The sequence below is a fragment of the Pyxicephalus adspersus genome, chromosome 5, assembly GCF_032062135.1.
Source record: "Pyxicephalus adspersus chromosome 5, UCB_Pads_2.0, whole genome shotgun sequence".
NCBI classification, from domain to species: domain Eukaryota; kingdom Metazoa; phylum Chordata; class Amphibia; order Anura; family Pyxicephalidae; genus Pyxicephalus; species Pyxicephalus adspersus.
Genome location: NC_092862.1, coordinates 90,200,959 through 90,273,047, shown reverse-complemented (window position 1 = coordinate 90,273,047; position 72,089 = coordinate 90,200,959). Strand labels below are relative to the sequence as shown.

General features: G+C 40.3%; 2 protein-coding genes and 1 long non-coding RNA gene across 10 annotated transcripts; 1 reads left to right on the top strand and 2 right to left on the bottom strand.

Annotated features, from left to right (window-relative positions):
- Window positions 1-9,670: 9,670 nt before the first annotated feature.
- Window positions 9,671-15,848, bottom strand: LOC140331248 (uncharacterized). The gene is made up of 2 exons (XR_011920907.1): window positions 15,740-15,848; window positions 9,671-12,863 (listed from the first exon to the last, which is right to left on the bottom strand). It is a non-coding gene; the product is annotated as an uncharacterized lncRNA (long non-coding RNA).
- Window positions 15,849-15,884: 36 nt separating this feature from the next.
- HUS1 (HUS1 checkpoint clamp component) lies at window positions 15,885-25,106 on the top strand. The gene is made up of 8 exons (XM_072412099.1): window positions 15,885-16,055; window positions 16,274-16,401; window positions 18,109-18,285; window positions 19,684-19,791; window positions 20,885-20,959; window positions 21,780-21,879; window positions 24,316-24,447; window positions 24,784-25,106. Exons 1-8 carry the CDS (start codon window positions 16,004-16,006, stop codon window positions 24,864-24,866), a joined length of 855 nt encoding a protein of 284 aa, XP_072268200.1. The 5' UTR covers window positions 15,885-16,003; the 3' UTR covers window positions 24,867-25,106.
- A 14,290-nt stretch (window positions 25,107-39,396) lies between these two features.
- UPP1 (uridine phosphorylase 1) lies at window positions 39,397-58,535 on the bottom strand. 8 transcript variants are annotated; one of them, XM_072412096.1, is made up of 9 exons: window positions 58,166-58,405; window positions 56,367-56,418; window positions 54,778-54,863; window positions 49,997-50,117; window positions 49,147-49,305; window positions 46,996-47,110; window positions 44,689-44,898; window positions 43,301-43,447; window positions 39,397-40,361 (listed from the first exon to the last, which is right to left on the bottom strand). In XM_072412096.1, exons 4-9 carry the CDS (start codon window positions 50,072-50,074, stop codon window positions 40,222-40,224), a joined length of 849 nt encoding a protein of 282 aa, XP_072268197.1. In that variant the 5' UTR covers window positions 50,075-50,117; window positions 54,778-54,863; window positions 56,367-56,418; window positions 58,166-58,405; the 3' UTR covers window positions 39,397-40,221. The 8 variants fall into 8 exon arrangements, with proteins under 8 accessions (XP_072268197.1, XP_072268198.1, XP_072268193.1 ...); XM_072412097.1 differs by having other exon boundaries at window positions 54,798-54,863; XM_072412092.1 differs by lacking the exons at window positions 54,778-54,863; window positions 58,166-58,405 and adding an exon at window positions 58,438-58,535.
- Window positions 58,536-72,089: the final 13,554 nt, after the last annotated feature.

Below are 72,089 nucleotides of genomic sequence, written 5' to 3'. Positions count from 1 at the left end.
TGCCTCTTTCCTTTGCTGTTCCCTCAGCCACAGAAGTATTGTATGCTGTGGGCTCAGCTCCACTATACAGCGAGAACGAGCTAGTAGAGGACAGTCAGCAGCTACTACCCAGCCATGATCTGGAGGAGACATCTGCCGCTTTCTCCACTAGGCGGGCAAGTAGTGATGAGGAGAGTGGCGTGGGAGGTGGTGTTGCGAGCAGTCAGGCTCCTGACCCAGAGACCGTTGAGGAGGACATCAGTGATGTGCATACACATATTCGATGATGATGAAGCCGATCGCACTTGGGAGCCGGGTGAAGAAGGGGCTTCATCATCATCAGGAGAAGAGGGTGGCAGCTTGCCCGTGAGGCAGCAGCTGAGCCATCAAGGTGGTAGCATGGCTGGTAGTCAGCAGGGTGGCAGCAATAGGAGGTCGGGAGCCAAACGTGCCCAGGGTAGACCACCTGCTTCGCAGCAGCCTACCTGCCTGGGAAGTAGTGATGCAGGGGTTTACGGAGGCAGCGGCGGTAGCAGTCAGTCAACACTCCGCTTGGGGGTAAAATCACCTACTTGGCATTGTGGCAGTTTTTTGTTGAGACGCCGGAGGAGGTAAACATGGCCATATGTAAAATTTGTGGGCAGAAGCTGAAGTGTGGCCAGGGTGCCAATGTTGGCACCACGGCCCTGCGTCAACATATGCAGCGTCACCAACAAGTGGCCTGGGAGAACTGTGGCTCCGATGTGGTGGTCCAGCCTGCCGCAGCAACCTCTACATCACCCAGTGGCACGCACCGGCTTTCAGGCAGTCAAGGCTCCACCACCTCAGCTGAAGGAAGCTGTATGTCATTTACACCTTCTGCTGGTCCAGATGCTCCTACTCCTTGTCAATCATTCCGTCAGCAATCGATCTCCGAAGCGATTGCCAAGAGACAACAGTATGCGTGCACTCATCCAACAGCGCAGAAGCTGAATGTGCTCCTGTCCAAGTTGCTGGTGCTGCAGTCCCTCCTTTTCCAAGTGGTGGACTCTGCACCTTTCAGAGAACTGATGGCTTGTGCCGAGCTGAGGTGGAGAGTCCCAAGCCATCATTTCTTTGCAAAAAAGGCAGTACCAACCCTGCATAAATATGTAGAACAGAAGGTGGGCCAGTCCTTGAGCCTGTTGGTGTCTGCCAAAGTGCACGGCAGTGCCGACGTGTGGAGCTTTAACTACGGTCAGGGACAATACATGTCCTTTACGGCCCACTGGGTGAATGTGATTCAGGCCAGAAGACACTGCTTCCGCCTCCCCATTCCCACGCCGCTGGTCCTGCGACAACGTCCGCCTCATCATCCTCATCCTCCACCGTGTCCTTAGCCTCCACTGCAGGGACAATTCACAGTGCCCCTCCAGCATACCACATGTGCAGGGCACGGCGGTGTCACGCTGTTCTGCACCTGGTTTGCCTGGGGGAATGGAGTCACACAGGGGAGGAACTGCTCTGTGTGATTAATCAAGAGATCGAATAATGGCTTTCTCCGCGACAACTGAAAATCGGAACCATGGTGACCGAAAACGGGAAGAACATTGTGTCTGTGCTGCGTCAAGGAAGTCTGAGCCATGCACCCTGCATGGCACACGTGTTCAATTTGGTTGTCAAGTGGTTCCTGAAGTCTTCCACCCATCTGCAAGACATCATAAAAATGGCCAGAAAACTGCATGCACTTCAGCCACTCGTACACCGGAAAGAACACCCTTCTTGAGCTGCAGCGGCAGAACGGCATCCCCCAACATAGGCTCATATGTGACGTTTCCACCCATTGGAATTCCACCCTCTATATGTTGGATCGACTATACGAACAGAGAAAGGCCATCAACGAATTCTTGATGATCCAAGCGGATAGGAGTACTCCCATATGTAACTTTGATGTCAGCCAGTGGCAGCTCATGCATGACACTTGCCGTTTGCTCAGGCCCTTTGAGGAGGCCACGTAGGCAAGGCAAGGCACACAAGGCAATGTATAGCCAAATGGGTGATTTTTCTACTCAGGTGACAGGAGACGAGGAGCAGGAGCAGCCAGAGGAGCAAGAGGAAGATGAGGAGGACAAGGCAGAGGACCCAGACACACCGTGGCAGTATGCAGTGTAGAGTAAAGCAGGGAGTCCATCTGAGTCGCTTGCAGAAATGGCCCGCTGCGTGCTCACTTGCTTGCGCAGTGACAGCCGAATTGTTACCATTTGGCAGAGGGATGACTTCAGGTTTTCCACCTTGTTGGACCCTCGCTACCGGTCCAAAATGGGGGCCTTTTTTTTTTACACCCGCTGAGAGGGAGGACAAACTGAAGTACTACAGAGACATCCTATGTAGTCAGTTGTCCGCTGCCTATCTACGCCATCGTCGATCCTCTCGCAGGTCTGACCGGGGGGGGGCCCTCTGCACTCACATTCCACTGCCATGGCTGCTGTGGAAAGGTGGGGTGGCAGAAGCAGTACCAGCTCCATCAGCAGCAGCCTCAATCTAGAGTCGCTGATGAGCAGCTTTCTAAACCCGCATAGTGAAGAAACTACTAACCAGCAGCTAGACATAGAGCAGAACCTGAACCAGCAGGTTGTGGCATACTTGGAGTGCACCCTGCCAGCCGTCATTGAAGATCCGCTGGACTACTGGGCAGCCAAACTGGATTTGTAGCCGCAACTGGCTGAGTTTGCCCTGGAAAAGCTGTCCTGCCCAACCAGTAGTGTGGCATCAGAGCAGGTGTTTAGTGTGGCGGGGGCCATAGTTGCCCCAAGAAGAACTCGCCTGTCCACCCAAAATGTGGAGAGACTGACCATTGTCAAGATGAATAAGACGTGAATCAGCCAGGATTTTCACACTATGTCACCTTGCAGCTCTGTGGTCTCCTGATGCTGCTGCTATCATCTCCACACTATGTCACCTTGTCGCTTTGTGGTCTCCTGATACTGCTGCTTCCAACTCCACACTATGTCACCTTGCCGCTCTGTGGTCCCCTGATGCTGTTGCTGCCATCCCCACACTATGTCACCTTGCCACTTTGTGCTATACTGATGCTGCTGCTGCCATCTCCACACTGTCACCTTGCTGCTCTGTGGTTAACTGGTGCTGTTGCTGCCATCCCCACACTATGTCACCTTGCAGCTCTGTGGTCTCCTGATGCTGCTGCTGCCGTCTCCACACTATGTCATCTTGCCACTCTGTGGTTTCCTGATGCTGCTGCTGCTGCCATCTCCACTCCATTTCATCTTGCCGCTCTGTGGTCTCCTGATGCTGCTGCTGCCATCTCCACACTATGTCACCTTGCCGCTCTGTGGTCTCCTGATGCTGCTGCTGCCATCTCCACACTATGTCACCTTGCCGCTCAGTGGTCTACTGATGCTGCTGCTGCCATCCCCACACTATGTCACCTTGCCGATCTGTGGTCTCCTGATGCTGCTGCTGCCAACCCCACACTATGTCACCTTGCCGATCTGTGGTCTCCTGATGCTGCTGCTGCCATCCCCACACTATGTTCTTGTGCCAGTCTGTGGCCTACTGATGCTGCCACCACCTCCAGACTCTGTCATTGTGCCACTCTGTGCTTTCCGCCTGATGCTGCTGCTGACGCCACCTCCACACTATGTCCTTGTGCCACTCTGTGGCCTACTGATGCTACCGCCACCTCCACACTATGTCCTTGTGCCACTCTGTGGCCTACTGATGCTGTCGCCACCTCCAGACTCTGTAATTGTGCCACTCTGTGGCCACCCGATGCTGTCGCCACCTCCAGACTCTGTAATTGTGCCACTCTGTGGCCTCCTGATGCTGTCGCCAACTCCAGACCCTGTCATTGTGCCACTCTGTGCTCTCCGCCTGATGCTGCTGCTGACGCCACCTCCACACCATGTCCTTGTCCCACTCTGTGGCCTACTGATGCTTCCACCACCTCCAGACTCTGGCATTGTGCCACTCTGTGGCGTCCTGATGCTGTCGCCAACTCTACACTCTGTCATTGTGCCACTCTGTGCTCTCCGCCTGATGCTGCTGCTGACGCCACATCCCCACTATGTCCTTGTGCCACTCTGTGGCCTCCTGATGCTGCCGCCACCTCCTGACTTTGTCATTGTGCCACTCTGTGGCCTCCTGATGCTGTCGCCAACTCCAGACTCTGTCATTGTGCCACTTTGTGCTCTCTGCCCGATGCCACCTCCACACTATGTCCTTATGCCACTCTGTGGCCAGTTATCCCTGTGGTAATTTTTCTGACACTTCCTGCTCCTAACGCAAAAATGGGAAGGAATAAGAGGCCCCACTTTCACGGTCTGTATTCAGACTGAAAATCAAGATCAAGCAAGCTTTTGCCTTTCTGCTCCATGGAAGGTTTCTGTCCTCCCTGGGCTTGCCTTAGGACACCTGCGTTACCGTTTAACAGGTGTACCGCCCCAGTCAAACTCCCCACCTGTCACTGTGCTCAGAGTCGGTCGCACCCGGCAAGAAGCGAGAGCCCCTCGGAGTCAAGTCCCTGTCTGATGCCACACATCAGATGCCAAGTGCTTCTTCTTTCACCCACCTTCATCAGCGGGTACTGGTGTTGCCACCAACCGCCCCACTCTGTCACTGGGTCAGTTTGTGGTCTCCTGATGCTGCTGCTATCTCTACACTATGTCACCTTGCCACTCTGTGGTATCCTCTTGATGCTGCCGCCACCTCCAGACTCTGTCATTGTGCCACTCTGTGGTCCGTAGCTCCTTGCCAAGAGACAACAGTATGCGTGCACTCCTCCAACCGCGCAGAAGCTGAATTTGCTGAATGAACCCAGCTCATGTTCCCTATTAGTGGGTGAGCAATCCAACGCTTGGTGAATTATGCTTCACAATGGTAGTAAGAGCCAACATCGAAGGATCAAAAAGCGATGTCGCTATAAACGCTTGGCTGCCACAAGCCAGTTATCTGTCATTGTGCCACTCTGTAGCCTCCTAATGCTGCTGCCACCTCCAGACTCTGTGGCCAGTTATCCCTGTGGTAATTTTTCTGACATCTCCTGCTCCTAACGCAAAAATTGGAAGGATTAAGAGGCCCCCACTTTCACAGCCTGTATTCAGACTGAAAATCAAGATCAAGCAAGCTTTTGCCTTTCTGCTCCACGGGAGGTTTCTGTCCCTCCCTGGGCTTGCCTTAGGACACCTGCGTTACCGTTTAACAGGTGTATCGCCCCAGTCAAACTCCCCACCTGTCACTGTGCTCAGAGTGGGTTGCACCTGGCAACGCTGGGCGCTTGGAGCCAGAACCGAAAACCCCTGAGAGTCAAGTGCCAGCCTGATGCCACACATCAGATGCCAAGTGCTTCTTTCACCCACCTTCATCAGCGGGTACTGGTGTTGCCACCCACCGCCCCACTCTGTCACTGGCTGCCATCTCCACTCTATGTCACCTTGCCACTCTGTGGTATCCTCCTGATGCTGCCCCCTGCCCAGTACAAAACTTTAGATGCCAGATACTAATGCCGTCCATACTTTGTTCCAGAGCCCACCACCCCTTCCTCCTGCTGTTACTGCTGCCGCCTGCCCAGTGCCTAGTACCCAGCTGTAGATGCCAGTTAACAAGGCTGTCCATGCTGCATTTTAGAAAGTGGCAGCTGGCAGATAGGAAAAGGCAGTGCCCTACAAAGCAACGTCTCCACTAGCTACAGCTTCTTCACTTTCCATTTAGGTGATGTCCTCAACTTCAAATTCCCTCCTTGCTCTGTCTCAGGGCCCAGTGCCTCCTCCTCCCAGTACCCAAGCTCTAGATGCCAGACTAGACTCCAGCTCAACAGGGTCTTCTTTCCCCGCTGATTCCTCCAAGCCCAATCCCTTTCATGTGGTTTCACTACATAGTACCTAGAGACGGATAGGAATCTCGCTCATCCATTCATGTCTCCATTAGCTACAGCTTCTACACTGTCCACATAGGTGATGGCCTTAAATTCTAATGCCCTCCTTGCTCCATCCCAGGGCCCACCGCCTCCTCCTCTCAGTACCCAGCTCTAGATGCCAGGCTAGACTCCAGCTCAACAGGGTCTTCTTTCCCCGCTGATTCCTCCAAGCCCAATGCCTTTCATGTGGTTTCGCCACATAGTAGGTAGGGACAGATTGGAATCTCGCTCATCCATTCATGTCTGCAATAGCTACAGCTTCTACACTGTCCATATAGGTGATGGCCTCAACCACTAATGCCGTCCTTGCTCCGTCTCCAGGCCCATTGCCTTCTCCTCCCAGTACCCAGCTCTAGATACCAGTTAACAATGCCATCCACACTTCTCAGGGCCCACTGCCTCCTCCTCCTGCTTTCACTGATGCTGCCGCCTGCCCAGTACCCAACTCTGGATGCCAGTTACTAATGCTCTCCAAACTTCGTCTCAGGGCCCACCGCCTCCTTCTTCTGCTCTTACTGATGCTGGCACCTGCCCAGTACCCTACTCTAGATGCCAGTTACCAATGCGGTCCCCGCTACGTCTCAGTGCCCACCGCCTCTTCCTCCTCCTGCTGTTGTCACCTGTCACTTGTAACTTTTAACACAGCTGTGTAGCTGGCTAATTTTTTGACTGAAAGACCCCCCTCAGAGACCTCTGCCTGTACTCTGAGGCCTGTGTATGGCTTGTAACGGAGCGGTGAAACCTGACGGCTAATTTTTAAGCAGAGGAACCCCCTCGTGCCCCTCTCTCTACTCGGAGACTGTATAAAATCCGGCATGTTCCCTTGACCGCCCCATAAAATGGCCTTGCCAGCAACAGAAAAAAGACTTCCTTATTTTTTTTTCTACTTGTACAGTGTTGTGCAGAGCTGGGGGAGTCTTGACATGTCTTTTTAAATGTATTTATAGGCTGTAGAAGTTCTACACAGTCTAGAAAAAAACCCCAAATTTTTCCCCCATTGACTTTAATAGAGTTCAAATTTGACGTTCAATCACCCAAATAATAATGCATTATTCGACCGAATAGTGAGTTATTCAACCAACACTAGTGCTGACACCCTCTCCACTCTGTCAGGGGGTCTCTACTTGTATAGGCGGTTAATAGAACAGGTTCTGTAGACATCTTTGTGGAATCAGCTAACATGGGTGTAAAAGGAGTGCGCTTCTTCTTAACGCTAACATGGACCTGTAAGGCTGAGTTCATACTTGAATTATTTAGTCAGTTTTGGCCCCGTGACTGCCCAAATAGGTGAAATGTGCAGTGATTTTAATAGCGACGCAATTCATCTGCATGTCATACTGACTCACAGTGTTATTTCACTACCACAGCAGACTCCCGATGCATGTTACTGCAAGGCACAGTGTTCTACACCACAATCAAGGCTCTCTGCAGGCCGGAAATAGACGTTTTTTCACACGATTAGCCGCGAATAAATTCGGATCGAAGCGAATCTTTTCAGAAATATTGGTGAACCAGCCGAATCGAATTTTTGAGAAATTCGCTCATTTCTAGTAATGATCTTGTTTGATTTGAGATTAAATAGTGCTTTCTTCATCTCTGATGTGAAGTTTGGTACAGAGTGAATTTTGGCCGTTTGCAGGTCAAGAATGTCCTTAGTCACCTGTTCCACAAACGTTTAGATATTATGGGTTGAGGAAAAAAGGACGATTTAGGTTTTCTGGAAATGGGTTGCTTCCTTCTTCTAGAAACATAGTTTTTAATATTGGGTCTTGAGGTGAGATTGTTTCATTATCATTAAAGAAGTTGGAGGAGTTTAAGGACCCTAAAATTATCCATCTTGAAATTTCTGTTCATATCCAGTGTGCTTGTAAAGGAGTTGAACATTGTTTTTAGGGGAAATGTTTTCTGGCATATAGGTTTATGTATTTTAATACTTCAAACTTATCTAAGTTGTTGGGTGGACAGAAGGACAGACCTAGTTTAAAAACTTTTTCTTCTATTTTGGATAGATGATGACTGGATAAATTGACAATTTCTATTCTCTATATTTTTGTTTAACTTCTGGTAGTATTGGCTCATTTAACTCTGTTTTTGTACAGGTGATGGTATTTGTGGATGTAGTTGCCCTAAAACAGGCTTCTGACCTTTGAGGGTAGCTCCTAGGATGAATGAAAATGATGGAGTGAGGGTTAGTAAGGAGCTGCACATTGAAGTGTTAATGGGTGGTAAAATTGCTAGGGGATCGGATACTTGCAGTGTTTGGGGGTTCTGTAGTCAAGGCTGTAATTTCCAGCATGAGAGAATCCCCCTGTGGAAAGTTACCTGATGGTAATGGATAAACTTCTTGCAAGTTGTCCTTCGTGGTTCCAGTGTCTTTTTGTGGAGGGTTCTTGAGGACATCGATGCTTGGTGCCCTTTTTGGTTCCAAAGTTAGGTCACTGTGATCACTTTTGTATCTTATTTAACACTTGAATTTTCTTTCACGGTTTTGCTATAGGACACATAAAAATATGCGCTCAATTATTCACCTAACAACACTACAATAAATAAGCCTTACCACAATTCCCCAATTCAACACATATAAATACACTTATTTCACTCATTTCAGTCATACTTTAATCTCCCACTAAATACACAGAAATTCACTTCACTCATTCATTCCCATTTTTAAATAATTTTGCAAGTTCCCTTTCCGTTCCTTTCCCCTCTTCCCGCGTCTAGCAAAGGACCCAGCCCCCATATTGGGGCGCTATCTAGCCCTACAAGGGAATGGGTAATTCCTCCTCCGTTAACCCCTTCAAGCACTGCAGGAATTAATTAGTCACACACAGAAAAGGAAAGATGGAGAGAGTTGACAGCACACACAGTAAAGAAGGCTGAAGAAAGATTAAAGCATACGCAGAAATGAAGGATGGATAGAGAGGCGAGAGCACACACAGAAAGGAAAGATGGAGAGAGGCGAGAGCACACACAGAAAGGAAAGATGGAGAGAGGCGAGAGCACACACAGAAAGGAAAGATGGAGAGAGGCGACAGCACACACAGGAAGGAAAGATGGATGGAGGCGACAGCACACACAGGAAGGAAAGATGGATGGAGGCGACAGCACACACAGAAAAGAAGGAGTGATTAAAGCATAGGCAGAAATGAAGGATGAAGAGATGTGATAGTACACACAGAAATAGAGGATTGAGAGAGGTTAGAGCACACACAGAAAGGATAGATGGAGAAGCGGTGACAGCACACAGAAAGAAAGAATAAATAGGGGTGAAAGCACACACAGAAAGGAAGGGTGGAGAGCATAAATCACACACAGAAAAGGAAAGATGGAGAGAGGTGGCAGCACACACAGAAAAGAATGATGGAGAGAGTTGACAGCACACAGTAAAGAAGGCTGAAGAAAGATTAAAGCATACGCAGAAATGAAGGATGAACAGTTACAGCACACAGAGAAAGGAAGGATGAAGAGATGTTAAAGAATACGCAGATTGGAAAGGTGGAGAGGTGACAGCACACACATCGCACACGATGACCTTTTGTTCTATATAATCAGCCCCATAAGGACATTACATACATAGTATGCAGAGTAGATACATAGTAGGTTAGGTTGAAAAAAAACATAAGTCCATCAAGTTCAACCACTAGGGAAATATGCATATCCCAGATATAAAACCCTATAAGACATAGTTGGTCCAGAGGAAGGCAAAAAAAAAACCCTGCTACAATTTGCTTCAACAGGGGAAAAAAAATTTCGTCCTGATTCCATGAGGCAATCGGATGTTCCCTAGATCAACAGTCACAGTTATTTTTACTTTAAAGTCTTAATACCCAGTTATTTTCTGTGCTTCAAGAAAAACATCCAGCTTTTTTGTAAAGCAGTCTATGTAGTTACTGAAACTACTTCCTGAGGGAGCTGATTCCACATTTTCACAGACCTTACAGTGAAGAATTCCTTATCCAGAGCCTAAACTTCTTTTCCTCCAGACGCAAAGAGTGCACTCTTGTTCTTTGTAATGATCTCAAAGTGAAAATTGGGGAAGAGAGTTCTTTATATGGACCATTTATATATTTATACAGGGTGATCATATCCCCCCTTAAATGTCTCTTCTCAAGGGAGATAAGATTCAGTTTAACTAATCTCTCCTCATAGCTGAGCTCCTCCATTCCTTTTATTAATTTAATTGCCCTTCTCTGCACTCTCTCCATAATAATTATGTCTCCATCCCTGCAGTCTATTCCTCTTTTATTACAAGAAAGTACTTTACTAGCTTTAGATATTGCAGCTTGGCATTTCATGCTGTTATTAAGTCTATGATCTACCAGAACCCCCAGATCCTTTTCCATTTCTGACTCCCCCAAATGTATTACCCCTAGACAGTATGAAGCATGCATGTTAGGTCCCAAGTGCATAATTTTTCATTTATCTATAATAAATGTCATTTGCCAATTGGCTGCCTAATCAAACAGTACATCCAGGTCTGCTTGTAGATTATAGACATCCTGTATGGACCTTATTCCATTACATAGTGTGGTGTCATCTGCAAACACAGAAACTGTACTTTTATTCCCAAACTCTATATCATTTATAAAGATGTTAAACAGTAAAGGTCCCAACACTGAACCCTGGTGTACACCACTAATATTCCCATGACCATTCAGAGTATGAATAATTATTACAACTCTCTGGGTGCGATCTTTAGGCCAGTTCTCTATCCATTTACAGATTTACTTTTCTAAACCTATCCACCCTAACTTGCATATTAACCGTCTGTGGGGTACAGTGTCAAATGCTTTAGCAAAGTCCAAGTACAATATATCAACTGCTATTTTACTGTCTACCTGTTTACTTACTTCCTCATAAAAAGAGAGTAAATTTGTTTGACAACTTCTGTCTTTCCTGAAGCCATGCTATCACTTATAATCTTATTTTCTAGCAGAAAATCCTCTATGTGGTTCTTTATCAAACTCTCTAAGACCTTTCCAACTATGGACGTTAAACTAACCGTTAGTTTACTCTTACGGGTTACGTGCTCTTCTAGCAGAGTTGAGACGATTCAAGGAATTTTTAAAATATGAAATAAATCTTCAAAAACCTGAGGCACTCAATGCACTTTACAACCAAATTTCCTCTTTGCTCAGACTCCAGTACCTACTTTAGGCGCTGCCAGTCAGGGTACCTACATATATAACGTCAATCTTCTGCACAGAATTCACAAAATTTATCTGGCAACACAAAGGAAAGGTCTAAAACTGGCTGCCTAAAGCAAGGGCATAGCCTTCCCAGATTTGCTACTATACCAACAAGTGATTAATTTAGCAAGACTTTTAGATTGGTGTACGAATAAACACACAAAACTTTCGGTGCAGTTAGAGGAGACAATAGTGGAAATGCCCATAGAGATGTTAGCATGGGCTCCATCAATAGCTCGATTTCCTCTAATGAAACACCTGTTAAAAGGCCCCATGCGGTCAGTAATAAATAAATATTTTTGATCACAGTGCACAATGTCAGATCCGTCCCATCAGTCACCTATTGTTGCACATACAAATTTCCCCACGGAAAAGATGGATCCAGTATTCCGATCATGGTAACAGCAGAGCATCTCTAGGTCATGTAATTTCTTTTGCGCAGGGAAATGGATACCAGTCCAAACATTGCAATCAAACGAGGAACCACCCCCTTTAAGCACATGGCGCAACATAAAACTCACTTACCTACTTCGATCGCTGCCACACTGAAGACAATTTGACAGACCCCTACTGCCATTTGAAGCTATATGTAACGTAAATGGTGCATTGATAGGAACATTGTCTTATGATTACCAAACCCTTCTAGCTACATCATCACTCACTAAGCTGCATTATGTGGATAGCTGCAAAAAAGATCTGGGTATCACATTTACACAAGGCAGCTATAAGTAACAAATTTCAGGAAACCAATCATAAAACAGCTCATGTTGGTATAGGACAACTGTAAAACTGGCAAAAATATTTTCTCAGGGAGACCCAACCTGTTGGCGGTCTCCTGCTGCACCAGGTACCATGCTCCATTTTTTTTGGAAATGCCCAGTCCTTACCAAGTTCTGGAAAGAAGTAGCTGACACAATATTTAAACTCACTGTGGTTGATATCCATGGGAAACTGGAGCTAGCAGTGTGACAGATTTCATTCAAAAACTATATAAATGATCCTTGGTATGCCATCTACTAAATGCTGCAAAGGCACGTATACCAGTTCAATGGAAAACAGATACCCCACAGACTGTTGGCTAACTATGATGTGTGGCAGACAACTATGCTATGGAAGAAATGATGGTGACCGGAGACGGAAATGCATAAAAATTCACACACACATGGTTTTATTGGATACAGTTCAGTACTACCACAGAATACAGTTCAATTCTATTACAACAGGCCACCACTGACAACGAGGAACTGGCCAGAGACACTCAATGATGGCATAGCCCAACTATGAGTGAAATCAATACACAGCCCCAATACCCCATGATCTCTCACATGGCTTATTCTACCAACTTGACTTTTCTATACTTTCCTAGTGCTCTATTCATCTCCATTCTGTCTTTCCTAATCTACAATTAATCTATTTTTCAAAAATTGAGTTGAGACATTTTGGATGGAGACAGTATTATGCAAGTGTTCTCAAAATGCTAATGAACATTATGAGAACTTTTTTTATTATATATGGAATGAGTACTATAAGTTATGCCTAAGAATTATAGCTTACAATGTAAAATAAATTTCCATGCAAAAAAAATGTAACGCTTTTTGCATGGAAATACGGAGAGAATTAGAATGCAAGAGGGGTAAATATTGTCATATGATGGCCCTTCTCAGCCTGCCCATGCTTAGATTGTTGCTCACTGGAGTGGAAAATCTATGCGCAGTTTAGTTTCATGCTCATCCATTTTCCTTTTTAGGTTCCCTCTTTGGTTATTTTTGAAAAGTTGATGATGTCCCTTCTTTGACATGTCTAAACTGCAAAAAAATAAAAAGTCATTACAGCCACATAAACAGCCCAGATACCACCCCCTATGCTCTCTTATAGCCCATATCCCACACACTCCTTACTCTCTTGACCCCCCAAATCCCACCCCCATGTTTTCTCTTGCACCTTCAAGCACTCTTCTGGGCCGCCTGATCACCCACAGGATCCTTCCCCCAGATTGCACCCCTTCTTACACTCTTAGATACCACCCCCATGTACTCTTCTGCTCCTTCAGATGTCCCTGTGTGCCCCCAGATCTCAACCCACAAAGAGCTCTCCTGGACCCTCATATCACACCCCCCTTGCACACTCTTGTACCCAAGATTCCACCCCCCATGGGCATTCTTGCACCACCCCTTTCAGATCCCACCCGTTACATTCTTCTGCACCTCTAGATCGCATTCCCCTATTTTCCACCCCTTTGCACTTTATTAAACCCCATATCATATCCTCTTCGCCCCTAGGTGCTATCCTGCACTTCCATAATGCACCGCTCCGGGTGCCACCCACTTGTGCTTTCCTGCATGCCCAGATGCCACTCCTTATGCACTTTCCTACATTGCACCAGATCCCACCCCCCAAAGTAATCTCCTGCACTGCCCCAGATGGCACCCCTCATGTGCTTCCCTGCAACCTGCCCTGATGCCAACCCCTATTGCGCTTTCCTGATGCCTCATGGACTCTCTTGCACAGCCAGATGCTTTCCTGCACCTCAAGATCACAGTTCATCCCCAAGATCGAATCACCCCCACCAGGTGCCTTCCTGTACCCACAGATCACAAACCCCCCACCAGGTACCCTCCTGTACCCAAAAATCAAACCCTTGCCTCACAGGTGCTTTTCTCTACTCCTAGATTGCACTCCCCCAACCAGTTGCTCTCCTCTACCCCCCTATTGTGACCTCCCATCGAGTGCTCTCCTTCATCCCTAGGTTGCACCATCCCCCCACCAGGTGTCTCCTGTAGCTCTTCCCTTAGATTGCACGTCCCAGGTACTCTCCTGTATGCCTAGATCGCACCCCTCCACTAGGTGCTCACTTGTGCCCCCAGATCCTATCCCCCAATGTGTTTTCCTGTGCCTGTAGATTGCATGCCCCACGCCAGGTGCTCTTCTCTACCCCTACATCACCCCCTAACACTAACCCCCTGTACCCCTGGACTGCATCTTTCCACCAGGTGCTCTTCTGTACCACTAGATCACACCCCCATCACCACCGAGTGCTTTCCTGTAACCTAAGGTTCCACCCCTCCATATACTCTCCAGTACCTCCTCAATCACACTCCATAACAGGTGCCCTCCTGTACCCCTAGATTGCATCCCCCCCTCCCCCCACCAGGTGGTCTCATATATCCCTAGATCACACCTCCCGATTGCATCGCCACCCCCCCCTTTTTTTGTACCTCTAGATCGCATCCCCCCTCCCCACCAGGAGCTCTCCTGTATGCCTAGATTGCACCAGCATCACCCACAGGTGCTTTACTGTACCCCTTGATCACGCCCCAGCAACAAATGCTCTCCTATACCCTAAGATTGCACCCCCAAGGTGCCCTCCCGTGCCCCTAAATTGCAACACCCCACCAGGTGCTCTTTTGTACCTTTAGATCGCAACATTCCCCCCTCACCAGGTGCTCGCCTATACCCCTAGATTAGCCCACCACCACTAGGTGCTGTCTCTTACCTAAAGTTTGCAGCTCCTATATGCTCTCCTGTATAACCTATACCGCACCCCCCCATCCCCCCCAGGAGCTCTTTTTTGTACACCTAGATTGCACCCCCCCCACCATGTGCCCTCCTGTACCCCCATTTTGCGCACCCCCCATGTGCTCCCCTGTATCCCTCCCCCACCATGCGATCTACTGTACCCCCGATCACACACCCCCACCATATGCCCCCCTGTACCTATAGATTGCATCCCACCCACCAGGTGTGCTCCTAAACCCCCAGATTGCACACCCCCTACCACCAGGTGCCCTCCTGTGCCCCCAGATCTCACCCCCAGTTATGCTCTCCTGTACCCCTCAGATCGCATTCCCTCCACTAGTGGATCTTTTGTACCCTAGACTGCAGACCCCCTCCTACAAGGCAATCTACTATACCCCCAATCACACACCCCCACCAGGTACTCCCCTGTACCCACATACTGCACCCCCTCCCACCAGGTGTCCTCCTGTGCCCTAAGAGCGCACCCCCATGTGCGCTCCTGTACCCCTCAGATCGCATTCCTTCCACTAGTCGAACTATTGTACCCCAGATTGCACACCCCGTCCTACCAGGTGCCCTTCTGTGCCCCAAGATTACACCCCCTCCCACCAAGTGCCCTCCTGTGCCCTCATATCACACCCCCTCATACCAGGTGACCTCAGATCACACACCCCATGTGCTCTCCTGTACCCCTCAGTTCGCATTCCACCTACCAGCCAATCTACTGTACTTCCCATCAGACCCCCCCCCCCCCACCAGGTGTGTCTCTGTACCCATAGATTGCATTCCACCCACCAGGTGCCCTCCTGTAGCCCCCAGATTGCACCCTCTCCTACCAGGTGCCCTCCTATGCCCCCAAATTGCACCTCCGCCCACCAGGTGCCCTTCTGCACCCTTAGATTACACACCCCATGTGCTCTCCTGTACCACAAGCAGGCGATCTACTGTACCCCCAATGACACCCCTGTACCTATAGATTACTTTCCACCCACCAGGTGCCCTCCTGTACCCCCAGATTGCACATACCTTCCCACCAGGAGCTCTATTTTGTACCCCTAGAACCTAACCGTGGCACTCTGCCAACTACACAATCTTTTAGGATTGAAAATAGATCATTACTCTAAAGAATGAGTGCAAAAGAAATAGTAGGAAAAGTAAGAATAACCTGCAATACTCATTGACAGGCGGTCGGGGTTGGAGAGATCAACCAAAAAAATACTTCACAGCAATCAGAATCACACAGCTGCAGTTAAGAAAAATCCCCAGAATCCCTTGTACGTATCGCGTCACATAGTAAGCACCGCCCCTCCGTAAACCATGCCCATCTTTTAAACGATTCTAGCATTTACCGTAACTTCTTTCTGCATATGTGTTTTATTTATTAAAATGTATCAGCGGGAAGGTGCAAGTGGGAGACGATAACGCCGCCATGAGGTTCCGCTGCAAAATCGTGGACGTCAGCTGCCTGAACCATTTCACCAGTCTGTATCCCTGTTTGTGATATCTTTTTAGTGATAGGGTTTGTACTATAGACTAATAAACTACGGGGAGTATTGACAGTTATATGGTGCTTATTAATAGTAATGCCAAGTTAAATATTCTTATAGAAGACATCAAGGAAAGTATATAGAGATCTTGTGTGTGCAGACTATTGCATTTCTGAGTACTTTTTATTTTCCTTGTGTTGTTACTTTTACAGGAGTTGTAAACACCATCACAAAACTGACCAAGTCATGTACCCTACGACTTACGCCTGCCAACCTCTACTTCATCCTCACTGACAAGGTGGCCAATGGAGGTGTCAGCATGTGGTGTGAGCTTTGCCAGGTAATGTGTGACTTCTGAAAGATCGTGTGTGTGTGTCTCCCTGCTTTAGTACAGGACTGGGTTTTTATTATGTCACAGGTCCTAAACTGATCCTAACGCATACCTAAACTCAGAAATTTCACTTTACATAAAAGGGTAGACAACCGTTTTTTTTTTTTTTTTTTCCCCCTCATTCTGAATCACATAGGCGATCAAGATTGAATGGGAGCGCAAAGCCAGTTCTATAAATTGTTTCTTAAATCACTATATAAATATGTTATAAAGTTATTTATGATTTTTTTTATTACTTAACCTTTACAATACCTATTGATCATGCCAGAAATCTAACCTGTTACCTGATTTCTTTCTGCAGCAACGTTATTCCCAGCTGCCTCTATAGACTTTAGAACACCTTCCACTATATTATAGATGAGTAGAAAAGGTTTTTCTATATTTCTTTCTAGTGTGACAATGCTGCTCCTCCATGGATAGAGCAAAGGGGGTAAAAATTGTCACACTTGGACATGAAGTGTGTCACTGGCAGTATTACCAGATGCAAATGAAAGAAAATAATATAAATGCAGCCACCACATCTAAGGACTAGTAGGCAGCAATAAAAAACATTCTAGATCTGGATTTTAGGTACAGTTTTAATAACACTTGGCTTACATAATTTAGCGGAACTAAAAAAAAAAAAAAAAATGCAAGCAGGCGTTTTTTTTGTTCTTTGGCTTAAAAAGGCTATGTCTCTTCTGCAATAAAATAAACTCACCTGTTTACACTCAACTCTCCAAAACCTTAATCCAGCACTTTTCTGGGTACGGTATCTTAAGCCGTCTTGATTTTCCAGTCCACAGTGATGTAAACTCTGCACATGCGGACATTCATTTCTGGCAGCCAGCTGTGCTGAGATTGTACACCGAGCTGCACATTCTATAGTAGAGTAATTAATCCTCTAGGTTTGTAGCAAAAGATTCTCACATTTACATTCGCTTTCTTTCTGTAGCTTAGGCTACGCTTGCCAACAGAGTAGATCTATGGTTTCCAGCAGCTAATCTAGAAGAATCCAGCAGAAATAGTGAAGGAATCCAAAAGGAGAGAACCAACCCAAAGTGTTTTTGGTGCAAGAGTCGCAAGAAACTTCTTTTGTCTGGGATTATCACTCCCACAAACATCCACTATGGCCCTGCTACAGTTAGGCCTGTGGGGTCTCCCAAGAATGGTGCTAATGCTGTTACTGCACATATTCAATGCTGCAAAACGTATTAAAGCCAGAGCCTTGAAATCCCCCAGACTTAACCTTTGAGAAGTCAAAGTGTGTATGAAAGATGTCTTTGATAACAAGAAACTGGTGTCTCTGGTCCTGGACCGTTTTGAGAAATTCCAACTGATATGGCAACCTTGGATTGACTATACTTTTCAAGGAAGGTTTTACTTTTGCGAGTATGAGATGAAATTTTTTTTTTCCTCTTGCTGATGGAACAATTTCAGGGCCGTAAGGAGGATTACTACTAGGACACTGTGCTATAATTTTTTGGGAAGGCTTATACTCTTACACTAACATAAGATTTCTTTGGTCCACTGAATTTTGTGACATGAATTTTGTTACTGTTCATTAATAATCACCATAAATCCAGATACTGTAACCTTTATTGGTTTTTGTACATGACAACATGTACAACTCTGGTTAAGAATTATTTACTTGAATATTTTTGTATTCTTTTACAGGCAAATTTTTTTGATGAATACCAAATGGAAGGGGTGTCTGTGGAGCAAAATGAGATTTATTTGGAGATGGTGCCTGAAAACATTTCTCGAGCTTTAAAAACAGCACAGAATGCTAAATTTGTAAAAATCAAACTGACCAATAAGCATTGCCCTTGTCTTACAATGGCAGTGGAGCTGGTAAGCAAACAAACTTTCTTTTGATGTGCATCATTTTTTAGAGGTAATGAGTGTGGGTTTTGATTGTGTACTTTTTATGCCTTGTACTGTTTGTTGGAGAAGGCCATCTTAGTAGAGGCAGGGCTGTGACCACACAGAAAGTTATTTCCAGGCACATTGCAATGTAGCAAACCACACTGCAATTAAACACATTCATACTCATTGACCTTTCGTTTGTGATTGGGGTGTCCATAAGTTTATTGCATCTTCCAGGAACTGCATCACAATCCACTGTTAAACAAGTTCAACTACATGCAGAAATTGGTTCCCAGTTGAGAGTGTGGTTGAGAATGGAGTACATTGCTTCTTGTGATGACAAGTTTGAAACAAAGCTTCATCTTCTGATATTAGAGGGCTCCCCCTTTAAAGATTGGTATGGTTATTGTCAATGAGCAGCAGGAAACGCAAAGCAAGTTTAGAAAAGGGGAAAAAAAGTGTTATCTTTGCATGAAAGGTTCTCAGTTACAGGTTCTTTTTCAAGAAGCCCTTAGGAGAACAGGGGGTATCATAGTAGTGACCTATTAAATCTCTAGTAGTGTTTTACATGGTCTCCAACAGCAGATTTTCACCTATTTGGACTACAATACTAAAATATGAAAACATAGTCACATGTCAGGGAGTGCACTGCTACTTTCTCAAATAGTTTCCCCAGGGGTTTCTTGAGCTGTGGCTGAAAATTGTCCAATAAGATGGTGGCTGTAAAGTTCTACCACCAACTTGGCCCAGCCAGCTGCATGTAACCAATGATATTTTACCTGTCTGTATAGGTGGCATCTATATCCATTGATATGGGTTTTGAGTGATTTCTGTAGAAAATGCAGTAAGCATCTAATACACATGCGTCTGAAATCTTCAGTGCTTTATCAATATGCCACTTATCGGGCTCAATTTATAAAACAGTAATTGATTCCCTGGTGGTAATCAATTACTGCTATTGAAACACATGGCCTGGGAAGATTGCCATAAGGAAAGTCTGATTCACTGTTTTATAAATAGAGCCCAATGCCTTGTTCTGTTTTATGTGTTACAATGCATGCATGCATGTTTTTGGACATCCTCCATAAAGTGCTATGGGAATGGATGGTACTGCGTGAAGAAATGACAATTGGATCAGTATTGTATATACCCTTTGTACAATATTGTTTTATAATTTGCAGTCAACTGATAAATAAGAGAAAATTACATGCATAATAAAACATCATTTCACAGAACAGTAGTTCCCTAATCATTTTTTAAAAATATTATATACTCCCAGTAAAAAGTTTTTTGTATTAATAAATGGTACAAAATTCACATACCTTAAAAAATATTGTAAAATAGTTTATATTTCTTCCTTTTTTTTTTTTTTGGTTTTTGCAGCCTTCTTTATCAAGCACCAGTCGTATTGTTACACATGACATTCCTGTGACCGTTATTCCCAGAAGGCTGTGGAATGACTTTAAGGAACCTACTGTACCAGACTTTGATGTGAGTACCTAGTAACTAGGTTTTCTTACTGCTACTTTGATAAAAAAAAAACATAACATTTAAATGATCCACTGTGAATTGCTGGTTTTAATTGTGAAAAAAAGAGTTTTAATCACAATCTTGGTATATAGTGAACAAAATGTATGAAGGTCTAAATAAAAAAACAATTAATTATTGATTTAATGCTTTAATAGACAATACTGCATTTATTATGTAGATATGTATTCAATATCACATTTGAAATAATTTGTTAAATGTAATATTTTTATAGTTATAATCCATATTTTGTATTGTACCTAAGTATACCAATAGACAGTTTTTTCAAAGTTCTAGCATTGGGCTTGATTTATTAAAGCTCTCCAAGGCTGGCAAGGATATACTTTCATCAGTGAAGCTGGGTGATTTTAGCAATCCTGGAATGGATCTGGTCAAGGATTGAAAACATTTGCTAGCAAATTACTTTGATGAAATTTATTCAAGGTTTGCTGGATCGCCCAGCTTCACTGATGAAAGTGTATCCTCTTCAGCCTTGGAGAACTTTAATAAATCAGGCCTATTATTTATGATTATTTTTCAGGTAAACTATGAGGGCCAAAGAGTCCAGAATTATTTCTTTATCAGTTATTAGATCAGTTAAAGGGCTCATTCAAACCTTTAGCTTTGGGCAGAATTGCTTAGTGTAAGCATATTGGACTAACAAGTAAAATAAAATTGTTTTCAATGTGCCTGATTTGTTTGTGTACACTAGATGAAAATAGTAAACCCTTTGTAATGCTTCACAAACTTCCACAATGTACTTTGTTACAAAGTACATTTTTTGGCTTTTGTTTTAGGAGACAGATACAAAAAACTGAACAGCAACACATTTTTAAACTGCACATCAAAATAAGTGCATTTAACACAGCAAACATATAGTAAATCCAGCATTATAAAGCTATAAAAAATAATACTGGCAAATAAATCCAAAGAACAATCGTTTCAAAATTAAAAAAAAAAAAGAGGGTGGTGTCCTTCCTATACAAAACAAAAAAAACATCCTTATTCCTACAGTGGTTTGTTCTGATTTTTCTTTTTTCTTTACGTTTTTATTTAGGTAAGCATTTATTTGCCAGCAATAAAAACTATGAAGAGTGTTGTTGAAAGAATGAAGAATTTAAGCAATTTTATAGTAAGTGCTACTCGCTCATTAATGATTTATGGTCATCTGGATTACTCCAATTTATACAGGAGTCATCCAGTTCATTGTTCAGTTCATTACATTATGAACACCATTTTAACACTTCTGTTTAAATCAGCTAAATATATTCCAGGTGGGTGACAGCAATAATATTTTGTTCCTAAGTTTCATTTTATTCGAAAAATAAACATCCTTGGCATAAGTAGTAAAGTCCTCCTGATTAGGCATGAACCGAAAGAGCAGCTTGAAGCCTCCTAGAATACATGATGTAAGTTTCCTATGTGGCTCTGGGTTTCCCATTCAAAAAACAAGAAGTAAAGAACATTTTAATGTTATTGTTATTTCATTTCTAGATTTGTTTATGTAAAGACAAGCCCTATGCAGCTACGCATATGATACATGCATACACAGGTATCTGACCCCTAAGTAAACACCCTTGGTGCTCTTCTTGTCTTTTGGAGTCAATAGGCTTGACTTACTAAAGGAACTTCTAAAGCATGTTCGTGTTGCAAAGTAAATTTTCACTTAGTGTGCTGACTTAAATCATCCAAGTATGTCAAAGCGAAAACTCCTGTTTTCCTATTTTTCCTTGTCTATGACCGGACATAGTGAATTCATATAGACCTGCGTTAAGTTAGGTTAGAAAAAAAATCACTTTGCAAGTAAATACATTCCATTATTTTAGTAAATTAACCCATTTTATTTTTCTGATGCATTTTTCAGTGTATGGCCAAAATTAGATGATCATCATGTCTGTCTTATTAATAATAGTAAAGGCTATAGCATTTTATATTAATTGTATCTTCCAAAGGTCATTGAAGCCAATAGAAATGGAGAAATCATTTTAAAAATAGAGACTGATTTGGTGTCTGTATCAACACACTTCAAAGACCTGGGAAATCCTCATTTAAGTAAGTGATTTAATATTAATCAAAATTATCTGTTTCAGACAATGCAGACCTTTCTTTCTTGTGGAGTTGGGAAAGTACTATAAAATATTTATCCAAAATTCATTGAAGGATAATTTGATGTGCATGATATTTAGGTAAAAGAACATATAAAAAGATAATTATGCTCGTTACTCCATTGCTTTGATCTACAGGTTTTACAGGTTTTTCTGCATCTGGTTTGAAATGTGGGTATAAAGGTCACCTAATTCAAGTGAATGAAGAAACTATGTGCAATTTTTGTGGACCTGCATCACTGGCCCCGAGAGTTCTTCTCCAAACATTTTTGTGTTTGTATTTTACATAAATATCTAAATAAATGGCATAAAGCAAGATTTTGCACTTTAGTGACTGCAGTCTGCAGTCAGTGTTGCAAAGCACATATAAGTAATAAAACTCTAAAGTGATACACAAATAGCAAAATAATCTGACTAGGGTTTTATTTATTGCATTTACATAAAATAACTTTAGATATCCTTTTGCAGGAGTTAGCATCACGTTCTTAAAGTTTGCAGCAAAAGTTCTCATATCCGGTTTGAGTTGGTCTTCTAGCAATAATTTTGCAGCCTTTCAACCTTCTAATATTAACAAAGAGCAGTAGCTCCGAGAGAGGTTGAAAGGGAAGACTAAATTGCTGCACACTACTTGCATCTACTTACAGCTGTCAGTAAGGGCTTGTTAGGAATACATTACATAGCCTGTTCTCAGATTCACTTTTTAGCGGGACAAAAGTGTAACATGCAGTTGTACCTTTTTTTTTTTTTTTTTTTTTTTTTTTTTTTTTTTTTGTTAATACAATAGTATAGAATTGAAGGCTAAATAAGTCAAGTATTAGAATATAAATAAAGCAGGTAAACAGCTCTGTAAATTTCAGAACACAATTCGGTTCGGTTAAGTAGATAAAATAAATTATTAAATAAAGAATAATACAATTATGTTTCTATGCCATTTCTTTTTTTCAGTGAAATGATTATAAACATTTCCTGTATTTTTTTTTTTTTTTTTTTTTTACTTAAGTCTACCATTTACCAACCATTTTCCCCAATTATCCATGCTGCAAAGCATTTTCGGCAAGAAGATTAATTAAAGCCTACCTAGACTTTTTTACTTTACATAGAAGGGTAGGGTTTTTAAATGCAACACCCTTTTAAAAAAAAAAAAAAAAAGTGCATCACCGCCTGTTAAGTCTTGATCGCTGAGGCAGAGCCCCCGGGGGTACCTACGTCATGCGTTGCAGGAGGCTCTGCAACGCATGACTGCTCCTCCTTCTGCAGCAGGGGTATTTTTTTTTTTTTTTTCCCACCAAAGGGAAAGTGATGCCGATCTCACGTATGCGCCCTGTTTCTAAAAAATACTGTTTGCCTGGTTGGTGTTCTAATCTTCTGCTTTTAACCTTCCTAGTGGTATTCCAGAGTGTGGCTCGGGGTGGATTTTCCATACCAAAAGCAGTATCCCTGAGCCACACTCGGGGTGGAATTGCCAGGGAGTTTAAAACTCCTACCTGGTTCCCACATTCCAGTGGCATCCCCCAGCCGGCATCTGCGTCTCCGGCGTGTGAACGTTGGGGACGCGAGGCCAGGGGAAGCAGATGCCGGCTGGGCACCTGCTCTCGAGTCTTGGGCTGGAGGGCGAGACCTTTAGGCAGGTAGTGGGACCGGGTGGGAAATTTCAGACCCACAATGAGTTTGCTGCTCAGGTGTTTAGGTATTGATGCACAACTTGCCACACAGTTATCAGCATGTGTATTTTAGGGCCTAGAATTTTTTTTTTTTGCTTTTGGTGTGTGCACCTGTATCCAGCATGTATTATGCAATTGTTTGTATATTCCTTTGTCATAAATGGCTCAACCGATGTACATCTTATTTTTTGCAGTTATTATATTTAACTTCGGTTTTAATTATCTATTGTTAGTTCACTTCATTGATCAGTGACAGGTTTGTTCAGCGATAGATTATCTAAAGTATATTTTTAATCTGTAATGTAACAACTTTAAACCCAAAACAAAGCATTTCCAGGATCACTGCACAGAGGAGGAATCAGGAAAATGGTCTCCACTTCACTTTTCATCCTGGCCATCCAGAACTTTTTTGATGATATGTGATATATTTTTTTTTTTTTAATGATATATGTGGTACATGTCATTAGTAGGTAAAGATTTAAAGCTGAATTTAAGTTGCATAGATATTCATAGACATAAACATTGCATTTTTAACCTCTATTGTCCTAGTCTAAAATCCACTTTTTGTTTACATCCAGTGTCCAAATGCGATAACATGGTTAGTTTCATGAGCATTTGATAACAGACCAGGTCAAGCACTCTTTCCCCAAAACAAAAAAAAAGTATTGCAGATGTGCTGAATTAACTTTTTTTTTTTTTTTTTTTTTTTTTTTTTTTTGCAGTCTCGATTGACGCTTCACAGAATAGCATTCAGGAAAGAGACCCAGATTTCATGTCAGAAGCCAGAGTTGACATTAGAAAACTACTTCAGTTTCTTGCAGGACAGCAAGTGAATCCTAACAAATCCATATGTAGTAAGTAATGTACTGATATTTGTTTTCAGAGACTAAAACGCCAAAGTAAGATCATTTTGCATTTAGACATATTTAATACCTGCCGTAAAAATGTATTACCTTGGTAATAATCAGTGATTTGGACAATCAGTGATATCGGCAGCAAACATAAAGAAGTGCATCGCAATAACTATTACCAGTTTAGAAAATCCCTAACTTTTATATACTAGGTTGGGTTAAGAAAGAAGGGATCTAGTGGTGAAAACCACTTTGATGAATGAAGACACATCGGGTCATATTTTAAGTGTTTTCTGTTACGTTGAATATACCACATAGCTTTTTTTCCTTTTGTTGCAGATATTGTTCATAAGCGGATGGTCCACTTTATTCTACTTCACGATGATGTGTCTCTACAGTATTTTATCCCAGCTCTTGCATAAATAACCAACTTATTCAAATATATATATATATTTTTTCCATGAAGGTGTGCAAAGAATTTTTTCTGAGCTATTTTTTTTAAAGTATTTTAATTTACGGAAATAATGCACAAATTGTAAAAAGTTTTTTTTTTTTTATCTGCCATATTGTATTATTTTTTGTTTTGCCCAAAACACTATTTTCTACATTTTGACAATGTAATATAGGAAATGTGGTCCATAATAAAAGTAGTTTTGGTAAAATTGTTTGTGTCATAATATTTTAACAATAAACAAAAGTTTTTTTGCAGTCAGAGCCAGTAAATTTCTGGGTCAGAACTGAAGGACAAGCACAAGGAAAACCTGTTATACTACAAAGAGATAAAAAAATGTGACTATATAGGAATAGAAAAGAGCAACCGTAAAGCATGTCAAACAGTGCTGGAGCAAAGTAAGTCTATATTCAAACTGGCCATGAGGTTTCAGTTTACTGCTTCTTCATGCCAGTTAACCGCTGCCTCAGGGGAGATGCTACAAGTAGCTTCCCCTGGCTTCTTGTATGAATGGGGTGGCCCGCTGTCAAATCTGCACACACTGGGTCTTTTGGGTTCTTTAAGAACGATCCCTGCAGTGTAAATGTTCAAATGCCAAGGTGCCATCTGTGCTGGATTTCTTGATGCGGTGGCAGGTCAGAACCCAGGTCAAGGCAGTCATTGGGAATAATTTTTTAGCTAATATTTGCAATGTTGTTGGTCTCTCACTCATTTTTTTCCCAGCACTTGGTATATAGAAACCCTTATTACAAACCTACGCTGTTCCACTAAATGTGTAAATAATTATTTTTGAACATTTTGTTGCATTACTTTTGAACTCATCGCAGACAGAGGGAGACTAGAAGTTGCAAATACATGAATCCTACTAATACAATGCAAAAAAACATAAAAACTCAGACAGGCTCCACTTTTGAATTATAGGCTTGCAAGAGACTCACTGTCCTATATTTCATGTCTGAAAAGGAAACATGCTTGTGCAGAGGTTTTTTCAAAGTGTGCATTATGTTTTCTGTATCTTTCGAAAGATTAGTTATTGCTACCAAATGCTCATTCACATGTTACAAATAGGAAAAGAAAACCTGCTCTCTTTTGTCACAAGAATGAAAAATTCTTCATGTTTTCTGAGTCTTTTTTTTTTTTTTCACAGAATTTTTAAATGTAACATTTTTGTAATTGTTCAGTTTGCTAACTACTGTCATTTTATCTGTGCTTAACCCCCCGCCCCCCGGCGGTTATCCTGAGTGTGGCTCGGAGTGAATTTTATATACCAAAAGCAGGAACCCCGAGCCACACTCGAGGTAGCAAAAAAAGAAAAATCTTACCTGTGCCTTCACGATCCAGCGGCGTCCTCTAGCGATCCCCGGCCAGCTTCTGCATCGCATCCTTGATGCGCTGGGGAGTCATGGCCTTGCAGGAAATTACATCGTTTTCTGCTTTTAAATCATTGATCACAGTAAAATATAATAAATGCAAAAGTACCGTATTTTTCGCCCTATAAGACGCACGGAATATAAGACGCACCCAATTTTAAAGGAGGAAAATCTAGAAAAAAAGATTCTGAAAGATTATTCCCCTTCTGATCACTCATGTGCCATTCAACACGCAGGATCGGGTATCGGGTGAGTATAATATTTTAATTATTTTTTTTAACACATTTGTGGTATAGGACGCACTAACTTTTCCCCCTCAGTTTTGGGGAAGAAAAAGTGCGTCTTATATGGCAAAAAATACGGTACATCTATTGGTGCATCCAACAGCTTTGTCCAGTGCCTGTTCACTATCAGCCCTGATCTTGGTATGACCATTGCTTAAACTTTTTTCCTGGCCATTTCCGCATTTGAACGTCCCTGACTTCTTACTGGAAACTTGACCACATCTATGGCATCCAAAAGGAATCTCGCCAGCGCAAAATCTGTTTTTGAACGGCTAGAAAGCAGTGATAGTGGTTTGAAGTCACACAGCGACGAACCTGAGTTTTGAGGTCAGTAATATACGCACTTGGTGCTCTATTGACCTTGGTGCAGCTTAGGGAGTGCCCCCAGGATTCCCATTTACTGGAGCACCTGGTGTGAACATTGATGCTGAACGCAACAACCCCTTGGCATACCTGTAAATGTTTCTGACCGATGAGGTTATTGAAAAAATAGTTGCTGAGACAAACAGGTACGACTACCCCTGCAGAAGTGGTATTGGTCCAATAAAATACTTGCCACTCCATTCTTTGCCACAGTCATGTCTGAGTACAGATTTTCCTTGATCATTAAATATCTACACTTTGCCAGCAATGAAGAATTTGATGAAACATCCTGCACTGAAACTCAAGAAAATTTGGGAAGTATGTCAAATGATTCTTAAAAATTTCCAACAGACCTATGTGACAGAAAGAGACATCAGCATAGATGAAAGTAAACTGGCCTACAATGGGAGGCTCAGCTGGGTGCAATACATTCCAATAAAGAGAGCATGATTTGGCATGAAATCCTATATGCTGTGCAAATTGTCAACTGGCTACATTTGAAATTCCTATACACCGGAAAAGGGACAAAATTCAACCCAAATACAGCAACTATGGAATGGCAAAATCATCTGTTCTCTCACTCACTGAGCCAACTTTTATAGTTCCCCTAAACTTTGAGTTTCTTCTTCAACACAAAACAGATGCATATGGAACCGTTAGGGCCGTAAATAGACCTGGACGTTGTGCTGTTGCAGTTGTCAACTCGGAACGCCTGACTGGTGGTCACTTCACAAAGCACATCCCACCAACCGAGAAAACGGCAGCACCTACAAGGATGTGCGTGGTTTGTTGCTCAAAGAGAGATAACAGTGTAAGGAAGATCCGAAAGGAAACCAGGTTCTACTGTCCTTATTGTGACGTTGGACTGCAGTCCCATGTTTCAAATGTATTATACCTGGACATGTATTATACTAGACATTTAATTTAAATTTATCAATATTGCACCTTTGGACAAATTTCAGTGTTTTTGATGTGATTAAATTTATTGTTGTTATATTATTTCATTATTTAATTATTCATAAATATTACATTATAATTTATTATTATTATTTTTGTTTCAAACTTTATCATACCTGGGAGTTATTCCTAAGAATTACAGGCCTACAATAATAAACAACAAATTTTCATGCAAAACAATGTACCGCTTTTGACATAAAAATACTGACATAATTAAACTTCCACAGAGGTTTAATAAAACAGTTCCCTAGGCTCCAGGGGAGTCCATGGGTATATTAAAGCTGAAAGTCTGAATTAAAGCTGAAAGTCTGCAGTTCAACTGCATAGGAGTTGTTTCATTTAAAATGAATTGTGGTAATGTACAGAACAAAAATTAAAAAAAAGTTGTCTATGTTCAAATTTTTATGGACCTAACTGTAGGTATAGGAACTTCAATCAACAAAGTATACAGTAAATGAAAATAATGTTGTTTGTAGGTAAACCCCAGTAGTAATCCAATAATGGTTGATACATAATACAGTATTTACAAAATAGCAAAACAATGTAATAATAATATAGACACCCATAAGAATGCAGTCAGTAATTTCTAATCGCTCAGGAGCCTGCTTCCTTCTGAAGAGAGTTTCATCAGGAGAAGAGAAGATAGACTATCAGGGGAAGAGGAAGAGCAAGAGACCTCCATTCTCTCCGTTCCCATTTTTAAATAGTTAATTACTATTAGGTATCATTGGGCCTCTTGGATTGGTTACTGGGTGTGATCTGTATGATGACTATTGGTTGACGCACCCCCCCCACACCAGGATTGGTTAATGTACTTCAGGAATTTACTAGACCTGCTACCTAATTTGATATGGTAAGCTGGAGATAAAACCAGGCGGATCATCTAATTTGAGGTGTCACTAAAAAGGTCTGGATGGGCCATCACCATCAAAGTCACTGGACTGACTTTTCCTTGAGATACAATCTAAATGAAAGGGGGTCTGCTGTGCTAGGGGAAAGATTTATGGAATGGTGGAGGGATATTCAAACTAGGACAGAGTCCTAGCTGCCAGTTGACAGGGTCAGTTGCCAGTGAAGGGTGGATTGGTGATAGTTTGGGGGAAGGTTATGGATAAATATAAGGAGTTTCCCATGTTACACACAAACATTGGAGTGTGCAGTACTATTTGTACTGAAAAACAAAAGGATTTGGCAAACACTGCTGGTAAATGCAGAAGTGGTTTAAAAAGCCTGTTAACAATGCTAGAATTTTGGCAAATAAAATAGGGGTGATTTCAAGCTTTTATGATATTGCTGAATCTTGGCTTTGTTCTTCATAGGACTGGGCTATACTCTTTCGGAAAGAGAGAGTAAAATTAGGTGAGTGGATTAATGTTGAGAAGACGTGATACATCAAGTCAGTGTGTCTTAACTAGGGTTACTTCAGAGGTTACTAAGGGTTCCTTGAGCAATTAGCAGTTTTTGCATCTCAGGTCAGTTGAACTGATGATCTTTTTGGATATCTGTAAAGGTGACATTCTTCCCACTGGCCACCTATCTAAGAGTGATTTCTAAGAGGAAGCTGTAGGTATAGTAATTATAGAAGGGGTTCCTTGAAGACCTGAACATTATTTCAAGGGTTCCCCTTGGTAAGAGGTCAGGAAACTAAGCTATAATGATTTATCAACATATTGTGTGTTGAAGAGGAATTAGCAGTTGACTTTGGTTATGTTTTTAAAATATTGGAAGTATTTTAGGTGTTTGTATATTTATGTGTCATCAAGCACCATTTTATTGATATTTTATAGTAGGAGGTGATTATACCTACAGCAAGTACCTTTTTTATCCTTTTTTTTAACATAAATGTAATAAATGCCATCATGCTGCTTTGCTTAAAAAATGGGCCTCACATGGATTGCATAAAAACACTAGTCATTATCAGGCGGCAACCCATATGAATCCATTTCTATAAAGCCCAAATACAAGGACTGCAGCAGAGGAGAGGAAAGCCAAAATGTGTCACTAAAAGGAAGTGTTTTCTTGCTGGCATTAAGGGTTTATCTACTAATGATCTTGGCTCCTACACCCATAGCAGACAAGCAGGATATAGCAGTTGCACTACCACCAATGGGTGGCCTGATCTAACAGAAAGTTAGGAGGGGTTGCAAATTTTTTTTCCAAGAAACATCTGTTGGGCATAACTACACTTATCATCTACTGGTAACACTCAGCTACATTGGTCAGTGACTATCTTTGCTCCATCTTTGATACACTTGGCCTCAGAAGAAAAATCTCAATTAACAACTAGTTGTCCAGGATGGATTCATGGTCCGAGAATGCTGAACCTGTGCCAGCGGTGCCTGCCTGGCTCATGTTTTGTCAGAAAGAATGCTTTAGGGTCAGCTGGGTTTGATAACAGACAGGGCATTCACCTTTTCACGACCAACATGGACGGCTTGAATCTCTGATTACTTCCACACCCTCCAATTATACTATTCAGCATGCTGATTAGTATTTGTCTGTATGACAGAGCATATGTTTACTAAATTAAAAGCATACATTCTGTCTGGGAGTTCTGCTGCTGTCACAGCTACCTCTTTGTGTATCTCCCATTTCTCTGTGTACAAACCAACTGACATTCTAATTTATGGCTACTAAAAAGATATTTGTGATTTGCACAGCTTGCCATGCAAATGGGGTGCCACAAGTTACCTTTTGACCAACAAACCCAGAAAGCTAAAGCTTTCATTTTTTTCTTCAAGCTTAGATGAACAGCTCCAGAAATAAATATAGTCATATTTGACAAGTTTTGAGAGTGATAGTAGATATCCAGTACAGTAGTTTGAGAGGTTTAGCTGAGGTAGAGAGTCTTCAGAAGCTACCACTGTACACTAAAGTGCCCACAAGGGTGAATGGACTTCACTACAGACAGGTCTCAGATTGTGGCCCTTGGTCACGCTGCAGCATGCAGCCATAAAGCAATGTAACTCTGTTATTGCGACAACACACCCTCTTGACTTAGATTATTCTTTGCAGCGATAACACAACCTTACCTACCTGTTCACAATCTTTTCTTGAAGTGAGTTGCTCATGCCCCCTTAACATGCCTTCATTCTGAAATAAATGAAGTGCATGTGTGGAAGTTACATCATGGCACAGCCAATTAAGATGGCTGAAGGTCCTAGAAAAGTACTGAATGGTGAAAATGTTGGTGGCACTGGTGGAGCAAGGGAAAGTAATCTCTTTTATCTCTGTTTATCTCTTACCTGTAAGAATCTTCTGGCTACTTTAACATTCTGTGATTTAAAACACTATTTATCATGGTGATCATGGCTAAAAATTATAACAGCACTCTTTTCTAAGTTAAAAAAATGCAAGATGTATTTTGAGTGAGTGATATATTAATGTTAACCTATTTAAAGATTTTTTTTCATACCTCCATAAAACTTTAGTCAAATGCACTTTTTTATAGACTTCCTATGGCAGAAGGTAAAGAGTTTGGGGGATCATTCATCACCAGGACAAAAAACATGGGGCTTGATGTATAAAACAGGGAATCTGACATTCACTCTTTTAGGATGCTTCCAGGTCAATGTGTTTCAATGGCAGTAGTTGCCAGGAAATGTTTGAGGGAATGTCAGATTCCCTGTTTTATAAATGGAGCCCATAGACAGCAACAATAAATAAACTGTAACCCTACAGAATTTTACTGAATAAAATGTTTTAATTTGAATTATGTTTTAGAGATTTTTACATCACTTTCTGTCCTGGCAAAAAGTGAGGAAAAATGTACTAAGTGCTATGAAAGACTAATAGGGTTATGTCTTTTTCAGTTCTTGTTAAAAAAAATATTTGCACTTGGGCTTCAATTCTTGATGTGGCCTCTCCATTCCAGGAGCATAATCATTAGCACATGAAGCGTGGTTAAATTGGGCTCTGGGTTTGCAAAATGGTTTTCTTTGTTTATGTAGAAGCATTCAGAGGTATAAATATACCTGCAGAAAAATATATATTTTTTTCAATATAACTTTAATAATTTTTTTTCCACATTTACATTTTTAACATATATCGACAAATAAAACAAAAATACCACTCACATTCACGTCTAGTCAACCCTTCAGTCTTAAAAAGAAAAAAAAAATACATTTTTTCAAAACAATACACAGCATACTTCAAATATCCATTAACTACAGATTTATATATTATATGCAAATATTATGACAATCTTCACGTCAGTTCTCTCTCTTTCTAAATTCTCCTATAAGTTTTTTTTTTTTTGTTTTTTTAATGACCCTTTTATAGCATTTACAACTTTCATTCTTCAGTTTTTCAAACTGGGGCATAGGTGATATAACATGAAGAATGTTTAAAACGATCAATTATAGCCGTTTTCTCTCAATCTTCAAACATCTTACTAATAATGAGAAACCACTTCTTAAGAAATTGTGTAACAAATTAATCGTCTCTTTGTTGTGTCTCCAACATCTCTCTATAAAAAACAATCTACAAAATCTATCAACAATCTACCAAATTTGGTTCTTCCCAACAACCAAATAAAAGACACGGAGAAAGAGGTAGTTGTATATCTGTAACTTGTTTTATAAATTGTATTATCTGTTGCCAAAAAAATTAAGATATTGGGACACTTCCACAACCGATGTACCAAAGGGGATGGAGAAGCCCCACATTTTGGACATTGATAATTCCAATGACCAGATTGAGATGCTGATTGGGACAGACGAAATGCTTTAAAAGCCCTATGCATGATCATAAATTGTGTCTCTCTCCACACTTCATGAATCATACTTCCCTTCACTGTTATATACCCTTTTAATATTTTATCTATAATCTCTCTTTCCTGAAAATCATTTTGCCACTTTTTAACATCAGATGTATTCAGGGGTTTAGTGAATATAGATACTAGAAATTAATATATTGAAGAAATATTCAATGGTGACAATAGCAATAAAGAATCATAGTCATTAGATTGCAATGCTTACCCTGGTCTTCCAATCAAGGTCCTCAGGTAAGCTTGGACCTGTCTATAATAGAGTGGATGCGCCGTTGCTGGTGGAAATTGACATTTAACACTAAGGTTTCCTAAAGTCATCACATTTCTAACCTCTAAATCAAAAAGATCTCCAAAGAAAATTTATCCCTTCTGTTTCCATGTTTGAAACATAGACTGATAAATCCCTTGGGGAAACTGGGGATGGCCACATATAGGCAGATATTTAGAGAAGTGTGTAGGTAGTTGCATTTTCCTTCCTACCTCCCTCGACGCTAATATAGTGTCCCTCAGTGGTATTTTCTGTTTATGATTCTGTGGTAGAGAGGGTATTGTACAATGCAAAATAGCCCTTAAGTCCCACGGTTGTACCATTTCTGCTTCCAATCTCATGTCTCGTAATACAAGCTAGATTATATAGTCTTATATTAGGAAAAATAATTCCTCCTGCAAATCCTGGCAAGTACAGAGTGCCTAATGCTTTTTTTGCCCTTCCGCCACCTCAAATAAAACAAGAAAATGCTCTATTCAAAGATTTACCATCTTTATGCTTCAACATTAAAGGAATGGTTTGCAAGGGGTAAAGCAATCTAGCAAAAGAAACCATTTTTATAAGGTGACATCATCCCATAAATAATATCGAAGATTTCTCCACTGTTTAAGTTCACCCATTATTTTAGAAAACAGTGGGGGCCAGTTTAACCTATATATTGAGGAAGGTAGTCTTCCGATCTTTATACCTAGTGTGGTATATTACTGGGGGTTGCTCATGGTAACAGGATGCTTACAGGGCAGATTAGAGGCAGCGGACTCCAAAAGTCCAAAATAACAGCAGTTCAATACCATTAAATTCAGGAGAATTTTCTATCATTCTGACCAATGGTTCAAGTGCCAAGTTAAATATTAGAGGTGATAATGAACACCCCTGTCTTGTACCTCTTTGTAATTTTTTAGGTTCTGATAAAAATCCTGGGGTAAATACTCTTGCTATGGGATTATTGTACATAGCCATTAAAAAACGTATAAATGGTCCCTCAAAATCCATATTATATAAGACCTTAAAAAGCCAAGGTATGTTAACGTTGTCAAGTGCTTTTTCAACATCAATAGAAATATTAGCCAAATCCCTTTCTGGGTGATTTTTAGCATAATCTAATATTGCAAGTACCTTACGAATATTTGAAACTGCCGCCCTTCCCTTTACAAACCTCACCTGCGTTTCCATAATAAGCGATGGCAAGAAAGTTGCTATCCTATCTGCCACTATTTTAGATAAAATTTTTGCATCTATATTTATTAGTGATATAGGGCGGTATGATTCTGGGTATCTTGGATCTTTCCCCTTTTTCAGCAAAACTTTAATAAAAGCTTCTTTACTCGTTGGGAGATAACATCCCTTTTCCCACATCAAAAAATACACATAAATCTTCCAGTATTTTGTCCTTTATCATCCTAAAAAAATCTACCATATATCCATCTGGATCTGGATTAGCCATACCTGATAATATATTTGATACTTCCAACACCGATATTGGAACATTTAGTTTAGCTTTCATATTTTGTGATAACTGGGGAAGCCTACTATTCTCCAAGAACCTATCTGCCTCTGTTATTCCATCAGGTGCATATAACTCCTGATAATATTGTACCAGTATCTTCTTAATCATTTTTTGTTCTGCTATCACCTCACCTGACGGTAAACACATTGACGAGATATGCATTTGGTTTATATTTCTTTCTGACTAAATTTGCCAAGATATAACCTGCTTTATTACCATATTTACGAGATTTTAAATCCCTATGCTTCAATTTAAACTGTTCAAATTGATCCAGCCAGTAATCAAATTGTGGCTTTGCCTCGTACCATTTCTGTTTAGTTTCTGAATTCGAATTACAAGTTAGGTCATATTAAATTGTTCTCAACTCCTGAATGGCTTGCATATATTTTCTAGATGTTTCCTTTTTCTTTTTTATCATAAAAGAAATGCATCCCCTCAGATAGGCTTTACCAGCCTCCCAAAATAAAATTGGGTGGGATTTATGTGGTGCAATATTTCTTGTATAATCATTCCATGCTTGAACTACCATCCCCTTAAACTCCTGATCCTGATATGGAAAAGAGGGAAATCTCCACTGGATATGATCTCCTCTTGGTATTTGATCTCTAACAACAATTGATATCGGTAAATGATCTGATATAACCATAGTGTGAATATCTGGAGATTCTATCAAATATAATAAGGAATCAGATCCAAAAAGATAATCATTTCTTGCTTGAGATAGGTGGACATGAGAAAAAAAATAAACCCCTTCTCCAATGGAAATTTCTGTCTCCATATATTATTAAAGTGTGTATTTTCTATAAAATTACTCAGCTTAGTATTTTTGGTATCTTATGCATCCTAATCAATGCCCCTGAGGATCTATCTTCCACTTCATTTACAACTGAATTAAAATCTCCACCTACTATCCTTTGTTCTATAGGATCTTGAATTAACCATTTTGCAGCGCCCTAAAAAAACTTCACATTTGGAGTATTGGGTGCATAAAAATTATTTACTGAAATCTCTATATCTAAAAGTGTTATAGTAACCCGTATCACCCTTCATTATCTAGTTTCACTGTTGTTACTTTCCCAGTTACATTTTTATGTAGTAAAATAACTACCCCCGCCTTGCGACCTATTCAAAGTGAACCATATACCTCTCCTATCCACATCTTTTTTAGTTTAAAAAAATCCGAACTTCCAATATGCGTTTCCTGGAGGAGAGCTATATCTGATTTTAGACTCCTTAAATGTCGTAACACCACCATCCTCTTATTGGGTGAACAGAGGCCCTTCACATTCCAAGATACTACTTTCGTCCTCCTCCTTCTATCATCTTATTTAGTACATTGTTAATGCTTGTAATACTATTTACAATACATCTATCTTTGCAGCACCATATCGTATTTATCGGGAGTACACGATCAAATAACACCTTATGCTTCTTTAATATTTTAGGAGTGCAGTTAAATTTTACTAGCAATATTTTGAACATGATTATATTAGAAAACTGACTGAGATTCCAATTCCACAAACAACACAAATACAAATCCATTCTTCCTAACCCACAAACAAAAAAGAAAAAACATTCCAAAACACTGACCCTCATTTTTTCCCCACGAGACATGTAGTTTTTACCTCTGAACTACCTGAAACATGAGGTATACACACCCCAAGCAAACCTCCTATTTATATTACATTTATTCGCATATCTTAGTCATAAAGAGAAAGTCCCTTTCATTCAAAAGTCCAGTTTTTTTTTTTTAGTAGTCGTGTTAATTTTCTTTCGATCTTGTGGTCTGAGACTTTTAGCAGTAAGCCGTTGGGACTTTGGTTGGGAAAACTGTTGGGAAACTGATGCTTTAGCTTTTTTTTCTGGTGTCTTAGTTGATAATTGTATCAATTGAGAATTTAGTCTCTTTACAGCTCTATCAGCAGAATCAATTTATTTTACATACTTTTCAGCTTCTTCAACCAATGTAAAGCTACAGCTTTGACCTTTCAGGTCGGTGAAATATAACGTAGCTGGATAAGCCAATGTAAAACAAATATTGCTGGGATTTTTTCCTTTCTCGAGATACCTCAAGAAAGGAGGTACCTCGAGAAAGGAGAATAATCAGCAAATATTAAAATACGTGCAGTTTCTATTTGTAGCTGTTTTTTCAGCCGAAAGGATTGCAGAATATTCATTTTATAAGTAAACCACAAAATGAGCAATCACTGGCCTTGGAGATGTAATATCTTTTCTAAGGGGGCCCACTCTGTGTGCTCTTTCCACCTTGCAGACACAGTCTAATCCCAAGAGCTTTAGTATTTCCTCTGAACAGATAGAGAATAGATAGGCTGCTTTAAATGACTTTGGTAAGCCAATGATACGTAAATTGTTTCTACGTGATCTATTTTAAAGATCATCTACTTTCTATAATAAAATAACAACATCTTTTTCCATTGACTGCAAATGGGTTTCAGAAGACTTATGGTCATCTTCCATGTGTGCAATTCTATCCTCCACAGTTGTAATCCTCTGTGCCTGCACTCCCATCTCCTGCTGTAGTATCATTATGCCTTTGCTCACCGCCTTGTCAATGGGCTCTTGTAGTGTGGGTTTCAGTAGCTGTGCTACTGCATCTGCAATGCTTGAGGGATCGCATGGCTCAGAGGAGAAGTTGCTGCTTAACTTGTTCCCTGCCCTGCGCATGTGTCCAAGGTCACCCTAGACTTCTGAGAGCAGTGTTGTTTTTCTGTCTTCCCATAGAGCCTCCTTGCTTGACAGCAGTGGATCGCTCAAGCAAGCGCTCCATATCTAAAATATTAGGATATTTTGATATCTCTCTGCAGTTTTTTAGAGCACTTATAAAGGGAGTAGGTTGGTGTGCCTTAATTATGGTTAGTAACAGAGGTCAGTCTATTAGACTGCAGCAGAATTTTGTTGGTAAAAAAATGTTCTTTTGCTATATTTCTAGATGTAATCATAAAACAGGCTAGCACATCTGCCCAATTATTATCTGTTTGCTTTCTGGGAAAACAATAAAATGCACTTCAGCAGATTAGGCTGCATTCGTCAAGTCCCTCTCACATTTCTGTGTGTTGGATTTAATGATACTAAATTCTTTTATAAGTAGTCCCCTGACAAAAAGTGAACTGTTAATTCTTTTAACTGGTATTTAGAAGTGTGATAAAAAGCATTATCAAAAGCATTTTCAATGTATTTAATATTGCTTTTGAAATAACTAAATCTCGCATTATGTTGTTTTCCCAACTATATGTTAGAGCAGCGTGGGGGAAAAAGCAATAATTATCCATATGGCTGGATAAATTCAAATTTTTACCTGCCAAATTACTGCATTGTTTTAGGTCTCCGATTCCAAAATCCTCCTCATAATAGCACATGTAGTTTAGCAGATTATATGATTAGGAAGGACTGTTTCAAAGCCAGTTATCTATTTTGACAGATTTATTTATACCTCTATGTATGAACTTTACAAAGAAAAAAATCAAGTAAGAGGGTAATCTTTTGCCAGCACACTCCCCCAAAGTATTATGAAGCTGAGGTGCAAAACGGAAGACATTAACACTTGTTCTACTGGTACAAGCCACTGGAAACGATCTTCTCAAGCTCCCAAGGGTAAAAGGGTACTTTAGATTTGGAACAGGGTTCTATCAAGTTGCTTCTAAATTTCCTTAGCTCATACTCCCCAACCTTTTTCTTTTTTTTTTAATATGTTAAAAAGTGTGTATGTTACTGTTCTGTCCGCATGTCCCCCTCTTTGACTGCAGTACAGCCTTCAGTCATTTCTCATGGAGTTGTGCAGCCATGCATGAGTGTGTGACATTGCATTGGATGTGTGCTTTTCTGTTTAGCAACTTGCAGCATTACCAGCCTCCCGTTAGTCATATACACTGTGTCCATCTCTGTGTCCCTGGCACAGAGGATAAGAGGGTATGTCCTGAAGCCAGAGTTCCTGGCTCTTATTTTGTCAGACAGCCCAAAAAAGCAAAGGGCATTTAAAGTTACTATATACTGTATGCAGCAACCTAATACTTATGCGAACTTATTATCGTTACACTGCTAGTAATGTAAAGGTGTATTGGAGCGGCATGATGCATATGCAATAGAGTGGGGCAATAATAATAATTTTTAAGAATGTGGCATTATTATATGCAGGTCCTGTTGATGACATGTATATTTGGAAGTGAACTGTGTGTGGTGGAGTACAGCTCTCACTATGACATGGATACTGGGAAGTAGAAATGGAACTGGAATGTAGATCTAACTAATAACATATTGTATAAACCAATGATTTTGAGTAGCCTCAATAATAAAACACCACATCCCCGATTTTGTTGATAGAAAATGGTATATACAATATCTGGACAATAAAGATGCTAACTATGAATAACATAGAAATAGATATTGTAATAACATATACATCTAAAAAAACACTCCAAAAAATGGCTCAAGCCTGATGACATGACGATAAATGGAAATTTTATTCAGAGTCTCTGCTTCAGAGACTATAATTAGAGGACTGTTTAGTATTAGATTAGGGAGTTTTCTTCCACCCTTATATATATTTATATATATATATATATATATATATATATATCAAAAACATGAATATGCCAGCCCTAGATGAGTATAGCAAGTTTAAATAGAGCAGGCAAATACATTTTTCTTTGTTTGTTTGTAAGTGACAAATAATAGCCACAGTATAAGAACTGGCTAAATCTCACTTGTTTTGTACTCCTATATTGTTGCTATTTGTCACAGAAACATTTGTTACAAGTAAATGTTATTGATGTTTTTTATATTTTAAATTATATAAAATACTCCAAAACATGTCAAATAACATAATAGATAATTTTTTTTGTGTTTGAAAATCACATCTACAATATTATTATCCTCCAGGAATTTAGTTTGCAGATAATAATAAACATTATTACAATATGCAGTATTTCTGGTTAAGTAATAAATAACAAATATAAGTTACCAATTTTCTTTTATTTCCACAGTTGTGGAATGTTCTTTATTTCAAGCTCTTTTCAGTATATATTAACATGTCATATATACCTAAACATCCAACTTAACTGTCCACATTTGTTGTGAAACTTATATAAAGATAACTGTAATTTTAACAGGATGTTTTTACAGAACCAAAAGAATACAATCAAATTAAATCTTTCAATAGTTACGAGCCGTCATCACAATAAAAACTTATTTCTGATTGTTATGGATCATGGAGAAGTACTACCATGACTGACAGAAACTGATCTTTGTCTTTTTTAACATATGACAGAGCTATAAAAAGGGGTGTAATAATCAATGTTTTCATGCAAGATTTAAACAACTTTCACAAAAGATTTAGCTATAATCACATTAGGTTTGGTTAAAAAAAATGTGAATACTATGTGATGAAAACAATGATTAGTGAATCTAAAAATGATTTAATGCCAGCCTCATATTAGCTTTGGTCTTTTACTTGTGCAGTGAAGCCTTTTGCAGGAAACATTATCGATCAGCAAAAACTGCATATTTTAAAAAAATGCAATACTTAAAATGGGTCTCATGAGACAACAAATGGAAAAATTCCCTTTATCACTGGCACTTCAGTTGTAATTTACAGTACGTATGCAATGTATTCATATAAGCTATTTTGATTTATCAGGAGTATAAAAGAATGGGAAACATAAGTTCATAACTTAACAACAACTATCAAATATTGATGCATAATATACATCTGTAGCTGTACAAAATAACACAAATATGGATGCATATATGTACAATATAAATATATGAGATATACATTTGTGCTCACACTCTAAACTTTTGTTAAATGCTTTTTAATAAAATATCCTACTAATTTCTGAGGTCTTTGTTGATATTCCACCAACACATCATGGGAACTAGAGATCTGGTCACCTTCCAAACGATTCAAAAGTGTAACACAAACCACTGCAGCTAAGAAATAGAAAATATATTCATTAATAAATTGCATCCATTAAATCTCAAATCATCTCAACCATCAAATATGGATAGTTTTTTTTTGTTTCAATCTATGATTATTTAATTAAAGTATACCAAACCTGTGTGACCAATCCAGCCATAAGCTTTCATAGAGTGCTACCATAAAGTGGTAATTTTCTATCCATAAGTTCTTCAATGTCACAGCATGTTAAAACTAACGCTAGGAACTAGGAATCACAATACAATTCTTGTTCACTAACACATCTATCATAGTACATTCTAGCTTTAGTTCAGTGCCCTAACCCTTTAAGAAAAGCTTTTACAGGCTTTGAAAGTTAAGACATGATTACTACACAATAAACTAGTTAGATCAATGTTTCTAAACCAAGGTTCTGTGGAACCCTAGGTTTTCTCAACAGGTTGCTAGAAGTTCCTTAAACCATGAGTAATTTGTCAGTCAGGTAAATTTAGGTAACCCTCAATGATCTTTTTGGCTAATTGAAAGGTGAAATTCTTCCTGCTGCCTAGCAATGTAGGAAGAATTATTCCTTTTGACCATCACACTGTGCTGTGGTCTGTGTAATTATGGTAGGGGTTCCCTGAAGACATGAACATTATTTTAAGGGTTTCTCCATGTTACAAATGTTAGAGTTAGATGATCTAGAGACATATATTGAGTATACAACTTGAGGCACCATGACAGGGCTGGCACACAAGGTGCATCACTCCCTGCCATAACACACACACACACCTGACTCCCTCTTCTCCCTTACTTAGCTTTGTGCTATTGCACTATAAAGTCTCATTATTGTTCAACATGGAAGTTCATTATAATACTACAAAGGAGCGCAAAATGATACACACTTGCACTAATCTGGAATCAATACTATGTCAACAAAGCCAAAATCAATGCCATTTTACAGAAAGATGTGCTACCACATTACTGCAACCAAAGGAGCAACGAAGAAAGAGACTATATAGTGCAATGAGCAACCATGTTGTGAGAATTGTTGCATCTTTATGTATATGTATATACAGTTAGGTCCATAAATATTTGGACAGAGACAACTTTTTTCTAATTTTGGTTCTGTACATTACCACAACTATTTTTAAATGAAACAACTCAGATGCAGTTGAACTGCAGACTTTCAGCCTTTTTTTACACAATCACTTCATTCCAGGGGTTCAAAAGAAATTGGACAATTGACTCAAAGGCTATTTCATGGGCTGGTGTGGGCAATTCCTTTGTTATGTCATTATCAATTAAGCAGCTAAAAGGCATAGAGTTTTGAGGGGGGGGGGGGCGAGGTGCTTGTATGTGGAAGATTTTGCTGTTAACAGACAACAAGCCATCCTTAAACTGCAAACACAGAAGACAAACATCTGAGAAACTGCTACAATATTAGGAGTGGCAAAATCTACAGTTTGGTACATCATGAGTAAGAAACAAAGCACTGGTGAACTCTGCAAAGCCAAAAGACCTGTACGTCCACGGAAGACAACAGTGGTGGATGATCGCAGAATCATTTCCATGGTGAAGAGAAACCCCTTCACAACAGTCAACCAAGTGAACAACACTCTCCAGGAAGTAGGCGTATCGATATCCAAGTCTACCATAAAGAGAAGACTGCATGAAAGTAAATACAGAGGGTGCACTGCAAGGTGCAAGCCACTCATAAGCCTCAAGAATAGAAAGGCTAGACTGGGCTTTGCTCAAAAACATCTAAAAAAGCCAGCACAGTTCTGGAAACACATTCTTTGGACAGATGAAACTAAGATCAACCTTTGTCAGAATGATGGCAAGAAAAAAAGTATGGAGAAGGCGTGGAACAGCTCATGATCCAAAGCATACCACATCATCTGTAAAACATGGCGGAGGCAGTGTGATGGCTCGGGCACGCATGGCTGCCAGTGGCACTGGGACATTAGTGTTTATCAATGATGTGACACAGGACAGAAGCTGCCGAATGAATTCTGAGGTGTTTAGAGACATACTGTCTGCTCAAATCAGGCTAAATGCAGTCAAATTGATTGGGAGGTGTTTCATAATACAGATGGACAATGACCCAAAATATACAGCCAAAGCAACCCAGGAGTTTAATAAAGCAAAGAAGTAGAATATTCTTGAATGGCCAAGTCAGTCACCTGATCTGAACCCAATTGAGCATGCATTTCACTTGTTGAAGACTAAACTTCAGACAGAAAAGCCTACAAACAAACAGCAAGTGAAAGCCACTACATTACAGGCCTGGCAGAGCTTTAAAGAGAGGAAACCCAGCATCTGGTGATGTCCATGAGTTCAAGACTACAGGCTGTCATTGCCAGCAAAGGGTTTTCAACCAAGTATTAGAAATGAACATTTTATTTTCAGCTTTTTAATTTGTCCAATTACTTTTGAGCCCCTGAAATGAAGTGATTGTGTTAAAAAAAGGCTTTAGTTCCTCACATTTTTATGCAATCTTTTTTTTCAACCCACTTAATTAAAGTTGAAAGTCTGCAGTTCAACTTCATCTGAGTTGTTTCATTTAAAATTATTTGTAGTAATACACAGAACCAAAATTAGAAAAAAGTTGTCTCTGTCCAAATATTTATGGACCTAACTGTGTGTATATATATATATATATATATACACGTGTATATATGTATATATATATGTGTATATATACTGTATATAATCTGACATACTATGATGTAAACAGATGGAATGCAAGGAAATCTTCACAATATAGTGCACCAAAAAGCTTATTTACCGAGCAGAATTTTACATTCAGCAGCAGCAGGTTAGAGATATAAGAAGGGTACTTCTTTAAGAACAAAATCCTAGACTTTCCTCCCCAGTGTATGTTCTGTGAAAATATTAGTATGTTTTCCAACACCCCTATTTTACTTACTGAATTATGAATGGTATAAACCAGTGCTTTGAGTGAGCTTACCTCGCAGTCCACTTATGTTACACATTGCTGCAAACACTGATGATTCCATCTCAATATTTCTAATGCCAGCCTCATACGCAGCTCTTAGGTACTGCATCTTCTCCTCTTCTGTATATGAGCAGATTGCTCCATCAAGACGTGCTTGGCCTTTGTGAAATAAAATAAGACTAAAGATCAGGGCACTCCATAATGATTGTATAGTGTTTGCTCAACTTCCCATGTACTAAAAATAGTTTAAACGCCTCTAGACAAAAAGAAAAAATTGGGGGTTTCACACATATTTTTTTATGTGCCTTCTTTTGAAAACTAGTAATTAAGAGATTGGACATGACTATGGAGTATGTAAAGCGATGCATGATATGTTGGTGCTATATAAATACTGGATAATAATAAAGGTATGAATAACAGTTACAGTTTTACGATACTGTGGTGTTATCTTGTGCCTTTGCCAAATAATTCCAATTTTATTTCCCTGTGTGTAGTTTCAAACCTATAAAGCAAAATAAAGTAGAATATGATTACAATGTGTTACTACGATTGCAAAAAAGTATGGACTGAACCAAGACATTGCTAAAATGAAAAAAAAATGCTCTGGGCTTTGTGGTAATAGGAAAGAAATGGCTCAGTAACGCAAAAGGATAAAAAAACACAATTATCACAAAGAATTGCCAGCTAAAAAGGGTTTGCAATCAAACAAATTTAGTAAAAAGCTTGATAAAAATGAAAAGGAGGTTTGGGTTAAAATATTTTTTATGCTAAAATAGTAGATATAGATTACAAAGAATTTAGCTTATTAAATCAAAGGAAATATTATTAACCTCCTGGGTGGTTTATTTCTGTCTGGATTTAAAGTGGTACATTGTCTTTCATGAAAATTTATTTTACAGTATAATAATATAGTATGAGTATATTAAAGTTTGAAACACAAAATCATGTCAAAATGGTAATTTAAATAAAACAAAAAAAATGTAATATTAAACATTGCTATGATATAGTGTTTCAAACTTTATTATACTCATACTATTATATTATACTGGTAAATACATTTTAGACATATAAATTCAGTGTATTGCATTCAATAAAGTTATTTTGTATTGAATGCAATACAAAATAATTTGAAACTCTCGCCACGCCTCTAGTGACGGTTGTACACACCGACGTCACCGGGAACTCCCGGGGAACGTCAGAGCACTCTACGGGGGACAGATTGAGGAAGAGGACGCGGCCAGATAATGGCAGGAGACTGGAGGACGCTGAAGGTAAGAGTTAATTTTTTATTTTTTTAATTACCCCCAGTGTGACTCGGGATTACCGCTTTCAGCTTTTTTTTTTTTTTTTTTTTTACCCTGAGTCACACCTTGGCTTACTGCTGGGGAGGTTAAACAAACCTTCATAGAAGTCCAGAGTACACATTGTATTTCCGATAACAGTATTGAACTCATTGATTTCTTGACTGCACTGAACCAACTCTTGGGCCAGTTCTGCATCCAGTTTTGTACTACGGATTACTGTTTTACCAAGAACAATCTGTTCAAACTGAGGCTCGAAACAGGGATTCACAGACTGACTTGTAATCACTACAGAGCCTGGCTCAATACCTAAAGAAACAAAAAAAAAAATGGAAAATTAGTTAATTAAAAAATAAAGCTTCTGATGTCAACAGTTAAATATAACAGATAAATATATATTTATAACAGGTAATCTAAATTCAGGAAAAAGTTTTACTTATACATTTTTATACTATTTAGAAATACAATTAAACACCATCTTGGTTTATATTAGGTCATACAAAGTTCCAAAAAAAGAATAATACTAAAACCTTAAAAATATAAATTTCTATTGTCATGTTTGTAGAATGCATGATGAGTTTTTAGGGGGCTTGCCTAGATCCTACGGTTGAACATTTGCAGTGATGCAGTAAGTAATATATCTGGTAGGACCAAGAAGTTCCAAAAAGTAGGTGCTTTCTTTTCCAATTATCCTTCACCTAAATGCAGACAAAGGCACCATTTATTGAACAGTAAAACAACTTGATCCTGCCTCGACTCGATTTGCCTAAGGCTACTGCCAGTAGCCAATTAAATGCCAGGGGGCACAATGTGCATAGTTGGTCTCATCTTCCTGATAGTCACTGGCATATAGAATATATTTTGCTAACCATAATGTAGTGTCATTGCTCTCAGTTACACAGATATTAGGATAATAGTTGAATAACCATAATTCATTGGAACCCATTTCTCAAAAGCAAAGTTTTGAAAGGACCCTAATCTTGATAAGGTTTGGGAAGGAGTGCTCACTCTCGCATAGAGGTTGTAGTTTTATGATGAATCTAATTCTAATAAAAACTCTCATCAGAGATTCATAATTCTGCGAAGTCTGAGAAGCTACATTATGAGGAATCCTGAATTGTCACTGACCAAAAATCACTGAAGAGGTGGGAAATGAACAGATCATAATACTTCCTAAATAATGTGTGGCTCATGACAATCAATGACAGTGGTCTGGTTTGTTCTGCTCAGTTTTCATGAGTCCTGTAGTATTTTAACACTTTAGAGTTTTGTATGTTAAAGCTTTGTAGCTGAGGTGAAGCAGACAATTCAGGAGTTAAAGTTGGTATTACACCAATCCAAATCTTCAGAATTCCCAAGCTTCTAGAGTTTTCAAAGTACTACCAACCTCACACCTTTAAAGCAAGTTTTGTGAAAGTTTTTACAGTATATGACATGTATTACTTCTGTCTCTGAACCGGCTTTGCAGTAAGTTAAAAGCCAAACAATGGTGGTTGATGGTTGTGCAAGAAATATTTAGCCCACTTATAATAATAGTTAACTGCACAAGCATCAAGATTCAATCTCGCTAACTATTTTTGACCTTCTATACTCACAACTCAATATCCATATTCCTATATTATTATGTAATGTTTTCCTCTCCCTATTGAAATTCAACAGTCCAAAACTAACCTGAACAGCACGCTCTACTTACTGATTATATAATCAGTAAATAGAGCAAAGAGCAACACAAATGTGCAAGTGGCAGTTAACACAGTAAGTAACAATATTTCTGTTTACTATAGTAAGCATATTCAGGTATCTATAGGCTATATTGTAAATCATTTCACAGCACTTCCATAGTGAATAAACCCGCTTTAAAGATCCGCAGACAAATCACCATCCTGCTTTGGGAGAAATCAGTGAGATTGAAAGAATATAATAACTTCTGGTTTTTATGTATTTTCTGAACATATGTTTCTACCATTTATCAGGTCAAACGTTCTAAAGCTCCAGAAGTTTTACAATAGGTAATCATAAGCCCAAAGATTACTCACATTCTTTCCTGTATACAGTATATAGTGTCATAAAGATGACTGTGGTCTTTGCATTTCATATGTTAGCTCTTCGGGCCAGGGTCCTCACCTCCTGTGTCACTGTCTATATTCTTCTGTCATTTGCAACCCCTATTTAATGTACAGCGCTGCGTAATATGTTGGCGCTATATAAATCCTGTTTATTATTATTAATAATAATAATAATAATATGTTGCTACATATGTTGGTATGTAAAATATTCTGCTTCAAATATTAGCAAGTTAGGGCACTTTTGGCTATAGATAAGATTAAACCTTTAAATATCTTTTAGGGTACATTTATTGTGGGGTTCAGTTTAAGTGACTTGGTAAACTCATAAAATAGGCTTTACCTATGCCTCCAGATGTACCAATACGAATAATAGTGACATCACAACACTTGGAATGATACAAAAGTTTGATAAGTTCATGAAGCATTATTGAGATAGATGGAATTCCCATACCATGCTGCAAAAGAAAAATATATTTGTAGTAAAAAAATTGAACAAACCTTTAAGGTATTTAGCACTAGATTTAGAAGCTGCCTATCTGATCTTAAAGCGTACCTATACCCACAAAATCAGGTTTCCCTTATGGATAACATAAGCCAAAGTTATAATCATCTGAATACTTTTTTTTTCAGCTTGCTTTGACCTTTAACCCCTCGGTAATCCCGAGTGTCACTAGGGGTGGATTCCACTTGCAAAAAGCGGTAATCCCGAGTCACTCTCAGAGTAAAAAAACAAGCCCCCGTTACCTGCGCCCCGTGCTCCAGCCGCGATCTAATGATCCCGCTCTGATGCCAGGACGTTTCTGAATTAGGGGGCGTGGCCTGAAATTTAACTACTGGGTAATCTGCTTTTAAATACCACCCGGGGTCCCAGCCACACCGCTGCTCGCATCAGCAGTTAGATGCGAAGCACAATGCAGGACTTGTGCATCACATCTAACTGCAGATGCGAGCAGCAAAATTCTGGGGGTGGTGCCAGCGGGAAATCACTGGCACCATCCCCCGAATTTACTATTGCTGCTCGCATCACACGGAAGATGCGATGCACAATGCAGAAGTCCTGCATTGTGCATTGCATCTCCCTGGAGATGCGAGCAGCAGCAGTGTTGGTGAATGCAGGGGGTGAGCCAGGGCAGGACATCACCACTCGCATCACCAGGAAGATGTGACATCTTTCTGGTGATGCGAGTTGTGATGTATTCAGAGGGTGTGGCCTGGGCCAAAATTTAAAAGCAGATTACAATGTAATCTGCTTTTAAATGGTTTTTACAGTAAAAAACACTTCACAACATATAATAAAAATAAAAGTACATATTTAAGTACACCAAACATAATTGCCCAGTGCCCTGATTTACATTTTGCCCACTATTATCCCTGACCTTTTGAAATTTTTTGATAAATTAGTTTTTTTTGATAAATTACATTGTTTTGGTCTATTATTTCAATATTTTGAATAATTATTATTTATAATTATTTATTATCTTTTAAATCATGATTATATTTTAATAAATAAAATTTTTATACCTGGGAGTTAATCCTAAGAATTACAGGCCCACAATATAAACAAAAATTTCTATGCAAAAAAAATAGGCTCACTTTTTGCATTAAAAAACTGACAGAATTAGAATGCTAGGGGGGGTTAACCCCCTAGCGTTCTAATTCTGTCATTTTTTGATGCAAAAAGTGATCCTATTTTTTTTGCGTAGAAATTTTTGTTTATATTGTGGGCCTGTAATTCTTAGGATTGACTCCCGGGTATAATTATTATATTTATTTATTATATTAGCGGGATCGTGAGATTGCCGCTGGAGCGCGGGGATAAGGTAAGAGGGACCCTCAAAGGTACCCCGAGTGTGACTCGGGATTACCGCTTTTTGCAATTTTTTCCACCCCGAGTCACACTCGGGAATACCGCTAGGGAGGTTAAACAATAAAAGAGTTTTCCAAACCCCCAGGTCTCTTCATCGCCTAGGCGGTGAGGTGCAATCTGGGAAATGCCATCCTTGGTGGGAGTGTTTCTAATCCACTCCCACTGTCCTAATTATGCAGATTTTTTTGTCACTGTGCTCTGTCTGTAGCTGCTGAGCCTGTGAGCTCCGTGCATTGAGGGAGGTGGAGAGTAAGGTCAGGAGAAGAAGAAAACGTAAACTTGCCAGTCACAAGCTGGCTACATCCAAACACTTCAGAAATCATTATTTATTGCATAGATACAAGCTGACCCAGCCAGTGCCACTGGGGAAGATTGACATTTTAGTGCAAATAAGAATAGATTATTAATTGAAAAACTAGTTTTTAAGTATAGTTCCTCTTTAAGCTACTACCATGCTACTTATCTGTTCAACAAGAGTAATGACAAAGGGAATAGTCAAAGATGTAAATATTATTCAAGTAAGAACATGTTGATATTTTACAGCCAAAAAAACAATAGTGACATGTTGTAACCAATGTACCTTAGCCTTTAGATCATTGTATTAAAGCAAAATGGTTAACTTACACTGATGGATAGCACTGGTCCTACTTTATACATAGCATAGCGGTCTGTTCCTGCACAAATGTTAGGAATGTCTGCTGTAGGGTCTCCCATGTTCAGTTCTCCAGTAATGTACTGTGCAAAAGCTTTCATCCTTGATGGACTGCCTCCAACACATACAAACTAAAAACAGTAAGATATACAGTAGGTCCATTACACATGGGTAGAGAGAGAGAGAGATTGAGTACTGCAACATTGTAACATAGAAGTATTTATGAACAGAAAGCAAAGGCTGTATGCCACACATAAATTTACAGTAATTAATAACTATAGATGGTAAAATGGTTTCTTTTTTTTAAACTTTTACACACATTGATAACACACATTTACACACATAACAGCATTTACCTAAAGAAAATTGCATTTAAAAGCTGATCTGTAAAAGGCTATCCTTTAAGTGAAAACCTTCTTAATTTTTAACCATATCCTCTTCTTAACTACTTGGATATAAATAGTTGTCACAATTTTTTTCACCTTGAAACTATCTCTTTAATCTGTTATACAGAAGATAGTCACACTTAGCTTTAAAAGCATATCTCTTAACTGTGAATATATTAAGCTGTAATGCTCAGTAAACCCACACCTATAAAGCAAGCTTTGTGAAAGCTTTTACAGTATCTGTCATGTAACACTTCTGTTTCAGCCCTAGCTTCACAGTAAGTTAAAATCCAAACAATGTGTTATTATGTAGTGTTATGTGATTTTAAAAAAGTAAGAATGATTAACAAATAAAAAAAAACTCTGCTGAAAAAAACTTCCTGAAAAGGCAATATTGTATTTAAAGAGGTTATTTCCAGACTTTTTATTTTGTTACCTTTACATCCCCAAAGAGGTCCTGGAAATCATGAGTATTTGTTCCAAGATCAAAATGATATAGTATATCGTCCTTCATCTGTTCCAGGTGAGGATTTGAGACCTGTAAAGTCCTTTTTTCCCTAGCAATTCAAAATGTAAGAATATTCAGGTCATTAGGTTGTGGTGCATTTTATTATTGCAATATTGAACCTATTTTTTGCTTTCAGCTCAATTAAAAAAGATCCATATTCATCACAACAAAATATTTGCAGTTTTTTATTTTCTTCAGAATACAGCCACGGTCTGAAAAGTAAAGCTTGCCCCCTGCTCTTTGTATTCATGAAGTTGTTTATCAAGCCCCCTATGGAGCCAGTGCTATAACTTGGTAAAAAGCAAAGCTCATGCACCCTTATGATTGGGGTACATGCTCCAATTAGGCAAGGGAAATGGTAAACTTTTGGAAAAAGACCACTGCTTCCACACAGCATGTTGCCAGGACAGTTTTTTTACCCAGTCTGGGGCTGCTTTCTAAAGATAAAAAACATTAATTTACTACCTTCTACATGTCATTTTCAACATATTTGTTGGATTTTGTTTATCTGTAGTCCGTGTTGCATATCCTTGTCTAGAATGTCTAAGGCATTGTTGCTCCAATTACCTAAATGTGAATTCCTTTGACTGGGTTGGACTAAATTCTGACTTGGATAGGGTCTATTCATCAATTCTTATACACCTTGGATAGCCACAGAAACAATTGTTTTTGCTTACTGCAATAAATCCTCTTCCCTCAGAAAATAAACCCAGTATTTCAAGTTAAAATACACTTTTTCCAGTTAACATGTAAACTATTTCTTTGAAATTGTCAATGTTAGTCAGGATAACTACAGAGGCTTGTGCCATTTTTACATAATTCAGATACACAGACATTTCAACTGTACCTTTGGGATTTGGTACTTTTAGTACACATAACCCAATGTGGATGACATTTAGGCTATGTTCAGATCGGTGGAAGAAACAGTGGCTCCTGACGGCTGCACTTGGCTGCCCACACCACTGATTTTTTTTTCTACAGTAAGAGCAACTCTTAATTGTGACACTTTCATTTGTCTGATTGTTCCATTTTCTCTATGGTATAAATGTTTTAGACTATGTCATATATATATATATATATATATATATATATATATATATATATATAGATACAGTGCGGGAAATAAGTATTTGATCCCCTGCTGATTTTGTACGTTTGCCCACAAAATAACTGCCAATCTCCCTCGGTCTGGGACTCCATGCAAGATCTGCAATGATCAATGAGAACAGTTGCAATGATCATGAGAACAGTGACGAAGCAGCCCAGAACTACACAGGGGGAACTTGTCAATGATCTCAGGGCAGCTGGGACCACAGTCACCAAGAAAACGATTGATAACAAACTGCGCCGTGAAGGCCTAAAATCTTGCAGAGCCCGCAAGGTCCCCCTGCTCAAGACAGCACATGCACAGGCCCATTTGCAGATTGCCAATGAACATCTGAATGATCCGGAGGAGAACTGGGTGAAAGTGTTGTGGTCAGATGAGACCAAAATTGAGCTCTTTGGCATCAACTCAACTCGCCGTGTTTGGAAGAAGAGGAATGCTGCCTATGACTGCCGCCATCCCCATCGTCAAACATGGAGGTGGACACATTATGCTTTGGGAGTGATTTTCTGCTAAGGGGACCGGAGACCTTCACCGCATTGAAGAGACAATAGACAGGGCCATGTACAGTCAAATCTTGGGTGAGCACTTCCTTTCCTCAGCCAGGGCATTATTATTGGGTCATGGATGGCTATTCCAGCATGACAATGACCCAAAACACACGGCCAAGGCAACAAAGGAGTGGCTCAAGAAGAAGCACATGAAGGTCCTGGAGTGGCTCAGCCAGTCTCCAGACTGGATGATAGGGGATCAAATACTTATTTCACTCATTACAATGCACATCAAGCTCTGACTTTTGAGCACTGGGTTTTTGAGGGTTCTTTTGTTGTTATTCTGTCTCTCACACCTACAATACACCCACCATTACAATTATAGACTGGCCATTTTCTTTGTCAGAGGGCAAACTTACAAAATCAGCAGGGGATCAAATACTTGTTTCTCTCACTGTGTAAAGCCTGGAAATGTCAACTAAATAAAGGGCAAGGAGAGAGAAAAAGACATGGTTTTGTAGGCATTCATAATGAGAAAATCAAAAGAAGTTTTACAACAGAAGTTTTACTACAAAAAGATTTACAACATTTTATTCAAATTAAATAAAGTTCGGCTAAGCTGTTATTTCAGCTATACAAAAAAGTACTGTGCTATTATAGATATGACACTGAACTCGTGTTAACACTTTAACACGAGATTCTGATGATAAGTATAGGGTCACAGAGTGATAATCTCAGCTCTCGACGTGTTTCACCAAGAAGGCTTCCTCAGGGGATGTAGGAGACATATGTTATTTAGTGTCCTTTTGTTTTTTTCATTATAAATGCCTACAAAAGCATGTCATTTTCTCTCTCCTGTCCTATACTTTGATGTTCTAGCTGCTACATAAAGCTATTTCTATGGACTTGTTTTCTATCCTAAAGGTGTAATCTGTAACTTGTTAAAAAAAAATCCACACAAGAGGTTAGAATTTGGTTGTGCTTAATTTTTAAGGCTAAAAATCTTTAATAACCCTTATGTTCAAAAAAGACATCTTCAAAAAAAGTTATAAATAGCGGACCTCTGACATTAAGTTACAAAGTGTCTGGAATGCTTGAAATGATATGAACAGGAAATCCACATCCTGCTGTTTCCCACATTCCCATACATGGATGTTACCAACAAGGGATATTAGTATTATTAAAAAAAAAATAGAGAATTGAACAAAACAGTAAAGATTGCATAACGTGAGATAAATTTGGTGTCCACCTATCTAGTTTGTTACATAAAGGAGAAAGAGGGGAGATGAGTAACATAAACACGCTTTATTCTAGTTTCTGTAATGAAATGTGGATTCCAGAGTATATTATATGTTGAGTCTACCTGATAGTAGCCACTGTCTACAATTCTTCTCCTTTGTTATCATTATGTTACACCCTCCTCCCTTTTTTTCTTTTTTACCATGAACCTAAAATGTTATACACATTTAATATAACCATGCATATTTCTCTCTTTCATTGGTCCCCTTCTCCCCTTGGTGATCTACGAGGGACACCTATTAAACAACACCTAGAGCAGGATATGAAGGATTCCTGTTCCTCCCCCTGCCTGTTTCTCCTAATATCATGTCATTCATTACGCTTGTGCTATCCATTGTACAAGCGCAGTACTTCCGGCCTCAAAACACCTAGTGCGCCTGTGCAAATCAGAAGCACAGCCGCACTTCCATTCTAATGTTTACATCTCGTGTTTTTAAGGACCCTGTGTCCACATCACTAGTCCCCTGGTGGCTGGCTGCGAACGTGCTGCTCCGTTTTTCCTGCTACAGATTGACAATCAAAATTCGGCAACCTCCAGACCTAAGGTGTGCCGGATTTTTATTCTCACCTCCACACACAGGCCAGCCTTCCTCTCGCAGCACCCGCGGACATCTGGCACAGTTCATGGGGGCAGGCAGCAGGGACGTCTCAGCGTGTATTTAGTTCAGCAAACAGCTGTTTCTGCAGAACAGCGCCATCGAAACATCAATGGCCAAACCGTGTACTGCAGTCCCTGTATTGAAAATGCGATCCAAAATTCATGCCGGTAAACTGAAAGAACCAGATTATGGATGGCCGGATTTTCGATTGTCAACCTGTACCTATGTCAACAGTGAGTTTTCCTTATGGAATTCTTCTTTTACCTTATTATTTATATTAGTATCATTATTAGACTTATTTATCTATACTTATTAATTGTTTCATTTCAGACCGACTCTCCTCCATTGTGTATTCCTTTATAAAAAAAAGGCTGATAGATATTTCTCCTTTTGATAAAACTCATAAAGTAAGTACATTATAATCATCTCTTTAAAACATGACTTTATTAATAACTAATTTCAGACATTATCGGAGATGGAGATATGAAAACACTGATAACCCTTTCAATTGGTATAAGCATCAACAAATAATATTTTATGGTTCTGTGATTTGATCAGGCAGTACTGCATTTCACGAAAATGATGTACAGCCAGGAAAAAGTGGCTGCCATGTTTGAACAATAGTTTAATTTCTTAAATGTTGGGTAGGTCTAGCAACCACCTTGGCTTGTGGGGAAAAAACATTTAATTCCAAGTGTACTTTAGAGCAAAATAAACATAACATAAAAGATACAGTCTATCAGTAGAATGAAAAAGGCATTTTTATTCATCTGTTTCCAGGGACATGGTTGTATTTTATGCTGATCCTGTCAGTAAGTCTGTGAATTTTCAACTTCCTTTAACAGGCAAACCTGCCCAAATAGCAGTTGCAAAGTTAATACCATTCAGCACAGAGTGAGACAAACCATTTCCCATCCTACAAATTTCAGTGCATACAATGGTATTTTTTTAAAATTTTGTTAAAAGCTATACCCCAAAAAGGTAAAACATTTGCCATAACTGCTTAAAACGTGTCCTCTGGAGTTATAAAATCCATTTAAATCTACTAGTCTAGCACTCTCCAAAGGTGGCTACATTCCTCACACAAAAAGTGTGTTACTGTCTGAAATACCAGGTAAAATAAAGAAATATAAAAACGGAAATGAATACAGCTGCAATACATTCTTATTATTTACTTGTATTTATATAATGTCAACATATTATGCAGAGATTTACAAAGTCTGAAGTCATCTCACTGTCTCTCAAAGGGGCTCCAAATCCAATGTCCCTAGTCATGCATTAACAGTCACAGTAAGGCCAATCTGTGGGGGAAGCCAATTAACCAAATTAAGTGCATATTTTTGGAACATGGGAGAAAACCCATACAAACACAGAGAGACCTTAACATACTTAATGCAGATAGTGCCCTGGCCAAGATTCAAACTTGAGACCCAGTGCTTCAAATGCCAGAGTGGGACAGCACAACGAGCCTCCTGCAGCTGAGCAGGGGCTTGCTATAGGTGAAGAGTGCAGCGTTAGATTGGGGGACTGGTGTTGGGTAAGCACTGACACCAGACCAGGGTCTTACACAGATAAATGTTTAAAGAGGAACTATACTCAAAAACTAGTCTTTCAATAATTAATCTATTCTTACTTGCACTAAAATGTCAGTCTTCTCTGGTAGCACTCTCTGGGTCAGCGTGTATCCATGAAAAATGTAATGATTTATAAAGTGTTTAGAAGTGGCCATGTTGTGACTGGCAAGTTTACGTTTTTTTCCTCTCCTGACCTTCTTCTCCATTCACTCCCCCTCCCTCACTGCACAAGAGCTCACAAGCTGAAAACAAGCAGGAAGCAGCTGCAGACAGACCAGTTGAACTTGAGTGACATATTTCCAGGCAAGGAAAAAAAATTCTGCATAATTAGGGCAGTGGCAGTGGATTACAAACACATTCTTACAAGGATGGCATTTACCAGATTGCAGTTCACTGCCTAGGTGATAGAGAGACCTGGGGGTGTAGCCAAAACTCGTTTTTAATCTTTAAAGCAAGCTGAAAGCAAGCTGAAAAAGGTCAAAGCAAGCTGAAAAAAGCTATGCAAAATGAATAAGGATAGTATCAAAGACTATATATTATTAAATAGTAGGGTTTTTGTTTTATAGTGTTATGCATTATGAAATATTGTGTGCAAATACACAGTTCCATGTAGGTTATGTACAAAAATGTAGCTACACTTTAGATGTTATTATGATGTATTATTAAATGTATGATGTATTAAAAAATGTATCAGAACAGATTGCATATATATAGAGTAAATATAGTAAATACTGTATATGGTGGCAATCTAACAACGCTTGAGAAAGCTGTAAGGTGAAACCCAAGTCTGTATACATTTGACATGCTTTTAATTCTAGAATTTATGTAGATGATAATAATATTACATTTAAAAGGATTTGATATACTAGGGTCCTCGCAGTGTGTTTTTCACATTCACCAACATATTGCAGGATATTGCAAGTGGGATACTGGTGATAGCAAATTAAAGAGTCGTGAGAGTCAAGAGAAATGACATGAGAGTTTGTATAACACACATGAGACACGAACATCATCAGATAGAAGACAAAAGCAATTTACCAGGTGGTGTGGTATTATTGTTTTGTTTATTATATACTCTACAATATCCTAAAATGTGTGATCACGGTAACAAAATAGGTACAAACTTTCTTTGTGACTGCTAGTTCTGAAAACTCCTGTGATCAATCAATGTTGTAGTGCACCCGAAATGATGAGATATTTGTCATTTTCCATAAAATACTGAATACTTACATTGATTTTGGTTGTTTACTTTCCATTTCTTTGACTGGGGCCATATTTAGTCCTTAAAAGTAAACATAAACAATGTCAAGTAAAAGATACCCAACAGCCAAACATATATACCAGTGTTCTCCCCATCCCGGAACGGAACCTTACAAATTCAAAACCACATTGTGTAGCTGTGCTTTGCTGTAGCTGTATACCCATCAACAAAGCTAGGAGTTCTCTTGCCTTTTGTTTTCCTGTTACCAACTGTAGCCCTATAATTGCTCACATCCTATTTCTTATGACTACAATTCCTTCCCCTTCTCAAGCTATGACACAAGATTTCTACTGTAATTCCATGCTGCTGAAAATGTATCTGGCATCTACTGTTTTTTTTTTCCCATTGGTAGTCACTTGGTCACATCCGATCGAGTGTTTTTTTTTTAATTAAAATTATGTTACCTGTAGGAATACTAATTGTCATATATTTTGATGCCTTTAGGGTTTAAGTAAATAGGGTCGCTATATGAATGCAAAGGTAGAATAACCGGTTTGGGGGAGCTGTATGTATAGCTGTAAATTGAGTGAAAATGTCAACATCAGGTCAAAATATTTTGCCTACATCAATTTCCAATAGTGAAAATGTACAGAATGAGAGAAAGCAAAAGCAGAAATACCCTTTGGTTTATGAACAGTCAGTGACCTCCAAACTGGTTATTGATTTGTTTCTATGTTACAGAAACTGGTTTCAACTGGTCAAGCAGTTCAATAATGCATTTAAGAGAATTAATCAGTAAAACATTTACATTAATGTAACTTTGGTGTATTTACACTAATTACAGAGCACCTCCTGTCCCCAGCTCCATCTTCCAACCTTATACTCATCTGGTTTTTACTTACCCTTGTTTGTCCAGTTTGCAGAGTAAGTGCATTGTCCAGTGTGAAGAGTAATTGGAATTAAAGTTCAGTGACCAGTAACAAGTGACCAAGTAGTTGTGTTACTCTCCTGTCCCCACCACACATCCAACTGCTCGCTCTTTGTCTGTCTCTCAGCAAATGATCAAATCAGAAAGGGCAGAATGTTGTGGGTCATCTGACCAATATGTTTCTGATTGAAAAGTCAGATATTTATCAGGGCGGTAGGTAGAGTGTAAGTGATTTGTTTTGTAGGTGGTTTGTTGTCAATTCCTGGGTGTGCTACAATGTGGGTTTTGGAACTCAACAAAAATGGGTGAATTAGACACACCGGGAAGGAGTGTGGCCTTGCTAAGAATAGTGTGTGGTGGGGGAGGAGAGCAGATAATTGGTACATGGAGTCTGGTACTCCTGACAGGAGGTGCTTCTTTGCAAGTTAGACATGAGGGAGGAGTGACCACACAGCACAAGAGCAGATAGGGGGATAGTAATGGCCCACATAAATAAGCTTTAGTGGGCATGCCTTGCCATCAATGGGAGATGCTTCTGTCCAATTGTCCTACTATTGAACAGTTTCCACTGTTTTTGCATGCCAAAAGACTTCTAATTATGAAAAGCAATTCTTAAGTAAATAAACCACAGGCAATGCTAGACCTAAGATGAGGGTGCAAGTTTAACTGTCAATATGTACACTTAAAGCAATTTAGCACTGTTGTATGTATGTATTTATAACATATAAACATATAACATACATGTCTGCATGTTCTAAGCATCTTTTATCCAGATACTAACCAGGAAGAAATAAAATCACATGCCATAATCAATATGTCAGAAAAAATAAAAGCACTTGCCATATTCAATATGTCAGTAATAAATACATAAACGCATCTATTTCTTTTTTTCTTACCCACCTATTGATCTTGCAGTGACCTTGTAAAACGTCCGCAGCTTGCAGTACCTTGCGCGTCTGTATACACTGCTACTAATTCTAGCTCATAGTGACAGTCCCATTGATGAATGACACGCCCACGTGATGTCACTCCCTGACAAGACATCGTTACTATCGCAGCATTCTTGCTTTCTCATTGAGTCACGTGACTTATAGTAACTTCTGCCAGAGATAACACGTAAAACACGTCTAGTATGAGGCATATCCCGGGGTTGTAGTACTGTGCATCCTTACCTGTGTATGACGTGCTAAGCCCCGCGCACTTGTATCTGTAGTGTCACAGGCTGCCTTTCCTTGAGCTGCGGATGGGTGTTGTAGGGAGTCAGATCCTGTGTTTGTCAAGAAGAGTCATAAAAATGTTACGGGAAATACATGGAAGCAGAAGGCGTTCCTTGTAGACACTGTGCAGGGCCAATAACAATGTACTTACAGGGTTTCTTTTGATACTGCAAACCCTAACTAAATTACATTTAAAGGGGCCCTGTCACTAGACGTTTTATTTTACCAGAATCTTCTTAAAACGTGTGTATTTCCCCTTGTGACATTCATAAGCCCCGAAACAACTGCTGGGTGTCCCAATGTTTGATATAATGCCAGTATTCCCTTTCATCATACTTCATGAAAAGAAAACAGCAAAAATTCATTTAAAATACTTGAAATATGTTTGCTTTTATCTGCATTTTTATGGTGACGGTCTCTTTTTAATGTAATGGACAGTGTATCCTAAACATCAGACATCTCTGATGATATATGAATATGTTATTCTGTTATGAACAGTCTTTATTTTGTTATAGAGTACACTTTTAAAAAGGCACATTAATGTCCATTGTCACAAATCATGGGAATGCACCTGCTGTACCGTTCATTGTGAATGGCATAACAGGCCATAACTCACCACAACCCTAACATGGTGCATTGTGTTGTATCTGTAGTGTGTGTAACGTTCTAATAACCCACTGATAGAACACTTAAAGTTGAATTTACCAACATACATGTCAACTATGGCATACACATTTCTGTAGGCACCCCGCAGCGATGACAGGTCCAGGAACCCATTACTGCTGCATCCCCCTAAAGCTGCCATCACCAGCTCCATGGCAGACTTCAGAGTCCCATGGCAATTCCCCACAGCTGTTGTACAGACACCAGTAATGTAACGCCTACTCATGCACAGTTACACTGTCCGTGGCTTCTGGGTCTACTTGCATTGCTGTCATGTACAGATCTGTGCTCTACACTCCATGAGTAAAGCACTGCAGTGTAGGGAAAAAAAAACAAAAAGCTACTAGTCTGGGGAAAAAAAGTCGAGTCTGGGGAAAAAAAACCACATATCTTCTGCCATAAATACCTTTTTTGTGAATTTTTGGGTTTAGCTCCTCTTTGTGAATGGACCCTGCAACATATTTACTTCAGTTTATGATGTAAACTTGTTAAAGCAGAAGTAAAATCTGGCATAATTATTATCTGTAAAGGTATCAGAGCCACCATTGTCCAAAATAATATAATTTGTGTAAAATCCTATCCACTCTCTCTTTTATAGTACATTAGTATTGGATTAGGTAATTTGCAGTTTGTCTAATGCCCTCTGTACATTCTCCTAACAGCAGGGATCTGATTGTGGTACCCTTGCAGTTCATGCATTCAAAGTCAAGTCAGTTTACCATTTCAGATACATATTTTTTTAAAATAATTCTGTTCCTAGAAGTAAAAATGGTATAGCATATCTATAGGGGCAGAATGAAAATGTTCCCTTAAATCCTGCTTTAACGTCCTGACTAAATATGTGATAGAAAACATACCCAACATGATCCAAAATATTTACATTTCATTAAAATGAGGGTCTTTATCAGATTAACCCCCCCCCCCCTTCCACCCCCATTTTGGATTCCCACATTTTTATTGTTGCCTTTGGGAAGATTAACTAGAAAAGTGGTTAAGGGACATCATTCAGTACATGACCAGACATGACAGGACACCATGGTATGGTAGGAGTGATAAAATTTAAGTGGGGGGAGTGGCCACAAGAGTCCCCCCCACTTATCCTACATTTCCCTTCCTCTACTGTTAAAGACATATTGGGGTTCACAGAAGATAAGTTATGTGTGACAGGGTAGCACAGTATGACAGGTATAGTATTTTGTATCCTGTGATGGCTCCATAGTGATGAAATGTTAGGGGGAGTCAGCCATAAGAGTAATTGGGGTTCATAGGAAGTAAGGGGATAGCTATGTGTGACAGGCTATCATAATATGATTCGTATAACATTTTAATGAGGAAGGGGGAGTGACAAAAGGCGTTTCCTAATGGCTCCTACATATCCATTTGCCAACATCACTCTGTTTCAGAGAAATTGGGGTTTAGAGAAGGTAAGTGTCCAGCTATGTGTAAAAGGCAGGTCACCGGCCGCTAAGTCCCTCGCACTGCAGCATCTGCAAATTTGACTGCAGGCGGCAGTGAGTGTCTCCCCCGAGCCAGGGTTTCAAGGCATGTGGAAGGGGTAACTGTACCACAACCTCACTGCCAACCTGAATGCAGCCTTGAAGTTTTGTAAACTTTAGGGGCACCACAGCGCACAGACAATTGGCGGTACCCTAATGTTCATTGCCATAAGAGTGGCGCCTAGGGGGTCCCCAACATGCAAACTCAACTTGGGGACGCTGGTGTGACGAACACCCTCTCAGCCCGCACCTCTGCACACAGTTTCCAGCACACTCAGCAACAGTCCACGCACCAGCAGGCTGAAGATGGGCCGTCACGGGGCAAGTTTAACCACTCTGGTAACCCTTGCCACACACACCATCACAGGTAGACTGCCACCACGTGCTTAGACGGAAACATGCACCTTTACCCTTGACAACCACAGTTATGCTTCTGCTTCTTTAGTGTCACCCACTGCCACACAAGACAGGGGTGTCTCCGAAATCACAAGGTTTATAGAAGCATTTCTGATAGGCAAGTTACACTATTTCTACTTAGAGCATTCAGAGATTCAGCTTATACTTTTTATAGTGTTTAATAATTAAAAACATACAAAAACAGTGCAAAAAACAATTATAAAAAAAAAATAAACTAAGACCGTCTATCTAACAGGAGCGTGCATGCCTGTGTCCACTTTGTGGACAGCAAGGTGCATTCTCCCTGGTTTTGCAGTGAATGTGCACCTGTGCAGTGTGAACACTTTCAGCAGCTGATCCTTCTGGAGGAGGGAGAGTTGTGAGTTGGTGCTTGGCTCATTACTCACCTCTCGGGCGTCAGCTAACAAATCTAGCAATGGATCAGCCTCTCCCTGTTCAGGCTGACTGCATACAGGCATGACAGAAGCTGTTCTCTCATGGTGATTTTTGAGACATATTCATATGAAAAGCCTTCTGCCTCCTACCACCAAGGTTTACTATGTAGGTTACCTCATTCAGCCACTAGGTGATTGGGTACGGTCCGTCCCAGGCAGCCTGCAGTTTGATCTGTCCCATTGGTAACAGAACATACACCTGCTGGCCCACCTCGTAGGTCCGATCCCGGGCATTTTGATCATACCAGCGCTTTTGTTTGACCTGAGCCTGTGCCATGTTCTCTTGGACCATCCTCACCAATTCCTTTTTTTTATCTTGGAATTTAAGTACATAGTCCACAACAGAAACTTCTGTACCATGCACAATGTCTCTCAAGACGCCCAAATTAAATCAAGTGTACCTCTCACTTTTCTCCCATTCAAGAGTTTAAATGGGTGAGAAACCTGTGGACCCTTGAGGGATCTCTCTGTAGGCAAACAGCAGGCGAGGAAGGTATCGTTCCTAGTCCTTCCCTTGTGACTCCACAAATGTCCGCAACATCTGTTTTAAGGTACCATTATAATGTTCACACACGCCATTTGTTTGTGGGTGATAGGGACTAATGACAATATGTGTCCTTTGTATTTTAGCACACAAAGCCTCCATCAGGTTAGACATGAACTGGGGGCCCTGGTCGCTGAGGAGCTCAGCCGGAAATCCAACTCGGGTGAAGATTGCTAGCAGGGCATCAGCAACTTTGTCTGCTCTGAGGGAAGAAAGCACCTCAGCTTCTAGATAACGGATGGCATAGTCCACTACTGTCAAAATGTACCGCTTGCCTCAGCTACTGGCTATGGGTAAGGGTCTAATGATATCTACTGCAACCCTGTGAAAGGGGTCATCAATCACTGGAAGTGGGTGCAAGGGGGCCCTGCGCACATCACCCACCTTGCCCACGTTTTGACCAGCTGTACAGGACTGACAGGAGCTATGTCTGCACCCATGTTAGGCCAGAAAAAGTTTTGCTTTACCAGGGCCTTGGTCTCGGCAACACCCAAGTGCCCTGCAAGGGGAATTTCATGTGCAATCTTTAACAAATGTACCCTAAATTTATCCGGTACAATAAGTTGAGGTCTGACCGTTTTTACCTTACTGCTGTCTGTTAGAAGTTCCTCTCGGTACAGCTTCTCCTGGTCCCAGTACACCTTGTACTTAGCCCCCTCCTCTACAGGCCTGGAAGTCAAGTCTCTAAGTGACTCCAGACTTGGGTCCTCCCACAGTGCCTGTACAAAGGCTGCACCACCTGTCACCTCTGTCTGTCCTGTGGCAAACAAGGACAGGGGGAGTGACTCTGAGACTGATCCTACTGAATCAGAGCAGGGAGATAAATTAGAAGAACTCTCCCCATGTTCTGATCCTGTAGTCTGGGCCTGGGCAGCCCTTGCAGCACAGCGAGTGACAACCAATACAGGTGATACCATGTCATCAGTTTTAGTCATAATTGGTTTTGCAATGTCTACATCTTCATACATCTCATTGGCAACAGGTTCAACAATAGTTATCACATTTTCATCTACTTGGCTCAAGACTGCTTTGCCAGCATTTTCACTGTGCCTGGATATGGGTGGACACACATTATTAATCATTTCGTTATCACCTTCCTGTGGTAAATTGTTGTTTTCTGACCCACTTCCCTCCCTCTGTCCATCCCCAAGTCCCTCAGATGATGCCTCTGCATCTTTGTTCAGTACCTTGTAATGTTCGAAGGGTCTAGTTGAAGAATCCTGGATAGCTCCAGATGGTTCATAGTAGGAAATAGGAGTGCCCAAATCTGCTCTGAGCAGTACTGGTACCCCCAACTCTAGTAAGCGTAAGATACTTGTTAGGGATGATACTCTCCTTAGGTCAGGCTGTATAAGGGTGACATCTGCGCCAGTATCCCAAAAGCCAATCACAGTCTGGTTGTTCACAGTAACAGGTGGATGATTTTTAGTGTGACCCATTACTCCTTCAGCAAAAAGCAACACAGAAGAGGAGTTGTTAGTGGGCTGCCTCGGTGCTGTCATCTGTTTGGGTGAAGGGCAGGCGATCCAGAGGTGACCAGATTTGCCACAATTAAAGCACTTCCGAGGATCCACTGAACCAAACCTAATGGTGGCGTTGGTGGCTGCTGTGTTTGGGTCACTTGGGCAGAAGTAGTAGATGGTGGTGGTGGTTTTCCTCCTCTCCAAAAGCTAGGAGGGGCTCTGCGAATATCAGGCACCCTGGTAGTGACATAGAGTTCTGCCAACTCTGCTGCTTCATTAGCTGACTTAGGCTGGCACTCTAGCACAAACTGTTTGATTTCAAGGGAAGAGCTGTGCAGAAATTTATCCTAGGTCCCCCAAGTGCTTATAAGTGTCTTTTTTCAGTTCCTTGACCCACTGCCAGAAGGTGGTGAGCATCTGAGAGACCAGATTCATGTGGGTGTCAGTGGCCACTTTATGCAGGGACCGAAAACATTTCCAGTAAACGTCTGGGGTGAGCTTATATTTTACAATTATAGTGTCCTTTAAAGCTTTGTAGTCATCATCCAGTTCAAGAGGCAATGTTACAAAAGCATCCAAAGCTTTTCCTCTCAATCCTGGCGTCAGGTAACCAGCCCACTTCTCCTGAGGTAACTGGTAATGAGGACACGCTTTTTCAAGTGACTGTAGACATGTATCAATATCACTTTGTCCATCACTGGAAATTTAAGGTCTCTCACCAGGGAATCTCTGTGCTCAGGGGAACTGGATGACTGTCCTTGAAGCTGTGACTGGAGTTTGGCCAGCTCTAGTTCATGCTGGCGGTGGAGCCTGCCGCTCTGCTGCCTCCCTCTCAGCCTGGTGACGCTGGAGAATAAGCTGAAGACGAAGTGTTGAAACATCAGAGCCCAGCAACTGCAGATCAGCCTCCAAGGACGATATCCGATTGTCCAGTCGATCACCCTGGACACCACGTCTGTTCACATTCTCAGGTTGGGGAAGACTGTCCCTCTTCTGTGGGCATCTCTGATGCATAAGGGGTCGTTTCCAGCGACCTCACCCCAAGGGCTTGCTCTGCCCTTTCTGGCTCCACAAGGGCGCAAATCAGCTGCTCTTTAGTCTGCCCCTGGGTTGTTGGGATGCCATTGAGCTCACATAGGTTTAACAGGTCCAGCTTTGCTCATCCGTTTTTAATCCACTGTGTTTGCAAAAAAAAAAAAAAAATAGTATAGAAAAACAAAGATGGGGTGGGGAACCTGTTGCTCTATGTTCTCTAAAAAAAAAAAAAAAAAAAAAAAACACGTATGCACTGGCCTTTCTCCATGAACTGCTTCCCCTGGTGTAAGGAGTGTAATTTTGCTGAGTCTTGAAGTTAAGTTGTTTTTGTGTTTTTTGCTATATTTTGCAGATAATTGAGTTGTGTCAAAACTAGTTTTATCCTCCTTATCAGTACGTCATCCTTACCTTGAGGCTTCCTACCTTGAAACATCTTGCTCAGCGAAGTTGTTAATTAAGTTTCTTGTTATTGACTAACTACTAAGTGTCTTCCACCTTGTTGTCTGACTATATAAACTGCGATGTGATAATAAAGTTTTGAGAAGTGATATAACTACATGCTCCAGCTGCTTGTGTGCTATTCACTGCTCCCAACACGTTGAAAACAGAGGCCACGATAGAGAGGGAACCTGCCTGGGATCAGCATGAAGTCGCCTTACACCTGAGGTCACAGTCCTACAGTACGGAGTCAATCACCTAACCCTGCACTAATGCTCTATGTAGTAACAGATCTCAGCAAACTGCTTAAGGAGGTGATGTGCCAGGCTGAGTGATTATGGGTTTAATGACGATGGATGTTGGCAGATGCGTGAGGCAATCTCCAACTATCGTGCATCCTCAGAAATTTACCAGCACACTGATAAATATCACTGGTACCCACAATACCTCAATCTGAGCACAGGAAAACACTTAAAAGCAGTACACACACTGTATCCCACCGCTCTGCCACCAGTATGTGATGAAAGCCCTCTCAGCCCCTACACCTGCGCATAGACTTTCCAGCGATCTCAGCAACAGTCCACGCACCAGCAGGCTGAAGAGGGGCCGCCACTGGGCAAGGTTAACCACTCTGGTAACCCTTGCCACACACACCATCACAGGTAGACTGCCACCACGTGCTTAGACAGAAGCATGCACCGTTACCCTTGACAACCACAGTTATGCTTCTGCTTCTTTAGTGTCACCCGCTGCCACTCCAGACAGGGATGTCTCAGAAATCATAAGATTTATAGTAGCGTTTCGAGTTGGCAGGTTACACTACTGGCTACTTAGAGCATTCAAAGATTCAGCATACACTTTTTATAGTGTTTATTAAGTAAAAACATACAAAAACAGTGCAAAAACAAAATATATAAAAATATAAACTAATCTAAGAACAATACCAGAACAATAGCAGAACTATAGGAACAACATAAAATAAAAGGGAAAACTGTGAAATATTACTAAGGTAGAGTTGGTTTGCCTTGGTCCAGGTTGCTGTGTAAAGTCCAAATTATCAGCCAGAGTCACTGGGCTCCCTGCAGTGCTCAATGTGTCAGTGCTGTTGTCCTTAGCAACAAGATGATATCAGTGAGAGCTGTCTGCTAGCCTTACATGGATTTATCTATGCCAACCACAGAGGTGGGACTAATACAACAATCCAATGACAGCAGGGTGGGGGCTGTCTGAAGGGCTGTCTCCACATGGGTTATGATGCTCTGTGGACACTTCCAACATGCCTTTGTTCTAGCCATTATTAATATTTTCACAGATACAGGTTTTTATGAACTGCAAACCCCCAGATTAGAAGGAGTTCACAGAGACCAAATTAGGCATGTCTGGGACCTATGGTCAACTACTACTTTATACAGAATGGTATATTGGAAATACAAAGATTATTATTAAATGGGTTTCAGAATACATCTCAGAGTTCAATCAGGAGCCACTCTACTAGCCTTACCTGAGTTTTATGACACATGGAGACTCAAAACTCCAGCAATGGTTGTCCTAAACTACAGGGTCTGGAGGATGCTGGTTGTCAGATCAAAAATCTGATCAGGGGAAATTTATTATCCTGGTCTGTTAGACAACTTCCAACAAAGAAAGGTGTGGGGGGGGGGGGGGGCAGCTCCCTCTCCCAGCAGCAAGATCTCATACAGAAACATAGAAGAACATAGAAGAACATAGAAGAACATCCCCCACAGGACAATGTGTAGAGAAAGCAGAGGGGGATAGAGCAGAAGGGCGGATCTGACAGCTTTGTGGGCCAGATGTGGCCCGCCGGTGGTAGGTTGGGCACCCCTGATTTAGTGGGTACATTTGTCCAAGAGATATTTGTCTGAAAGGGGAATTTTCCTCACTTGGAAGATATCCACTTACCTCCTTCTGTGTTACTGTAACATGTAAAGGGAAATATCCCCAATTAAATAACCTAACAGGAGTTTTAACTTGAAAAACAAGTTGAACTCGCTGAAAAACAATTTTTGGCTCTACCTGCACATTAGGCTTTGTTTATTACCAGTAGTCTGGTTTTACTGATGATATACAAGAGAACATTCAGTGTTCCACTGAAACATTATATTTGTATTATATGTACCAAGTAAATCAGGCATGCTCAAAGTCCGGCCTGGGGGCCAATTGTGGTCCGTTTTCAGATTTCTACCGGCCCACAGCCTCTGTCATAAAATCAATAATTTGCGGCCAGCCAGCACTGTTGACCACAGTATAAAATACATGCATACAAAAAAGCTATGTTATATTTTATTAGAGTTGATCTACTGCCTTGCAATTATCAGCCTGCTACTCGGCGGGCATAATCGGCAGGACAGGAGTCCCCATACAGTATTATAGTGGGTGTGTGCTGTGCAGCACCTGCACGGACCACGCGGCCACTCTGATTACAAGAACGTGCTCTGCACAGAGCCCACACTGACACTGGACTCCGTGCGCAGGGAATCCCTCACGTCACCCTGGTAGCCTTGTGCTGTGCGGGACCTGCGCTGACCACGCCCACACTAACCCTGAGTACATGCTGATGATGGTCGGCCCCCACACCATTTCACTTCACCAAATCTGGACCTCTGCAAAAAGTTTTGACACCCCTGATATAAATCATAGGTTCCCAATAGGTGCAATACTGCCCACTGGTGGGTGCTGAAAAAATATGGGGGGGGGGCATTTCTTGTCCAAGACATATTAAAGGGTGTTGAGGACCAGCTGCCACCCCCTTGAGCAGTACGCACGGGGATCCCCTTCCTCTTGTGCTGCCCAGTTCTTCCCCCTCCGTTTGATCCACAGCCCTGCCTGTGGATCATTGAGCCACCCAAAATTCATATGGACGGTGTCCTATGAGATAATCCTACCCTCGTACTACCAGCTGATTGGGCATGTACAATGACTTCACAATCAGCTGTGTATGCTCTGTCTGTGCGCGCATCTCTTATCTTTTTCAATGGGATTGTGATTCAGTGTGAGCTCCCCGAGAGTGGATGTGTTCTATAGACTTTGGTAATCAGCTGTGCTGTGCCCTGCCCACCTTGTACTGTGAAATAATCCCACCCCTCATACATCAGCAGCAGCAGAGCTGTGTCTGTGTCCATTCTGCTGTCATTACCCCCAATGTATAAACCTTCATATGTCCTACACCGATTGTTGTACAAACGTGAAATTTGCAGGGCACACTTGCAGGTGATCCTGAGAGCTGATACTAAACCTAATTTCAGCCCCCTGAACATAAATTGCCTGATACAGGGTCTCAAACATAAAACCTTAATAAGAATCAAGGATTTTTTCTCATTAACACCCCTGATGGTGATCCCAAATCTGGTTGGGGGTGAATTTTATATACCAAAAGCTGTAAAACTGAGCCACACGGGGCAGCATAAAAAAATCCTAACTTCTCCCCTCGATCCAGCGGCGTCCTCCAGCAAACCCCGGCCAGCTTCTGCATCACATCCTTGGCTTGATCGATGTGATGCATGAACCGTCGGTACGCTGGGGAGGCTTGGTGGGAAATTGAAAAGCAGATTACATTGTAATCTGCTTTTAAAACATTGTTCACAGTGATAAAGTTATAAAAAAAAATACAAATAACAAATCCAAAAGTTTATTCTATTATTGTACCCTTGTTTGAACAAACCTAATTTTTTTAAATTTTTCAATAAAGTTAATAAACTCATTATTTTTATCATTATTAATTATAATTATTTATGATATTTTAATTTATGATTTGTGTTTCAAAGTTATCATACAGAGGAGTTATTCCTAAGAATTGCAGGCGCATAATCAGACCGCCAGGGAGCTTAAAGAGGACCTAAAGAAAAAATTAAAAAATGACACCTTAATTTGCACAGATCTGTAACGTATCCTGCGGTATTCGTAAAAAAAAAAAAGAAAAAGTGTCTGTCTCACTGCGCATGTGTGAGATCGCCATCTTTCTTTATTCAAAACCAGAAAAGTCCCACCAGCGCATGCCTGTTCTCAGAGCTCAAGCCTTCTGGAACTTGTGACATGCGTATCCCGCTGCGTTAATGACAGAATGGGAAGGGCTTTGCATTTTTGTTTTGTTTTTTTTAAAAAAAGGCATTTAATGAAAAAAACCCAAAGGGTTTTTAAAAATTGTGTTGATTGGCTAGGGGGAGACGCTCGGTACCGCTTATTGCCGCCTGGAGTCAAATCTGCAGATGCTGCTGTGCGAGGGACTGAGGGGCTGGCTGGCGGGGTGTCTGTTAAACAAAGGTGGCCGCTTGCCACCAATCTTATCTTATCAAAAATATTATAATTTATATTTTAATAATATATATATATATATATATATATATATATATATTATTTTAAGTAATGCACCAATATTGGTAATATCTTTTAATAAAATAATTTAAAATTTTGTCCTTGTTTTCCAAAAGATAGTATAGTATAGTTTATCCAAGGGGTTGCTATCGAATCACTCCTTGAAAAAGTGGGCTCTGACCCTAAAAAGTTTGGGAACCTTTGATGAAAATTAAAGAGGAAGTGAAAAATGACAACAGTTTTCTAGCTTCTTGCATTATGTGAAATATTTGCACATATACACATGCCTGATTGTGAAATATGAATATGTTGAAAACTCTTTCTGTAATGATGGTAAAAAGTTACAGATCATTTTATCATGATGCTAAGTAATAAAGTCAAATAACTGGGAGTCTGACAGTGACACGTACAGGAATTAGACTGCAGTACTGAATACAGGCAATTTCTGCAACTTACCTTGCCTTAGCCTCTGAAGTAGAAAAAAGCAGCATGGACCTACACATTGCCCCTGATTCATCAATAAAATCCGCGCTCGCTGGAAGCGCGAAAGTACGCGCGGCCAGCGAGCGCGGTTTACCGCGGTCCGGATTTGAGTGTGCTCGTACACGCGCCTCCTCACTGCCAGCTGGATTCCTGCCTTCATAATAATGAGCAATAGGGGGCGCGAATCTGCCAATTAAGGCGAGCTTTTTCAGTTGCTGAATAGCGCGACGGCGTACGATTTCGGATCGCGAATACGAATGCGCGAGCAATCATCCGATTCTGCTTGATGAATCAGGGGCATTGTGTACATGACAACCATAGACTACATTGGGAGACACTGTCCTTTACAGTTGGGTCATCCGAAAAATTGTTCTAAAGTAGTCTTGGTGAGACCAAATTACACACAGTCCCCTACAGCTGGGACATCTTAAAATAGTAAAAAAAGGGCCATAGTGTGACAAAATAACACCACCACCTGTGGCACTTTTCCAGTAATACCCACACAACAAAATATAGTTGCTGAACAAATGGTACTATACAGACGATTGATGGAGTTTGCTTGCATACTTTGGAAACAGATGCCTGGCACTGAAAGGCACAAGAAGCATTCACTTCGTAGAGTAAGCAGTACAGGTAGTTCCCGGGTTACATATGAGATAGGGACTGTAGATTTGTTCTTAAGATGAATTTGTATGTAAGTCGGAACAGGTACTTTTTTTTTTTTTCCAAAACATTATTTAATTAAATGCAATTAGGACAGATGTTTGTCTTAACATATTATTAGGCAGCATGGTGTCAGTTACTATATAAACAACCTCAGCTGTGTTTAGCAAAAGATTTTTTCTGCAAGCTATGCAAACCACCACCCCCCCCCCCCTCCAACCTCCATTCTGCACACAGCAAGCAGAGAAGCCCTGTTCATATCTAGGAGGCTTCCGTATGTCAGATGTCCCTAACCTGGCAACTACCTGTACAAAACATTTAGGAGGGATGATATTTTTTAGGAAGGTAGGGGGTCACTTCCTGGAACCCCTATGATCTGTGTGGGGGAGCTAAGGCCTGGTCTAGAACCCTAGTCATTTGTGACAGGAAGCCTCCAGCACAGGAAGTCAGTAGCCAGCACAGAACTGTTAAAGTCAATTATAGCAGAGGGATCAAATGTGGGCATAGTAGCACTACGCTCAGAGGATATCTGCACGTGTAACAAGAATCCTAATATTACTGGATATGGATTCTGTATGCTTCCCCTCTTTATTAATGGATTGTTATGAATTTTAGAAATGTGATACAACTGGCATAGGATGAACACTGACAAGGGATAAAGACATCAAAGGAAGAGAATGCCTGGCATACACACAACTGCTAACATTGAAAAAGGAATACTAAAATACTATGTAATATGTATTAGAATAATGACTACTCATATAATAGGATGGAAACTAACTGGGGAGAATAAATAGAGAAGGAGTATGTCTGACAAAATGAATACTGACACAGGAAGAAGAGAATTGACAAGAAAGGCTGCAAACTGACATAGGACAATGGTTACTGACTTGTGAGGATAGCTACCGGCATAGAAAGATGGTTTATAACAAGAGAGGATGAATACAGACAATAGAGGATAAATACCAACTAATGAAATGGTTAGAAGATACAATGAAGAGGTTATTTGCACAGGAACCGTGACTAGTAAATTTTAGATTCTTGACTGAAGTCTTATGGACAATAAAGCTGTTTTATGGGAATATGCATTGTGCATTATTGTGTATTCATCTGCTCCCCCTTAGTCTTTATCCACCTTTGTTAATCCATGGTCTAGGGTCAGCTTCTATTTCCTAGTTTAGGATTATGGTTCAGAAATGACAAAATCATGTAAAGCTTATGACATTCTTTATTGTTACAATGGTGCATTTTCAGTAATTACTGTGGGAAATGAAACAGGAATCCTTCCACAAGTGTGTAACTGACACATGACATCCTCACAGTAATTTAACTTTTTAAATGATAAATGCACATCCTTTGTAACTCTTTTGTCTACTCAGCTGTAGCTGCGTTGTGGTTATTGTCTGCTACTGTACTAACATTCATTGTCAGCAGTACACCAGCCCTTTAAAATGTCAGTCAGCACATTTAAACAGTCTTTGTTCCTGCTGTAAAGATGTGCCCGCATCCAAAACACTAGTTGTGATATTTGGGGGAACTGGGATCAGCACATCACACAGTACACATCCATAGGTCCAAAACAGTGTTTATTGAACACAAAGATCCACCTCTAGTGTAAGAACACTTCACTTTTCTTCAGCAG

Bases quoted from the DNA above. Each gene is read 5' to 3' on its own strand.
- HUS1 (XM_072412099.1), top strand. From the start codon at position 16,004: ATGAGGTTCCGCTGCAAAATCGTGGACGTCAGCTGCCTGAACCATTTC. The intron at 16,056-16,273 runs GTCTGTATCCCT...TTACTTTTACAG, and splicing joins CTGCCTGAACCATTTCACCA to GAGTTGTAAACACCATCACA. The intron at 18,286-19,683 runs GTAAGCAAACAA...TGGTTTTTGCAG, and splicing joins TTACAATGGCAGTGGAGCTG to CCTTCTTTATCAAGCACCAG.
- UPP1 (XM_072412092.1), bottom strand. From the start codon at position 56,410: ATGGCCCCAGTCAAAGAAATGGAAAGTAAACAACCAAAATCAAT. The intron at 50,118-56,366 runs GTAAGTATTCAG...TTGAATTGCTAG, and splicing joins AGTAAACAACCAAAATCAAT to GGAAAAAAGGACTTTACAGG. The intron at 44,899-46,995 runs GTAAAGCCTATT...TTGTTTCTTTAG, and splicing joins TGGTACATCTGGAGGCATAG to GTATTGAGCCAGGCTCTGTA.